Source organism: Ostrea edulis, chromosome 2 (genome assembly GCF_947568905.1).
Source record: "Ostrea edulis chromosome 2, xbOstEdul1.1, whole genome shotgun sequence".
NCBI classification, from domain to species: Eukaryota; Metazoa; Mollusca; class Bivalvia; order Ostreida; family Ostreidae; genus Ostrea; species Ostrea edulis.
This window is the reverse complement of record NC_079165.1, coordinates 19,025,547-19,097,635: the sequence shown is the minus strand read 5'-3', so window position 1 is coordinate 19,097,635 and position 72,089 is coordinate 19,025,547. Positions and strand designations below refer to the sequence as shown.

General features: G+C 35.8%; 4 protein-coding genes across 5 annotated transcripts; 2 read left to right on the top strand and 2 right to left on the bottom strand.

Moving 5' to 3' along the window:
- Nucleotides 1-2,958: 2,958 nt before the first annotated feature.
- LOC125680267 (uncharacterized) lies at nt 2,959-8,667 on the top strand. Its single transcript, XM_048919719.2, has 2 exons — nt 2,959-3,015; nt 7,103-8,667. The coding sequence occupies exons 1-2, from the start codon at nt 3,008-3,010 to the stop codon at nt 7,440-7,442; spliced, it is 348 nt and encodes a 115-aa protein (XP_048775676.1). The 5' UTR covers nt 2,959-3,007; the 3' UTR covers nt 7,443-8,667.
- Nucleotides 8,668-13,588: 4,921 nt separating this feature from the next.
- LOC125680265 (uncharacterized) lies at nt 13,589-20,085 on the top strand. Its single transcript, XM_048919717.2, has 3 exons — nt 13,589-13,701; nt 19,026-19,438; nt 19,528-20,085. The coding sequence occupies exons 1-3, from the start codon at nt 13,694-13,696 to the stop codon at nt 19,629-19,631; spliced, it is 525 nt and encodes a 174-aa protein (XP_048775674.2). The 5' UTR covers nt 13,589-13,693; the 3' UTR covers nt 19,632-20,085.
- Nucleotides 20,086-27,187: 7,102 nt separating this feature from the next.
- Nucleotides 27,188-34,856, bottom strand: LOC125680266 (bromodomain-containing protein 2-like). Its single transcript, XM_048919718.2, has 4 exons — nt 34,728-34,856; nt 29,242-29,319; nt 28,772-28,873; nt 27,188-28,396 (listed from the first exon to the last, which is right to left on the bottom strand). Exons 1-4 carry the CDS (start codon nt 34,728-34,730, stop codon nt 28,163-28,165), a joined length of 417 nt encoding a protein of 138 aa, XP_048775675.1. The 5' UTR covers nt 34,731-34,856; the 3' UTR covers nt 27,188-28,162.
- Nucleotides 34,857-39,712: 4,856 nt separating this feature from the next.
- Nucleotides 39,713-46,098, bottom strand: LOC125680264 (uncharacterized). Of its 2 annotated transcripts, XM_056156291.1 has the most exons (7): nt 45,877-46,098; nt 45,574-45,712; nt 45,361-45,468; nt 45,102-45,227; nt 42,725-42,841; nt 40,703-40,762; nt 39,713-39,936 (listed from the first exon to the last, which is right to left on the bottom strand). In XM_056156291.1, coding segments are annotated over exons 2-7 (528 nt in total). In that variant the 5' UTR covers nt 45,689-45,712; nt 45,877-46,098; the 3' UTR covers nt 39,713-39,934. The 2 variants fall into 2 exon arrangements, with proteins under 2 accessions (XP_056012266.1, XP_048775673.1); XM_048919716.2 differs by lacking the exon at nt 39,713-39,936 and having other exon boundaries at nt 40,041-40,762; nt 45,877-46,081.
- Nucleotides 46,099-72,089: the final 25,991 nt, after the last annotated feature.

Below are 72,089 nucleotides of genomic sequence, written 5' to 3'. Positions count from 1 at the left end.
AACTTATCTGAAGCAAACAGCAGTGTCATCTAAGTACACATTAATTAATTGCTAGAACCGGCTGAAGCTAAAAGTAAATTTCATATTTCAGACATGAAATATGAAAGACTGCTCCGAGATTCGATGAAGGATTCAGCCGTGCCGAATATCAACCGAGATTGCACTCCTCCCTCCTTGAATTGTCTTCGCACTCGGAGGCACAACCCAGATTCTTTTTGTCCCTGATAGGACTTTCACCTATAAATCCAGGGCTAGTCTACGGCACCATATGTAACAGGAAGCAAGGAAATACAACGGGCCATATCAGGATTCGAACCCGGGCCCCCTAAAATCTCTAGTGATGTGCTCTACCAACTGAGCAACCTGGCCACCGGAGATTGAACCCGGCTGACCGCTACATTATTCCCTCCTTGAATGTCTTCACTCTTAAAGACATCAACTCAGGTTGTCAGTTCCAGGGACTGGTCTACGGCACCAACTGTAGTAGAGGATGGAAGAAAATCTATGACTGGACCGGAAACGAATCTCATTCTGGTCCGTTACATTTCTTCTTTCCGGTTACATTTGGTGCCGATAACCACTCCAAGACTTGCAGGTGAAAGTCCTGCCAGGGGCCAAAAAAAAAAAAAAAAAAAAAATCTGGGTTGTGTGTCTTCGAGGGCGAAGACAAATTCAAAGCCATAGATTCTGTCCTCTCCTATATACTGCAGAAGACTGGTCAAATATTACTGGGTGTATTTCGTTTAATTTAGCAGCGTAAGTCGGAGATATACATGAAACTGACCATATCAAGAGAAACTGACCATATCAAGAGAAACTGACCATATCAAGAGAAACTGACCATATCAAGAGCAAACTGACCATATCAAGAGAAACTGACCATATCAAGAGAAACTGACCATATCAAGAGCAAATTGGTTGAATTAGACCGTTGGATTAGAAGGGAAACTACTAGAGGACAACTCAACTTTTGGTAACCATCACAAATATGTAAAGGAAACCATTTAGAAACCTTTATGTTTTACATCGAAGGTTATCTTTTCCTACATTCAATCCTTCACTAAAAGGAAATAACGATAACTCGTATGTAGAATTATTTGATTTAAAACAGATATTTATGGAGCGCCAAATTAACATAAACTCAAATAATTGAAGATATCTTCAATTATTTGAAGATATCATCAATTCAATTATTGCTCTCTTTAATTGAATTAATGCGCGCATTAAATCAATTATTGCTCTCATCAAATGAATTAATGCGCGCTTCAATTCAATTACTGCTCTCATCTGAATTAATGCGCGCATCAATTAATTAATGAGAGCAATACTTGATTTAATGCGCTCATTAATTCAATTATTGCTCTCTTCAATTCAATTGATGCGCGCATTAATTCAATTAATGAGAGCAATAATAGATTTGATGCGCGCATTAATTCAATTATTGCTCTCTTCAATTCATTTGATGAGAGCATCAATTTAGTAAAAATATTGCTCGCAATGATTAATTTAGAGCTCGGTATAAATAATTTGATGATCTCTTTAATTCAATTGAAGATATCTTTAAATCATTTACAATGCTTTTGTATAAGGAATTAATGCGCGCATTAATTCTTTTAAAAAGAGCAACAATTCAATTAAAGATATCATTAATTCAATTGTGGATATGTTGAATTGAAGATATCTTTAATTATATAGTTGCTCTCTCTAAAACAATTATTGCTCGCTTCAAATGAATTAAAGATATCATTAATTCAATTGAAGAGAGCAATAATTGAATTAATGCGCGCATTAAATCAATTATTGCTCTCATCAAATGAATTAATGCGCGCATCAATTCAATTATTGCTCTCATCAATTGATTTAATGCGCGCATTATATCAATTATTGCTCTCTTCAATTGAATTGTAGCGCGCATCAATTCAATTGTTGATATCATTAATTCGTTTGAAGAGATCATTAATTCAATTAAAGCAAGCATCAATTCAGCTGAAGAATTAATGCTATCATCAATTCAATTAATGCGTGCAATAATTCAGAATTGAAGATATCATTAATTATTTGAAGATATCTTTAATTCAATTGTTGCGTGCATCAAATGAATTGATGATATCTTCAAATAATTGAAGATATCTTCAATTATTTGAGTTTATGTTAATTTGGCGCTCCATAGATATTCTATTTGCATTTTTAACCCCCTCCCCAAAAATACAGTTTATTAATATTTTTGCAGAAAAATGTGCTTTGATTTGTAAGTAATTAATGACCATGAAATTCCTTTCACTCAAGCCGAAATATTGGAAATCCGAAATAACAATAAACTTGTAAGAACTGAAAAGAAAAACAGAGTGCCGAAGATTTGTCTAAGGATCAGAGCTATGCATGAGGGAGATAATCCTTAATTGTGAAATGAATGTCTAAATTCATGCTTGTAACAAAGACAAAATAAGAACCACAAACTCTGATTACTTGAAGGAAAACCATAAATTTAAGTTGTCTCTTTCAATACGAAAATAAATATTGCGCGTGAACAGATTCCGTGTACCAGAAAATTAGATTAGCAAAAAAAAGTCGTACTATTTGTCAAAATATTGATTATGTAATAAAGTTTGTGTAATTTCATAATACTGTAAGCCCACAGATACGATCGTCAGTCCGATAACGAAGCACAAACCAATAATTTATCTAACCTTCTAGTCATCTAAATAACGAAGATCATACGCTAATTACATGTCCATAACTAATTACCAAAACACTGATGGAAGAAAGAAAAGGACATACTTCTTGCACAATTCCAATTTTCAATTTCATTTTCGTCACAAAAGTATATAGGACTGATTCTCAGATGGATTTTTTTCTTTAAACCTTTCCTAACAAACGCAATGTAGAGTTCTTCTCGCAATTTTACGATTTTCAAATTATGGCGCCTTAATGTTAGCATATACATGTATCGATCAAAAATCATGCTAAATTTAGAAAATCGGAATTTTCACAACACGTTTATAGAATCATGACAAGGTGAGTAAACTCATTCAGTGTTTTTATCTTGATATACATGTAGTAAACATGAGGAATTTAATCATTCCTTTTATTTAGTAGAATTGTTGAATATCCTTGATGTTAGGTGCATGGTACTTTCACATGCAGTGCATTTAGATTGTTCTATAGAAAACAAACACATTGATCTTTCGTTAATTTTTTGTTGCAGTGATTCATCATTGCACTGTAAATACAATGTATATAAATTAATACATTGACTGTTTGATATACAATATAACAACATACATCTACTTCAAATTGATGAGAGTGTAACTTTCGTTTTGAATTTAAGAAATTTCTATATAAAGACAGGAACTATGACGTAATTCTATCATACACTGTACATAATGAGGTGGAGTCTCTGACCAGGCTCTGTTATAGAATATACCACATAATGGGCATTGGATAGCTTTTTATCGGAATAGATATACTCCAATTACGTCAATCAAATATGCAATACACCATTGCAGCTTATAATCCACATGTATTTTTTACCCTCCCCAATTTTTCTGATTTATTTTTTTACAGTTCGGGACACAGGTGTTTGTGAATACCTGGTACCGTATTGAATATGCTTACAGCACAACACAGTGGTATTAGTTATATATATATCTCTGAAGCTGTAGTCAATGTGAACACTTATAGGCTAGGTAAATAGCCGAATTAGTTATCAAACATCAAAATTCTTGTATCAGATTTTTTTTTGCAGAAAATTATCTTTATTATGTCAGATTATTTTTTAATCTATTTATTTTTTTGGTATCATCGTGTTTTTCTAAAAAAAAAAAAAAAAAAAAAAAAAAAAACTGCTATGGAACCCATAATCCACTTGTGCTTTTTTTTATCTTCATGAAGTAGCGTCGCAGTTGATAACCTCATGTATTTTCAAAAATAAAAATCTTTTATATTTATATTTAAAGGGGTACTGACTGAAACCTGGTCTCGGGTCCGGTCTTCGGTCTTGGTCCCGTGACTAAAACCCGGTCTTCGGTCCCAGATTTTCAGAATATATCAAAATATTAACTTAGGTATGAAATCTCATGCCTGCATTCGGATAGTTGATTGATCATATTATTTTCTTCTTTCATAAAATAATATATGAAAACTCCGGGACTGGTGGGACAGACAAACAAGAGGCCCACAGGCCTTATCGGTCACCTGAGTACTAGTGAAAAAGTATCACTACTCACAAGGGTTATGGAATCTAGAAAAAAAAATTCCTGTTCTGAATATCTAAGCAAAATTCTTTTGTTCAGCAACAGTATCAAAAGTGCATACACTTATGAAAGGTTTTATATAATATAATAGGTGTATTAACATTAAAACATATGGCTGATTTGGACCCATCCTGGAGTCAAAACCCTGGGTTGTGAAATTCACCAATTTTTGTACATCCTTTTCTGCTATTCCTAAGTATGCATTTAGATTTTATACAGTATCAGCAACTTACACATAAATACTATATACTAAGTTTAGCCCCACCCTGGGGTCATCAAATTTACAATTTTGGTAAAGGACTACCTGCACTTTCTAAATTTTCATTTAATTCCAATTTAGTATCAATAGCACTAAAGAAAATGTTAATTAAATGTTTTACACATAAACGCTATATACTAAGGTTGGCCCCGCCCTGGGGTCAAAACTCCTAACCAGGGGATCATGAAATTTACAATTTTGGTAGAGGCCTTCCTGCTTTACATCACTACAGTTAGATTTAGTCTATCTAATCACGTGCAGTTCTAGAGAAGAATATTTTTGACATTTCGTCAATTTTGGACAGTTTTTGACCCACCCCTAAGGCCCTGGGGGTGCAGGAATTTTGAAATTTACAATTTTGGTAAAGGCCTTCCTGCTATACATCACTATGCATTTAGTATTTCTTACACGTGCGTTTCTAGAGAAGATTTTTGAAAATTGGTCAATTTTGGGCAGTTTTTGGCCCGCCCCTAGGGCCCCAGAGGTGTAGGAGTCCTGAAATTTACAATTTATGTCCCCCTTGTCCCAAGGATGCTTCATACCAAATTTGAAAAACATTGGAATGGTAGTTATCAAGAAGAAGTTAAAAATGTTCAATTGTTAACGCACGACGGACGACAACCAATTGAAATAGCAATAGTTTACTCAGGTGATTTATAAAAACAATGCTAAAAGCCGATCCCGTTCTCGACATTTCCCTTCAATATCCGCGTTTCATAAAAAAAAGATAAGGACGTGATATTCAGTGGCATCCCTTTGTACACATAATTATGTTTCTGATAAATATTGTGTTTGGTTTTTTTATTCCAATTTTCTTTATATGAAAATATAATGTAACGCGTTCATTTGGGGAAAATGTCAAGTAGTTGAGTTCAATTCTGATATAAAAAGGAAAATTGGAATAAAATAAACTCACAATAAATCAGAAACATGTGTATACAAAGGGATGTCAATGAGTGTCACATCCTTATCTTTTTTAGGAAAAGGCAATCTAATTAAAATAAAGAAGAAAATGATATGATCAATCAACTATCAGAGAATGCAGGCATGAGATGTCATATCTAAATTAACGAGAAATGGGGGCTCAAATATTCTGATATATTTTGTTTTTATCGAATAAAAAAATCTGGGACCGGGACCGAAGACCGGGTTTTAGTCACGGGACCGAGACCGAAGATCGGGACCGAGACCGGGTTTTAGTCAGTACCATTAAAGGGTCATGGTCACGATTTGAGCAGAAAATTTTCAAATTTTATTTTTCCATTTTCAATGATTACAATACTTGACTAAGGTAATTATAATGGTCAGCAAAACATTTGAATGTCAGTTGTTGGGTTAGAAGGGAGATACAGATCCAACTCACAATTCTTTGTTATGTAAACAAGGTTAATGTTATCTTCTAGTCAGAGGGCAACCACAATACTAAGTTTGATCTCTCAATGAGCAAACATTTCCAAAATGATTAGTCATTAAAGTCATGACCTCTGACCTTGTGACTTGAAAACCAGTGTTACTCTGCACCTAAGGGTTCACACCATATCAGAAGACAGTATTTTCATATGTTCAGAAGTGTTTGACTTCTGACCTCAAAATTGACGTGCGTCATATACATTGTACTTCTTATGATGTACTAGTGTAAGTTGGATGTCTGTCAGGCGAATGATTAACAAGCGGACAATATCTCCTTATGTCCAGAGTTATTTAAACTTTGACGTTTGACCTGGTAACCCAAATTTTATTAGGGGTCAAGAAGCAGCGTATCAGTTTGATGTCTGTCAAGCAAAGGGTTTTAATCTTTGACCTTAAAATCAGTAGGAATCATTCACTCCTTAGGTAGAACTAATGTAGTAAGTTTGATGTCTGTCACGCAAAAAGTTGTCAAGAAATTGAGCAGACAATATTTAACTATGTCCAGTTTGACCTTTGACCTATAAGCATGTGACCTGTAGATCAATAGCGTAAATTCACTTCGTACTGGAAATCAGTGTCCCAAAATCAATGTCTGTCAAGCAAAGAGTTCTCATGATATTGAGAGGACAATATCTTCCTATGTTGGAATAGTTTGACACTTGATTTTTGACCTTGTGACCTAAAATTCAATAGTCGTTAGAACCAGTACACTAAGTTATATAAACTCTGATGTCTGTCAAATACAGGGTTTTGAGATATTAAGCGGACAGCATTCAGTCTACCAACCATTTGACTGATATTTTTATAGGTCTGATAACCTATTTTCAGCAAGAATTCATGTAAAAAAAAAAAAAAAATACCACGTATTGAAGCTTAGTCGGACAGAGTAAAAGTAACGAAAAATTACAGAGCTCAATGCAGATTCAAAAGTATTTATGTTGCAGACACTTTGATGTTCGATGTACATTACAAGTTTCTAGACGGACGAGAGAAAGGTGTAACCTCAGGCATGTGGCTCTCCAGTACATTTTTATCTCATAGGACTGAAAGTTTAAGGACTTTCTCCTTTAGTAGCAAAATTTAAGGAAGAATGAATAATTGGTACCGAGTATACTATTTAAAATTTAACGCTATACTAGTGTTATTCGGAATAGATAATGAGTATATTTTACTTTTATAGAAATGAGCTTCACTTAAAACTGATATCTACCATTGCACTGGAATATTTGCACTCTAGCGTGCGAGATGGGCTTGACAGAAGAAAGTTCTTGTTAAACTGCAGAAAATATCTGACAACGCCAAGGGAGCGTTCGATTGAAGATGTGGTGGAAGTGTTCGATCTTCTAGAATCCAAAGGACTAATGTCTCCAGGGAACTACTCCATACTGAGAGAATTGGTTTGGGATATCAGTGTAGATCTAGTGAGAATAATTGAGGAGACAGAGGCTGAGATGGGTCGGATTGAGGTTAACAGGGCCGCGCAGGCAGCCATGCATGACGAGTCGGATGACTGTGGCTAGTACCCCTCATGGACTTCTGCTGCATTGTACACTATATAGTAAACAGTAATATGAATATTCAAAGTTTTATATAGCAAAATTCAAATTATGGCAAAAAACCCATCAATGATGTGTATTTTTTTCTATCAATGCATGCTTTCTTTATTTGATGTGACAACAATCAACAATAACGTCAAGACGAGAAACGATGACGTCATGGAACACGAGAAACGATGACGTCCCAACATTTACGACCGGGGAACTACACAACCATTCCTAGTTTATGAAAACATTACAAATGAGAATGAAGACTCTTTGAGAGCAGACGTTGTTATAAGAAAGCGCATATGATGGTCACAGTATTGATACGAAATCTCAGTGTAGACCATGTGATTTTGACTATTATCTATAGATGAAAATGATATACTAAGAATATGGAGGATGGGACTTGTCCTAACTTATCTTTATTATGATACAATGTACATGATTTGATAGAAAGGACAATCACAGCGATATCAAGTGACTCCGAGATTGTTAATGGTCTTCCTCGTAGAGTTGACATTCGTGACGTGATGATACATCCAACCCCTGCTATAACGATTAGGTAGTTTTAAAAAAAGTACTTATTTCACCAGTGCGATTTCAAGAATTGTTTGCCTCTCACATTATTCTGATTTTAAGGTTAAATAGCAAGGTAGGATAAAGCCCCTCTGCCCTCATTTTTTACACAAACAAAATAGACTTGAAATCGTGAAACGTAATAAAAACTTGATCAATATAGGAATATCCGGTACATACACATGTAATGCATGAAAATTACTGAAGCCATAGGATTGTCATGACTTTGAGCAAATTTAAGGTCTTAGAAGAAAATGGCTTTTAAAAAAATGACGCAAATATTCATTGCTTTGGAAAACATGAAGCACAGGTTTGTTTCTGTACCGTGTTTATACCAAAGTTGTTACTCGATTCTGCAAACTATGTAAGTTCGAGATGAAGGCGAGTTTTCTGAAGCAACATATAGCTTCAAACTTGTAAATTTTTGGCAAAAATGTTTGGAAATTCGCAATTTTCACTATTTCTATGACACCCCCTGTGAAATATGTCAAATGTTGAAACTGATTCTCATTTTGAGTTGGACATATGTTGTACAGTTTTGTCCATGCAAAGTTCTAAAAATAGAGTCATACAATGCTCTTGTCCGACCTATTTCCTTTCTAGTCGCAATAAATCTGTACAGCTTAAACAATTTTACGCTTGTTCGTATGACCCGGATCAGTGATCAAAGTTCTATGACTTGGGGGTGCAGCATGGAATTTCATCCCGTGTCACATAGCCCCGAAAGGATGAGACAGGTTACTCTCTTCCAACCCGTCACTCCCACTTCTCGAGAAACAGACCAAGCTGGACCCTCCCCACTAATTCCAATTCTCCCCTGGAAAAAAAAATAGCCCCAGTATATAACTTCCCTTATAAATGACAGTACACTTTTCCCGAGTTGGCAATTATCAGGTTTTTTGGTTTTCTGGTTCCGGCTAAGTAAAACTGACATAGTCTAGATTTTCTTTCCTTCAAATAATCAGTATTAAAGTTTAATTATCATACATGTATATCAATTATTTGTCTTCTCTTAAAGAATACAAATAGAAGGAACTGGTTTAAGTCTGGTGTTCTTCCTCTTAGTGAAGGTTGGTTGGTTAGTTGGATATCGTATAATGGGACGTTATAATTATCATAATGACAAGAATATTTCACTCATATGGAGACGTCGCCACTGCCGGTGAAGGGCTGCAAAATTTATAGCCTATGCTCGGCGCTTACGGCCTTTCAGCAGGGAGGGATCTTTATCGTGCTTCAGTTTTTGCGGTCTCATCCGAAGGACCGCCCCATCTAGTCGCCTCTTACGACAAGCAAGGGGTACTGAGGACCTATTCTAACCCGGATCCTCACAGGCACTCTTAGTGAAGGAGAAAAATAAAGGCCAATGATCCAAAAGCAAAACAAATTGAGCAGTTTTAATGGATGCTTTGTCAGGTTTGAAGTCAGAAATGTTTGAATGGTTTTTTCTTCTTTCAACACGTATGATAGATATGATTTGTTAAAGGAAACAACAACTATAAAATGTAAAATCTGAATGGTCTTAGAAGCGATAATGGTATTTGATCGAGAAACAGTAATATATACTTTTATCTATCAATCGAAGCCATACGTACGAAAGCCCAGTAGAGTTAAATAAATTTTTATAGAAGTACTGGTATACTATTTTTGATACTGGTGACGTTGATATAGTTGAAAATGAGGACCTGGAATCCCTTATTTTAAAAGGTCCTCAATTCAGAGAACCTCGGTCTGTCAATTGGCGATAGAACTTCATCGTCTGTCGAAGATTATGCCAGACGATGGGCTAAATATGATAAGGAAGAACTCGACACCTTGTCAGAATGGATTAAAAGTATAACAGGAATATTAAAATCCCGTATTAGACCCATCAAAACAAAAGAACGTACCATTTATCCTTCTGTGTTTTGTAAACCAGGAGTAATGAAAGAATGAGATAGGTAACATGAGGAATATGTTTTGGTTCCAGCTGACAAAGCTTGTAACAACATTGTCTTTGTTTGTAGGGCTCTTTATTATAACTGTATTTATAAGTTTATATACTCCGACTGCCCTTTCAGAAGATTGAATTCTTCAAAATCATGCTTCAGTTTTAGAACATTTAATATCTCAGTCGGTGGGATGGATGGGTGTGGGTTGACTCTACTGGATTCCTAAACTTCACAAAAACCCATACAAAGAAAGATATATTGCTGGATCGAATAAATGTTCTACCCAGCCCCTATCTTTGCTCTTCACGAAAATATTAACAGCTGTGAAGGAGAAACTTCAAACGTACTGTGCCACAACTTATACCAGACGTGGTGTAAATCAAATGTGGATTCTAAAAAATTCTAAATAACTTTTAGTAAATTTGAAATCTCAAAACTTTCTCAAATCAACGACATCAAAACGTATGAATTTTCAACACTTTACACGAAAATTCCTCACGATGAATTAAAGGCTTGACTTTTTGACATCATAGACAGTTGTTTCTTCAACAAAAATGGGAAAAGGAAATATTCATATCTAGTGATACAAAAAATCACTTTGTTAAACACCACTCTGATTCCACGCACAAGTACTCTGAGGTTGAAATAAAAAATATGCTGGAGTTCCTCATTGACGACATCTTCGTAGCCTTTGGTGATCAGGTCTTCAAACAGTCTGTTGGAATTCCCATGGACGCGAATTGTGCTGAGTAGTATAGCAGGGACAAACCTTTCCCCTTGAACCGGGTCCAAGATAGCGGCCCTCCCACTTCCGCCAAGATGGTGGCCAACCAAGATGGCCATCCTTCCGCCAAGATGGCGGTCCTTTCGTCAAAGTAGCCATCACCCTTTACCAGGACTTTAGACCTGCTGCCCGAATGCAGATGGGTTTACTACTTTTGTTTGAACGAGAAGAATGAGTCAGACCTAGGCACACAGCAGCACAAAGCTAGGCTCGTACTGACCGGATCATCGATACGAGGGGGAACGTCTTCAAGTTGGTTTACGGATCTTGGCGACCGCGCCAGGGATAATTTTTGGAAGACATTCCTCGAGGGGTTTTCGAGTCTTTACGACCGCCAGAGACCTCTCGAAAGGCTACCTGACCCATCCTTCTCGAATTTTTTTCAAAACACACTATATACACGGATAAATGACACATTTTATTTTTTCCCTGGAACAATGATAATAACTTGTTTATTGTATGTTTTGGCAACATCTTTTATAAGTTTAAAATAAATACTCTAATCCCCTCCCGCCAACCCACACCCAGTCTTAAACGGAAAGGCAATAGTTCTGAAATTTCATTTATACAGTTTTGAAACCACAGAATTCAATTTTCCACGTATCCTCATACGGAGGAATGTTTCTTTTTCTTTTACTTCTCCCGAACTCCCATTGTGCAAGCATGCATACAACAGCAGGGCAGTCGTTTTTACGAAAGATTTGAATAGTTCCCGGTTTTTCTCTGGTTTCTAAAGTCGCTAAATTTCTATTTCCCACTTTTTTTCTAGATCTGTTAATGTCTGCCCAGGGAAATCCTTTGGCTATTTGACTGGAAAGACTACGTGACTTTACCGTTAAACAACTGACTTGATGACAAATAGCATCCACTTCCAATAAACCTAACAGATATATCTATTTATTCTTGTCAAGAATTTTATATTACAAAGATATCTTCTCCAGTTACCCCCCCCCCCTCCTCCTTTGAAAAGCGATGGCTGTTTCCCCCTCTTCCGTAAACCAGTATTACATCCCTCTACTACACACACCAATAACACTGGTCCCAAGGGCGAATCCAGAAATTGCAGTTACGGGTGGCGCCACTTTATGAGGCAGGGGGCCTGGGGTGGAAGCTCCTGGATTTTACAAATTTTATAGGGCTTAAATTATGTTTCCCTATTTAGTCATTTGTTCTATTTTCTAGTATTTCTAATAAGGTGAAATTGATAAAACGACGCAAATTTTAAGGTTTTTGGGAAAAAATTAAGTTCTCCCAATGAAGTATTCAAGAAATTAAAAGATGTTGTCATTTATTGCTCCGGGAGTGGAAGAAATCATTGCTTCTTTTATCGTTTAGTACATTTTTCTAAACGAGATACCACGGTTTACCTTAAATTTGAAAATTTTAGGGGGGGGGGGGGTCGCCGGCTTCGCCCCCCCCCCTTAAATCCGCCTCTGGGTTCTTAAATTTAGTATCAAGAAGAGTAAGTAAAATAAATGAACGAAATCGTCTCATTGTTAGCGAAACCTAAAGAAATCTTGCCTTTAAAAATCGCCAAATCACGTGACGTAGGTAAAATATGCACGAAACGGAAGAACACAAAATCACCTATTCGACACTGGTTTACATGGTGATTTGGTACCAATGTATCGGGTCACAGTTCAAGGTATTATCATTTTCTGATGAAAGGTTTAGGAGATGGGAACTTTTATATCAAAAACTGTTGAAATAAGTAACTTTTATACGTTCTGGGTGACCTTGACCTTTCCAAAATGACCTTGAAAGATTTTGGTCCAAATTTCTTGTCTCAAGGAACATTTGTGATCAATTATTATATCAATTTCTGATGAAAGGTTTAGGAGATGGGAACTTTTATATCAAAAACTGTTGAAATAAGTAACTTGTATACGTTCTGGGTGACCTTGATCTTTCCAAAATGACCTTAAAAGATCTTGGTCCAAAGTTCTTGTCTCAAGGAACATTTGTGATTAATTATTATATCAATTTCTGATGAAAGGTTTAGGAGATATGAGCTCGGACGGACGAACAGACATGACGGCGACTATATGCTTCCCCTCAATTTTTCGGGGAGTATAATATTAAATTCTCTGTCAGCCTTTTATAGCTATTTCATATATTATGAAATAAATACGTTAATTTCTTTTACTAGGGTCATAATACAATCTTTTTCCGCTGTATCTTCTCGGGTTCTACGCTAATATACACAGGCTATCACTTTCACTTCATATAAAGACGATGTTAAAGTTATGCCAAATTAGGCAAACCTTTTATATACACATCGGACTCGTTCGCTTTAAACTTTGATGTAATACATACATTATGTAGGGTGTAGGGCTTTTTTCAAATCAAATTCAAGTTCAATATATTTTTAAAATATCTGGTGCGAATAAAATCATGTTCAATTTAAAAAAGCTATATTTGGGGGGAAATATTTATTTTTTCTTTCTTTTCTTTTTCATAGTTGCTTTCGGGAGGGAGGGTGAAAACCTCTTATTCATTGGATAGGCTTAAATTACAATTCAAGTCATTTTCGGTATATTTTTTTTTAAATTTATGACATAATCGGGGAGGTGGTGTCAGAAAATAACAAAGCCAAGGGGAAAAAAAAGGGGGGGGGGGGGTACCCACAGGCGCTTGCTTAATATTTTCCATAATAAGTTAAATGGCTTAAAATTAATTTAAAATACATTTGTATGAAGTATACGAAACGGGGGTTTCTGAGGATGATTCCCCGTTCTCTATATAATTTCTGCTTCCATTGTTCATAACAAACCTTTTATTTTACAAAATGTCCTCCTCGTAACATTATTGCATACAATATCTTCCGTTTCCGCGTTTTAGCAGCACCCCTTCGGAAAGGTAGAATTCTATTTATAGACACCAATAACTGGATTTTTTAAAATCTATTTTGGAATATTTTCGACACCTGTATTGAGGGCATGTCAAAGTGAGTTAGCTTGCAATATTTTTGATTTTCAAGATTTCTTGAATTTGCTTGATGATGATATTTCAGTGATTCACGTTGAAATGAAGTTAATATTTAGATATATGTTTAAATTCAACTCGATCGTGACTATACACTGTACCTAGTTCAAAATGAATTCTCTCGATGAAACGTGAGTGTAATAATTGTAAAGTATCATTTCCCATTTAGAAAGTACTGCCAATATTTCACGAATTATGTTCAGTGGTCCTGGATGGGAGAACCTTGAATCGAATAACTTTTGTATCAAATATTGATATTCTACTTTCGATTTGACCAACAAAAGTCTACATAGTGATAAGATAGTTAGGAACTTTTGTTCTTTGCATTAGTCATCGCATCCTAGTCCACTGCAGCCCCTCACATTGTAAATAGGGCAGGGATTAAATGAATGTGACGCTGCACATTCTTTGTCATTCAGAATACATCTAGAGTTGTCTTTGGGCTACAGAGTTCTTTTATATCGGAACAAACAAAGGCGTATAGCGCACTTGGTATGCAATTTCGCCTGTATAAATACCTTTTTTTTAAATATCATTTTTTACAAATATTCTGCTATACATAACCCCGGGTAGGGGGGCGGAAGTGGGTATCCAAATAAAGTGAAATTCTCTGTGCTTTATATTAAATATTTCTTCACTTAGGGCAGTTATGTTCATTTAAAGTTAATATATATATATATATATATATATATATATATATATATATATATATATATATATCGTTCACTTTCCCCCCACACCAAACTTCTCTGGTGTGATATTCCTCCTTAAACTTGGTCAATAAAACTGTTAGATTTTATGAAAATAAGGTATTTATTATATCGTTCAAGACGACAAATCGTTATCGTGATTAATGTAACATTACATAAAGATTATATGTACACAAATCATATACATGAGTGGCGGATTTAAGCCCCCCTCCCCCTAAAATTAAAAAAATTAAGGTAATTCTTGGTCTCTTGTTTAGAAAAATGTAAACGATAAAAAAAGCAATAATTTCTTCCCCTCTAAGAGCAATAATTGACAAAATCTTTTGATTTATTGAATTACTTTTATTTGGAGTACTTTCATTTTCTCCACACCCCCCCCCCCTTAAAATTTGCGCCATTTTATTGATTTTCCTCTATCAAAAATGGCAGAAAATAGTAAAAATGACTAGGTAGGAGACATATTCCTAGAAAAATATCCTGTTCCACCTCTTGGACAGGAACAAGATCGGTGGTGATGTGTGATGTACAGATACATGTAAGGATGCTTCATTTGTCAAGTAAACGCATCATTTTCTATTGCTTACCATGACATGCAGGATTGCGGTTGGGGGGAGGGGGGCGAAACTTTAAGAGGCAATGGGTCTGGGGGCCACCTTGAGGCCCCCAGTGGGTCCAGGGCAAAGCCTTGGTGGGGGCCCAGGGAGCGAAGCCCCCGGAAGCTCCTGGATTTTACAGATTTTAAAAGGCTTGAAATATGCTGTTAGACGTTGTTCTTATCGTTTGGATGATATTTTAAAATGTTGTTCTTGTTTGAGAACATGCATGAAAGAGCACATGTACTATGTAGGCATCGATTTCGCCCAAAAACGGGCTCAGCTCTCTGAATAATTTGCTCACTAGAAATCGTCCAAAATACGACACAATAGTCGGTCATGTCGTTTAATTTGGTCAATGAATGTGATTCGCGAAGAGGAGATGACCCCACATTTTGTTAATCATTGGAAGTTACCTATATGGTAATGTGAAGAGGAAAAAAAAACCCTCCTCATTATCATAATCATCTGCAGCGCATATATTTGAAATTTTGAATGCTAGCGAATAAGATTATTTTTCATGCATTTCTGATTAACTCAGGTTACATGTATTTGACCTTGAAAGCAAAGGTCAAAGTCATGCAATATTTTTTTCTGAATCCACTTGATGTAAGCTAAGTGCGCCCTATATATACATGACGCTTTATATTCTGCTCTTGAAAGTTTTCCTGAAATCTATTTTGATACTTTCAAGAAATATTACCACTGACATAAATTACCGCATTAATATCAATACAAAAAAAAAACACCAATGCGCATTTATGACACATTAGAGGGAAATGTACTTTTGGTAGTGAATAATTTGAAGCTAAAACACAAAATAGTTCTCCATAGCAGCGGTTACGGAAAATGACGAGCGTGATCCGATTGAGCGCGTGATCCGATTGCTAGGCAGTGGCGTAGCTAGGTTTGAAATATTTGTAAGCGGGGGGGGGGGGGGGGGGGGGTAGGGGGGGGGGCAGCTCCCCAGAAGCTGAGGACATTTTTCGTAATATGTAATAAAAATTTAACGAAAATATTTGTAAGCACGTGCATACAGTGCTACTGTGTAGCTACGCCACTGCTAGGGATAGTGTTATCCCATACAATTTCCCCACAACTTTACATTCATTGTTCTTATGTTGGTTGGTTACATTTAGCGTCTCACCCGAGAATTTTTCACTCGTATGGAGACGTCACCATTGCCGGTGATGGACTGCACAATATAGGTCTATGCTCGGCGCTTACGGCCTTTGAGCAAGGAGGGATCTTTATCGTTTTTAACTGAAGTACAATTGCAGTCTGATTAAAACCACCCCCTCCTCCTTACACTCGTCAGGAGGAGGGGGTGGTTTTAATCAGACTGGTACAATTGCAACTGCCCAATTCCATCTTTAAATTCAAATTGAATCTTACACTGACCAAGAACTGTCATGTGACCAATTATTAAGAAACTAACCAACGAACCATGAAAAACAATCCGTGACCAACCTAAACTATAGCTGGCCATAAGATAAATTTCAAATGTTGAAAGTTATGTTTAAGGTGGCTCACTACACCCAGAAATAGTTTCTCAAATCAGCACGAATTGATTGAATTATAAAAGATATGATGATATACTATAAGTATATATATGCCAAAAAGGCAAAACATATACAAATTTGGATAAAAACAAGATTTTATAGAGAAAAAAAATATTTCAACACATATGAATAAAAGACTCTGGGGCTATTCGAACTCGAGATCTGCGGTTCACCAGCCCAATGCTTTAACCACTGAGCTTCGATGATAGACAAACAAATCGATCGGTACAAATAATTTCACAAAACATTTAAATCGCCATCTTGTGACGTGGTGTCATACAGAGTATAAGCTTTAGTGTAGTGAGCTACCTTAATACTAACTATGGAAACCTGTTTGTGTATTTAGTTCACATATTATGCTGATATTATTTATCGTAAAATTAAAGACACTGAACACACGTAACAATATAAATTAAATATTTTATTATTCCAAACGAGTAAGGATGCTCTACCACCTTTAGTCGCCTCTTACGACAAGCAAGGGGTACTGAGGATCGGATCACCACGGGTTCTTTACATTGAAGTCATTTTAACCCCAACTTTTAAGGGGTGGCTAAATTTTTGTTAAAAGGGTCGCAGAAATTCTTTTAGGTGCTAACCCTTTAAAGGGCATCAAAATGAAGCTGTCCATCAAAATTCATCGAAATCCACCAGTTATTAAGCATTTCCTGAGGGTAGACCAAATGAAGTTTCAGGTGAGGACAACAATATCTTGCGAAAATGTATCCCCATTAGAGAACTTTATTTCCCGACAATACCGAGCTTTTTAAATTGCTGGGGGTTAGGCGGCGGTTAGATATAGGTTACCGGACGGTTAGGTTGTCCACTCCACCCCATAGGATTCGTCCCTATCCCCTTGTACATAAAAAAAAGTCCCCAATAACAAGGCGTTTGGTCTACTCCCCAAAAAGTATCTATTAAGTCACATTTCTTAGTTGTAACACTTGATCTCACCTAATTTGACGTCAATAACCACAACGCTGTCGTCATATCCGTCGTAAACCCAGGTTATGGTGCAATAACACTTATCGACTCTTTCAGGTGAGCACACTCTTTGAAGGTCAGAGATAAAACACTCGCCGTTTTCACTGAACCCCTATGGAATTGGAGTAATAGCGGATTCAGTTCCGGAAGGAGACGTAATTTCCGGAAAATTACATATTTTCCGATAGAAAATTTTAGGGTCGGGGCGAAAATATAGGGTCGGTCGGGTGACCGTATATACATGTTTGGCCTAAATGGTAAAGGTGCCTGTGAATATGATATGGTGTGATTTATTCCATAGTAGGGCCCAAACGGCAACATTGAACATTTAGTTTATTTATTTAGGAATAGGCACATATACAATATAAATACAAGACAATATCACAGAGGAATACATAGTTAAAACAAAAGTTGTTGTTAAATACAATAGATAAAAATGTAAATTTTAACAGCTATTTGACTTTAAGAGCACAGTGAGTAAATTAATGTATATGCCTATGCCAAGGATAACCCATGAAAGCCATATGGCTTATTTCCAATGGGGTCCTTCTGATCTTATAATATGACATACACAATATAGTATTATTATTAGCATAATAAAACAATGCAAACAAGAAAGATATTGAAAGACATTGATTTGAAACACATATGAATACTTTTAAATATCTTACATTTCAATGTGCTTAGTATTGAAAATTGTTGGAATAAATAACAACTGTAATAACTATGTATTCACAAGACAATGTGGATCAATAATACAAGAAATCACTATCTGCCATTTTCTTCAGTTCATTGAGGAAATGTTTTTTAACTGCAGATTTGAATGAAAATCTATTGTTTATACATTTTATTTGATCAGGGAGAGAATTTCAGTCTTTGATGCCGTTGAAATAAAAAGTTTCTGATTCCATTTTCTCAACCCTTGGTAAAAAGAAATTAAGCTTACTTGATCTAGTTGATCTGGATGAACAGTTTCTTCTAAAATTATTTTTTAAATAATCTGGACATTTTTCATGAAAAATATTAAAGATGTGATTCAGTCGAAGCTGTGTTACTCTATTGCTAATGTTCAAATACTCCAGCTTTTCAAATATTTCAGCGTTGATACTACTTCTAGGGGATAAATCTAACATTTTAAACATGAATGATTAAAATCATAGAATACAATACAGGATTGAGTTTTAGTACCCAAAGATAATGTTCATATACACAGTGGACGTATTCATCATTAATACATCACAATACAGTGTGTACATAATCTGCGCTACATTTCCTGCGGTAAATGAATGTCAAAAGTGTTACAAGATGCTTTTGCTCCTCTCAACGGTCACACCGAAATACATATTGTATAACATAAAGCCTTATCATATATACATGTATGTCTTTAAATTTGTATCGTTTTCTTCGTTTGTAACAATTATTTTCCCCATCAACTAGTATGTCCAATGACAAGGAGAAGATTAGAAATCTCCATAACAAACTCCTATCAGCAGTGGCCCTGGATTACTTGGATAAGTCTTTCAATGGCGGACATGATCACCGGCGATTTCTACTGAACTGCAGAAAACACCTTACAACACCGAGAGAGCAATCAATCACCAACGTTACCGACGTACTGGATTTGTTTGAGCGGAAAGGTATCATGTCGCCAGGAGACTATCAGATATTAAAAGACATGGTGAAAGATGTCAATCAACAAATTGTACACCTGATAGAAGAAACAGAACAAAGTATTAACAGGATTAAAGAAGGACCTGAAAGTGACAAGGAGAAAGCGAATGACGAAAGCAGCGAGACAAAGGCGTCATATCCGGCCAGGACACATCCCGACGAAACAAAGGGCGCCACTCGTAAGACAGTCCATTTTGACTTAAAATTCCAAAATAGTTTATTTTTAGATTTATGATTCTACTTGATATGCATTTAATTACAATTGTAGATATTCACAACACATTTCACATTGGTAGCATAAGTGCCAATGGAGGCATGGTCGCCTTTGCAAACGCAGGAAATGGAAAGATCGAGCAGAAGAAACAGAAGTGACTACGATGATTAAAATGACTTCTCTCTTCATGAGACATGAGAACCGGGTGATTTTAGGAAGTGACTACGATGATTAAAATGACTTCTCTCTTCATGAGACATGAGAACCGGGTGATTTAGGAAGTGACTACGATGATTAACATGACTTCTCTCTTCATGAGAACCGGGTAATTTAAGGAAGTTTTGAATGTCTCCATACCAGTTTTTATCAAGCAACGTACATCATTTTGTCACAGATCGTGAAAATTACACTTATCATGTAAAATAGATAAATGCTTGTTTTTTTTATTCGAATAACTTTTAGATGTGTGAATGACATCAGATTTTTTATTCGTATGTCATATTTATATTCTAGTGTTCTACGTTATTAATGTGAAAGCACGGAACAACTATAACCTTGGAAGATTTGTTGATGCATTGCTCGTAATAAGCTGAGTAAAGACTAGTTTCACTGTATTCTCTTCAGTGTAGTGGACAGGCATATCCTGAAATTAATGTTAAAGTTGTGGAAATAGCGTGTTTGTTAAGTAAATCCAGCCATATTTGAGTCGAAGCGTGAACCGTCACCGGTTCCGGCATTCACACGTTTTCCAGAATCAAAACATGAAGGTTTGCGAAGAGAAGTGGATGTAGGCTATGCCTGTATACTTCTCTAAAGAGAATAGTTTCACTGAAGCACAGAATGTGGATCAGATGCCAATTGGAATAAGCAATGCAAGCTGTGCAATATGAGCAAGTTTAGTTTTTCCCCACTTGTCCTACTGGTTTTTTAGAATATTGTTTTACATCCCATTCGATATTTTATTTAACTCATGTATGAACGCTTCATTTATTATATAAAATGGCTGAAATATTGCCAGTTCATTTCCATACTTGCACAATAGTGTCTAGATATCAACTAATAATGCCACAAATGTTTTAAATAATAATCATCCCAGTTCGATTAAATAGTAATTATTTTGATAGGTAAACTCAAGGCTAAGTTGCTTTCATTAGTCTGGTTCGGTCTCCACCCCTGTCATACGAGTGTAAAATCCAAACGAGGCTTCTGTAGCATTTTCAATAATCAAAAACTTATTTTACCTTTAGGTGAACTATCACCATCGGAAACCCTCGGTTGATTACGCTTCGTTCGGAGAGAGGAAGAAGCATAATCAACCGTGGGTTTCCGACGATGGAGAACTATATTTTATTAAATTTCTATTAATTATTCGTATTTAATTATTAGTGTTTATAATAAATGAAGACCGAGTACATAACTTGTCACGGGTATTATGAATAGATACGAATAGCAACCGTGTTTGAATTGACTGGCTACCTAACATGGCTACGTCAACGAACGAAATCATTTGCAGCTGTGAACTCTCGGATCGTATGGAGCTCTAATAAATATTCAAAAGTATGTTTGGACACAAGTATAGTAGGAAAATATGTTAGGAATTGTTTTATTATACAAGAGTACAACGATACAATATGCCTCAACCGTGCGCATTTTAGTGCGCCGTAAATCAAAGGTATTTATAAGGTGTGAATCTGTAACTCTCTGATATCTCCCAATATCTTGTTCTTCAGCTATAGTTACGGATGTTGCCAATCACAGGATCTTGAAACAACCACGGGTCACGGATGATATTCCTTCCGAATCATAACGCCAGTTTTACAAACAAAGGAATAGATGTCGTCAACATAAGTAACATTCTTGGTCATAAAAGAGTCTAGTCGTGTATTCCAACTTATTTCAAGTTTACTCCCTGTATATCCTACAAATATACTTCAACTATTGCATCCAAACTTTTTAATTATAAACAAACTTTTGCAGTGCCTAGATATAGACCATCTTATACTTAATCCACCTCCGTGTTCTTGTTCTTCATCTTCTTTCAACTATAGTCCAGCTGGACATGTCATTACTGGTGATGTTGATATGACCTCAAATCACTTATTCTAAAAGGTTCTGAATACAGAGAACCTCGGTCTTTCAATCGGCGACAGAACTTCATCTCTATTATGAATTCTGTCGAAGATTATGCCAGACGATGGACTAAATTTGAAAAAGAAGAACTTGCTACATTGTCAGAATGGATTAAAAGTGTAAGAGGAATATTAAAATCCCGCAATAGACATATTAAAACAAAAGTACGTACCATCTATCCTCCTGTCTTTAGTAAACCAGAAGTGATAAAAGAATTAGATACATGTATGTTACATGAGGAATATGTTTTGGTTCCAGCTGACAAAGCTTGTACAGTTAACAACATTACCTTTGTAAGCCTCGTTACTACAACTGTATTTTAAACAAACTTGGCATTAATTCCACTTTTGGTAATCGTATTTATACTCCAACTGTCCTTCCAAAAGATGAAATTCTTCAAAACAATGCTTCAGTTTTAGACACATTTAATATCCCAGTCAATGGGTCGGATGAATTTGAGTTACTGTACCTATACTGGATTCCTAAACTTCATAAAAACCCTTACAAACAAAGATACATTGTTGGATCAAGTAAGTGTTTTACCAAGCCCCTATCTTTGCTCCTCACGAAAATATTAACAGCTGTGAAGGAGAAACTTCAAACGTACTGTGCCACTACATATGCCAGAAGTGATGTAGATCAAATGTGGATTCTAAAAAATTCTAAAAAACTTTTTGTAAACTTGAAATCGCAAAGCTTTTCTCAAATCAACACTTTACACGACCATTCCTCACACGATGAATTAAAGACTAGACTTTTTGACATTATAGACAGTTGCTTCTTCAACAAAAATGGAAAACGAAAATATTCATACCTGGTGATCAGTCATTCTATAACTTACTTTGTTAAACACCACTCTGATTCCACGCACAAGTACTTTGAAGTTAAAATTAAAAATATGCTGAAGTTCCTCATTGACAATATTTTCGTGGTCTTTGGTGATCAGGTCTTCCAACAGTTTGCTGGAATTCCCATGGGCACGAATTGTGCTCCTTTGTTAGCTGACCTGTTTTCATGTTCATATGAAGCAGAATTTATTTTCTTTTTAAACTTCTACATGAGAAGTTGTGACCTTCAGTGTGACATTTAGTTATATCGACGACGTCTTATCTATAAATAATAATAACTTTCGTTTATATGTCGATTCGATATTTCTCTGTGAACTCGAAATAAAAGCACCACAGATCTAGAGTCATCCACTTCTGCTTGATACTTAGATATTTTATTGAAAATAGTTATTATTTGATATTAGAATAGAGTAGATGTAAATCAGTTTGCATAGATTTTATGCTTATCAAAAGTATTCAATGACTTTGTTCAAAATGAGCAATTTGATATTTAGTTTAATTTATGAAATAGTGATTTTACATACATGGTACTTTATTGAATTATTGAGTCAATCCTGGTATATTGTCCTAGCTGTAATTGTCTGAGGGAAGCTTCTTCCTATAGAAGGGTTTGGCAATATTGTTGTTTTATTTGATTAATTACTTTTATGAATATTGATGGGAGAAATACGATTTTGCAAGATGATGCATCTTTAGAGTTATCTCCCTTAACTGATAAATGTATCTTGGTGGAAATCAGCAAGATTTAACATTGTTTAGCATATACTTTGATTGTTAAATTAATAGCATATCGTTGTTTTATCATAGTTCAGGGTTATCTTTAGAGATAGATATTTACCTATATATTGTCTATTCCATCACTGTGTCTGAATAAATATATTGAGACCTAACCCAACAGACGTTTCGTCAGTCATTCTATGTTATATGTTTAGTAAACCAGAAGTGATCAAAGAATTAGATAGGTTACATGAGGAATATGTTTTGGTTCCAGCTGACAAAACTTGCAACAACAATGTCTTTGGCTCACTATTACAACTGTATTGTAAACGAACTTGGCATTAACTCCACTTTTGGTAATCGTACTTATACTCCAACTGACCTTTCAAAAGATGTAATTTTTCCCAAAACCATGCTTCAGTTTTAGCCACATTTAATATCCTAGTCAATGGGTCGGATGAATATGAGCTACCGTACCTATACTGGATTCCTAAACTTCACGTACTGTACCACAACATATGCCAGAAGTGGTTTAAATCATGTGTGGATTCTAAAACATTCTAAAGAAATTTTAGTAAATTTGAAATTGCAAAACATGAAAACGTATGACTTTTCAACAATTTACACGCCCATTCCTCATGATAAATTAAAGACTAGACTTTTTGAAATCATAGACATTTTCTTTTTCAACAAAAAATGGAAAAAGGAAATATTTGTATCTAGTTACCAGTCATCTAAGATACCGTATTACTTTGTTAAAATCACTCTATTTCTACGCACAAGTACTCTGAAGTTGAAATGAAAATATGCTGGAGTTCCTCATTGACAATATCTTCGTAGTCTCTGGTGATCAGGTCTTTCAACAGTCTGTTGGAATTCCCATGTTCACGAATTGTGCTTCTTTGTTAGCTGACCTGTTTCTATATTCATATGAAGCAGAATTTATTCAAAAGCTTCTACATGAGAAGAAAAAATCTCTTGCTCGACATACAGATGATATATCGACGACATTTTATCTATAAACAATAATCATTTTCATTCATATGTCGATTCGATATATCCCTCTGAACTCGAGGTAAAAGACACCACGAGTCCTCCACATCTGAGTGACTCTTACTTAAAGCAATGCAAGCTGTAAGTGACGGTATTTTTTCAACTATCCAATTGTGCATCAATTAACACCTATCGGTATAACTAATATAATCCCCAAGATTTGAAGAAAAATTCAGCAAAATAAACAAGAGAATATTGTTTGAGAGCATATTATGTGCTTACAATGAGCGTTTCGTATAAACCGCCATTGCGTCGTATACACAGACATGGGAACGATGAACATAATCGGGATGCTGATACAAAGATGGAAACGGGCGTGAGTAACTACACGTTTCGTTTGTTTTAAAATATTACCTAGTGCGACCGACCGTGCGTTTCTGACGATGATGAATGACAAGAAGTACTATAAGTGTAAGAAAGTAATAATTACCCAAATGTGCCACTCAAATGAAATTTTGAAAGTGAATTTTCTATAAAAAATGTATGTTAAATTGTTTACAAATCTGACACGTGTTCGGTGCCGCTTGCATTTTTCCGAACTTGTGACTTCCGAGGTCAATGCACATCGGAGATTACGAACAGGAATTACTGACAGGATGACAATGATTCGTGAATCGACATTTTCTGCTGATTTAACGTGCTTCAGATTCATTCTGATTCTATGAAGTTGTATATATTCAATCACAAGTATGTTCAATATTTTCAATTTATTTACCGTCAGTTACAGCTTCATACTTAGATATTTTATTGAAAATGAACATTAACGGCAAACTAACTCAACTGTATGACAAACGGGATGATTTCAGCTTCTCCATCGTCAACTTCCCACATTTATGTAGCAATATTCCATTATCACCTGCATATGGTGTTTATATATCTCAACTGATTCGATATGCAAGAGCTTGTTCTGCGTATGTTCAGTTTTTAAATCGAGGTAAGCTACTGACAAACAAGTTGATGGTACAGGGATTTCAACAGTCTCGATTGAAGTCAGCATTTCGCAAATTCTATGGTCGTTATAACGATCTAGTTCGTCAATACAACCTCACATTGGGTCAAATGCTGTCTGACGTGTTTCATACCGATTGTTAAGCCGTTCTTGGCACACTGATTTGACTGCGGATAACTCCGTTTACCTGATCAGGATATGGGGCTCACGGCGGGTGTGACCGGTCAACAGGGGATGCTTACTCCTCCTAGGCACCTGATCCCACCTCTGGTGTGTCCAGGGGTCCGTGTTTGCCCAACTATCTATTTTGTATTGCTTGTAGGGGTTATGAGATTGATCACTGTTCGTTATCTTCACCTTGAAACTTTAGTTCATTGTTAAAACCATATCTATACAATTATTTTTCTTATCAAAACTCGGTTTATTGTTTTACATCCACGTTATTAAACGAAGTTTCCAAGTACAATTTGTTTTATCATCAGGATAGGTTAAAAGATTCATTACAATGTATAACATGCATCTTGATCATTTAGACGCTAAATGAAACTGTCAACAAACCACGGCAACGTTCGTATTTTTCATATTTCTTTATTAAATGAACATTTTTGAGTTTGAGGGATGGTTAAATTAAGGATTTTTCACCTGTAAATTGAGAAAAAAGGCACTTTTTTGGATTGGGAATGGGGCCGATGGCCCTTATTCTTTTTAGTAGTCCTTTTCCTTCTAGTTTCTGAGGGAGAATTTTTATTTGTTTTTCGGAGTTTTCGCCAGTTTTGAAATGTCCACAGGCTGCAGCACTACTGAAGAAACACTAGTAACAGACATTGTTTATGGAGTCTCTGTCTCCCCTAATACAGGTTTCACAAATGACATGTCCTTTTTCTTCACTTTTTTACTTTCTTTAAAGTTCTTTTTTTCACTTTTAACTTTTGCATATGTTCCGTAAGTCAACTTTGCTAGCTGCTCTTATGAATTCTTAGTCTGCAAGAGACAATGGGACTTCAATGATACATGCTTACAAGTATAGTTTTCCAATGATTTATTTTCATAATTGCCATTAAGTAATCATATAAAGTTACATCATTTCCCATGTTTCAAAAACCATATAAAGTTGTAAAATCAAAGACCTGAAGGGCCTGAGAGTCGACTCGTACTTCATTGTCAACAGGAATAGGTAATCTTGAAGGAGCACATCTTCACAAGTCAAGGGTTACTGCGAAGTATCGAATCAATAACCCTTGAATTGTGAAGATGGAAGGAGCAAGATAGTAGTAATCAAGGATGACGAACATTGATAATAGTACCAAACCAATTCAAGTCAAGATGTTGAGTGGACAATATCTTCCTATGTCCAGAATGGACTGACCCTTGGCCTTAATATAGGAGACAATATATTACTATGTCCAGTTTGACCCTTGATCTTTAACCATGTGACCTCAAAATCAATAGGGGTCATCTACTTCTTAAATGTACCAGTGTTCCAAGTTTGATGTCCGTCAAGCAAAGGGTTCACGAGATATTGAGTGGGTAGTATATTCCTATGTCAATTTTGACCCTTGAACTTTAACCATGTGACTTTAGAATCATTAGGAGTCATCTACTCCTTAGGATGTACCAATGTACCAAGTTTGATGTCTGTCAGGCAAAGGGTCCTCAAGATATTGAACGGACAGTATATTCCTATGTCCAGAGTGGACTGACTCTTCACCTTTTGACCTAAAAAATCAATAGGGGTCCTCTTCTACTCATAATCAACCAATATTTGAAATTTCATAACGATCAAGTGAATGATTCCCAAGATATTGAGCGAACATGTGGTCTGCCGACCGACAAGTGCAAAGCACCCCCCCCTTTTTTTTTCTTCTTTGAAAGGAGGCATCGGTAATTGTTTACAGAATCTCATATACAGTCACATGAATTTAGAAATGGGTTTCTGTACTTTGGAAAAAACGTAAATACTGACTATTACAATGACTCGACGTGGAGTATGATCGGTCGTAATAGACCAAAAGTAAAGCAAAGTAAAGTAAATTTTATTTAAAGTCGGCACTATATACATTTAATATATCAAACACAAGCTCTGTACAGCTTTTTTTTAACCGACTATCACATACATGTACATCAAGGACAAAGACACATAGCATGCATGTACACATATACACAGATATATTACAGATTAACAAAAGAATAAGAAATAAAAGAAAACATTTCATGCAAGAATATACAAGACAAAAGCATAAGATTAAGAGGAAGAAATAAAATACTACAAGCAAGAGTATATGTATATAAAAATCATCATTAAAATAAAAAAAACCAATACCATTTTTAAATATTTACTATGCTTTTCCAACCTAAGAAAGCGAGATATTATTTTCTTTACTATAAAATATTTACTTACAAGTTATTTGCTTCATGTTTATGAATCTATTTTTGTAGTTGATATATTTATACATACGTACGTCGCATGTTTAATGTACAATCGCCTGTGACACTTAATTGACTTAATTTGCTTACATCATGTACATGTATTCATGCGCACTTATAATGTTTAGTTTCTTTAAACGTATTGAGGAGACTCATTTAAATTGCATTGCTATAAGAATGTCAACACACATGTATGATATGTCTTCAAAACCTAATGAAGCTGTTCAAAAAAGCAAATGAAAATTTTTTGAAGATCTTTGTGCGCGGGATTTATTTGCTGTCGGTGTAAGAATAAACAGAAAGTTTGTGAGGCGCTATAAATCTGCATGCCATTGACAGCAAGGAGCATCTCGCTTCGCGAGCCGACTCAAAAAATCATCACATCCTTAGTAGTGAATGAACGTTACACTTGGATCAAATGACACGCATGTTCTCATCATCTTACGCTTCTACATGTACAACACTTGTATTTTACTATATAACACAATATGGCTTAACTTGCCATTTCAGTAATTTTCTTGATTTGTTGTTCCCTCTCTTCTTCACAACCTTCATCACCAGAATCTGACTACACTGAGTCTGACTCGACACCCTGAAACCAATTATCCACCATCATACAATTACATGTACATTTCTCTTCTGGCATAAAGGCAAATTTCACTTCAAACACATCCTGAAGTTTATGTGCCATTGCAACCATATCACTATCAGCAGGATAGTATCTATAGCAGTTTTTGAATATTAATCTCATATCCTCTGCAAACGCCATAAATGTCTCGTATTCATGGTTTTCCATCTTTCTCTGTGAAACAGATTTGGTCAATGTTAATCAAACATACAATGAATGACAATGACAACGTTCTCCGTCTAAAAATCAATATTTTGTAAATTTTTAATTACCATATCACTGTCCTTGATATGATTTCATACTGTGAATCACAGCATTTCATGACCTGTCATTTTTTATCTAGGTAATCAACCCCCTCCCAAAAATCCTAATAGAATACATTTTTATAAAGATCTTCAAAAAAAAATTGTCCCTGCACAAATCTAAATGATACAACAATATTTATATCAAGTATCATCATCATCAACCAGTTTTGATTATACAGGACATGTGTATTAATCCTCATCTCGAGGGTGTGGCCTAAAATATCATAATCTTTATTCAACCTACTTTAATTGTTCCCATATCCATAGGCCTTTTGATGATATCATGATAATCATGAAGACCTAGAACATCAGCATCCACAGGTTTATAAAATGGCCAAGCGTAAGTCTGAAACAGGCAAGAACATCAAAATTATAATAGTGTCAGTTCTGGCACCGTTCACCTAAACTTGCATGAAAAACAGGTACATGTACATTTAAAAAGGGACTATCTATCAGTTTTGAAATGTGCTCATTTCATGTACATAGAAAGGACGTACTGCACACAGCAACATTAGCCAAAGATGCAACAATGTGTTTCAGCATAGCTCATCAAATGGAAACATAGTGCCATGTATCAAGAGAGGCACTGATTTGCTGACAAAAAAATGTCTGCATATGCAAAATTCAATTATCTGTTAAAGTTTTACACAGTTCAGCTCATTCCAGTTCGTGGACAGAGCAGTGTGTCATAAACATATATCTTAAACAACTAACCTGATGTTTCTTGGAAAATAATTCGTTGATTAAATTTTTGCAGTATTTCAGCTGCTCTGACATTTTACCATGCTGGCTCTGAAAAGAGAAATTTAATTTTGATGCCAGAAATGAACTCGGGATCCTCAATTCAACCTACAAACTTTGGTTAAAATCTGACAAACTTGATTTTTTTGGCAGCCATTTTAAAATGGTAGTCATTTTGAGAAACATTTGAAAATTCAATGTAAAGAAATACTCAGAACCCAAAACTTGAATTGAATTGGCGACCACTTTGAAAATTTGGAAAATTAATTGCATGCCTCCTCATGACCCCCTCTCAGCGGCGAGCTCACAAAGTTTGAATTGAATCTGTTGAAGCACCTTCATAAAACCGCGCGGACTAATTTCTCAGCCCGTTTTGACCCGAAACTCATTGTAACCATAAATATAGCTCCTGTGACTAGACACAATCTCGATGCGAGCATCGAGTAGGTCATCTGTCCTATTTTCAAATGATCAAAGTTCCTACAAATTCCCTGTAAATCACCAATTAAATAGTCAATGATGTTTTACTGACATCTGCAGAAAAAAAAAATCGCGTTCATAATGCATAAGAAATTATTTCAGTTTTTATAGGCCCGTCGTCAAACAGGACGTATTATGTTATGGCGCTGTTCGTCCGTCCGTCTGGCTCTCCGAGGTCGTGTTATTCGATTTTTTTCCCCATAGCGGATGCATGTACAGCTTTTTAATTTGGTCACAACTTCTCCCTCAATAAGTGTAAAAGTGAATTTGCTTTTCAGCTGGATCGGTGCACCATGACCTACTTTGTGGCTACTAGTAAGTCAAAACGTTTTCCAGACTTTTTTTCTCGTTATAAATAAAAATATTGCCCTGCAATTTTGTCACAAGCTTCCTCTTGGAGGAAGACAAGATCAGTGTGCATTTCAGCTGGATTGGTCCGTCCGTCGGTCGGTGACCTACTTTAGGGCTAAAAGTAGGTCAAACAGTTTTCCGAACGTTTTTTTTTCCATTATGAATACAGGTATTGCCCTGAAATTTAGTCACAAATTTCCTCTAAGAGAAATAAAAGTTCAGCTTGCATTTCAACTGGATTGGTCCGTTACCAACTTTAGGGCTAAAAGTCGGTCAAACAGTTTGCCGGACTTTTTTCATCACGGATACGGATATTGCCCTGAAATTTGGTCACAAGCTTCCTATTGGAGGAATACAAGTTCAGTTTGCCTTTCAGCTAGATTTTTTTCAGCTGTCCGTGTGTCATTCCAAGGTAATATTTACTGGACTTTTTCTGTACTGAATGCCTCTGCATCATTGAAATTTTGTCACAATTTCTTCCTCAAGAAGCATACGAGTGAGTTTGCATTTCAGCTGGATTGGTGCACCATGACCTACTTTTGGGCTAAAAGTAAATCAATTTTCCAGGCTTTTTTCCATTACAAATACAGATATTGCCCTAAAATTTTGTCACAAGCTTCCTCTTGGAGGAATACAAGATCAGTGCATTTCAACTGGTTTGGTGTACCATGACCTACTTTCGGGGTAAAAGTAGGCCAAACAGTTTACTAGATTTTTTCATTATGGATATATGTATTCCCTGTTTTGTCACAACCTCCCTCTCAGACAAATACATAATAAGCATGATAAGTTCACATTTCAACTTGATTGGTGCACCGTGACCTACTTTAGAACTAAAAGTAGGTCAAAAAGTTTCTTGGACTTTTTCTCATCATAGATACAAATATTGCAACTCTCAGAAAAATACATTAGGGACTGATTCCTAAACCTTCATTTTGTTGAATATGTTTCCTTATCTACATCTTTTTGTTCTATAACTTTGAATATCAGTATATCAGTTTTCGATAGATACATTTGTAATTCAGAATTAGAGGTTGCTCCCTGAAACCCTACAAAGAGGACGTACGACAAAATTTGATGATGTCATACTGTTTAAGAAATGTTTGTAAAACATATATGCCCCCAGTGGTGCAAAATTGATTGATTGATTGAATATTGTTTTACGTCCCTCTCGAGAATATTTCACTCATATGGAGACGTCACCACTGCCGGTGAAGGGCTGCAAAATTTAGGCCTATGCTCGGCGCTTATGTCCATTGAGTAGAAGTAGTATAGCCCGCCTCGATGGGTGGTTCAACTGAGTGCAGTTTTGAGTGCGGGCCGATAGGTGGTTCAACTGAGTGCAGTTTTGAGTGTAGTTTAGAGTGCGGGGTTTTATAGACGGGTCAAGCAGTTGGCCAGGTGGCCAGCGGGGTTGGGGCGGTCAAGCTGGGCAGGTGGGGAGCGGTGGGGATGTGTAGCAGGCGAGGTGTGGGGGGATAGCGTGTGAGCGTTTTGTATTCCTGGTGTATTCCTTTATGTTAAATTTTCAAATAAAAAGAATTAAAGAACAATGGTTGAAAGTTTACACATTTATTCAATGAACAAATTTACACATAATTTACTGGTCCGTAGTATTGCATCATGTCTAGAAAAATAGATAGGCGAGAGGTTTCGTTTTCATTTCTCGAAAACGCGGCTATTTCTGAAAATCGCTATGACTTTGTTTTGTAAACAATGAGCTCAGCTATTCGGTAGTTCTATAAAACTGAATTCGGTTAACATGCAAAGAGTTTCATCATATGTTCACTATATTGTGTGGTTTGAGTCAGATCATTCTGCAGGAGAGGTCATTACTGCCCGTGAAGGACTGCAAAATTTAGGCCTATGCTCGGCGCTTACGGCCTTTGGGCAGGGAGGGATCTTTATCGTGCCACACCTGCCGTGACACGGGACCTCGGTTTTTGCGATCTCATCCGAAAGACCGCCCCATTTAGTCGCATATGACGACAAGCAAGGGGAAGTGAGGACTTATTCTAACCCGGAACCCATATAGTTTTACACTATATATTTAAAAATAATTCATTTTACTCTAAAAGTACTTTGGACCTAAACTCTAGTATGGATATAGCAGAACAGTTTTATAGTATATAAAAACAACTATCTGTACACTTCGCACCCTATGAGATCACAACGAAAAAGTACGTCACGACGTACTATGTGGTGTCGTTCTATTGATAGGCGTTATCAAGTGATAAGCCGTATACGTGAAAAAATTTCTTGTCAAATAATATATTATTTCAATTTCGTATAAAATCACTCAACATTTTTATATTTGCGCGAAGGTCATAATTCACATTGTGACCTTGAAATCGCCCCTCTATTTTCTCCCGATCATCACTACGTTATGTAAGAAAATCTAATTTGAATAATAATGATTGCGAGCAGAGTGTAAAGGAGTGACGATATACGGTGTATGGTGGTGTATAAAGTATATATATATATATATATATATATATATATATATATATATATATATATATATATATACTTTATACACCACCATACACCGTATATCGTCACTCCTTTACACTCTGCTCGCAATCATTATATATATATATATATATATATATATATATATATATATATATATTCCTGTTACCAAAGGAAAAGTTAGGACACACTTCTGACACATAAAGAAATCCCCCTTTCCGCATTTGATTATGTCTGGCATATTCTTGAAAATGAAAAAAGAGTATCCTGCATTAGATGCATTTTAAACTTCCCTTTATCGGAGCACTTGGTCTCTCTATAGATCTGGGTTTTTACTATATCAACTAGGAAGTCTCATAATTGTTCATGAAAAAGTGAAGATAATGAACAATCTTATAATGATTACACAATTGAGAGTAGGGTAAACACGGATCCTTGTTAAAGTAAATATGAGTGGTGGCAACTGCGGTGCCAGTAGTCGTGTTCATGAGAATGTGAGGGTTGGTATGTGGTACAAAATTGGTGGTATATGGTGTTAGTGAAAATTTGGTTGGTAGTGTGTGGTGTTGACGAAAATGTGAGCGGTGTTATGGTGGTGAAACATGCAAACTAATAAAACTAAATCAATCTCAAAATTAAGTACCTATATAGATAATAGTGTGAGTAGTGTTAAAGAAACCCAAAGTCAAGGGAACTGGTGTGCCGATAGTGGGGAGTAGGTGTTATTTAGCGTATAAGCGGTAGTGTGTGGTGGTATGTGGTGTTAATAAAATGTGGGTGGTAGTATGTGACCTCAAAATCAGTAGGGGTCGTCTATTCTTTACCAGTGTACCAAGTTTGGTGTCAATCAAGCAAATGATTCTTAAAATACAGTAGCCAATATATTACTATGTGCAGTGTGACTCTTACCCATGTGAACCCAAAATTTTATGGTAATTTACTCCTTAGGATGTACCAGTGGATTGACCCTTGACCATGCCACTTAAAAATTAATAGGGGTCATCCACTCCTGAGGATGCACCAGTGTACCAAGTTTGATGTCTGTCAAGCAAAGGGTTATCAAGATATTGAGTGGACAGTATCTTCCTATGTCCAGTTTGACCCTTGACCATGTAACCTCAAAATCAATAGGGGTCATCTACTCTTTATGATGTACCAGTGTTTGAAACTCGCTGTAAAATTAGCTTGACATGCAGGTCTGACTGCTTGTAAAAGTTGTATGCCCTGCCAGAGACCTACATGTACTAGCCCTGAGAAAATTACTGCAATTTTTGAAATAACTTTTATTACTTCTATCTTTTAATATTACAGCAATTATATGACTAGGACTCAGTCCCCATACCTTTGATCCCGACCAAATATCATTTCATAAAGCTCCTTGGCTTGTTACAACGATAAGTAGATACATGCATAATATGACTCCATTTTATTTAGCAAATTTTTTTAACGCATCCTGTCGGGCATCTATACAGAGAAATCTGTTTGCCTACAGCAAAATTTATGTGTCTCAGGTGGTCTGGTGCACTGTTATTTCAAACACTGGATGTACCAGAGTACCAAGTTTGATGTTTGTCAAGCAAAGGGTTCTCAAGATATTGAGCAGACAGTATCTTCCTATGTCCAAAGTGGATTAACCCATGACCTTTTGACCTCAAAATCAATAGGGGTCCTCTTTTACTCATAACCAACCCACATGAAATATCATAATGATCAAGTGAATGGTTCTCAACTCTCAAGATATTGAGCAGACATGTGGTCTACCGACTAGGGATTAAGATTCTGTATTAATTGTGCCTTTAAGAAGGGTGAATGTGGCGGACAGTCAGCCAGGTTCGATTGCCATTGGTCAGATGGCTCACTTAGTAGAGCACTGGCTAGCTGATCCTTTGCATTTACAACAGTCCTGTTAAAAATGTAAACCTCAATGTCATGAGAATTACATAACAAATAACTCTGCAGATGATATCAGATAAATAATGTTAGTAACTGTACATAAATTTCCCAATTGCTATATTTTGAATATCATATTCAATATGGAAACAAAAAAAAGCTGAAACCTGATTCTTTCTGAAATTTACCATATTCTCAATGCTTCAATAAGATATGTTCTCCAGTTATGTATTTAGTAAAATATTGAAAATTATGATTTTTTTTACCATTTTCCTGATTTGGCTTCCCCGTGTTACTACTGTGTTACGTATCGCTCAATTTTTATGCATACTCTGCATAGGCATCAAGTTTCCGGGCTTTCCGGGTTTCAATTACACCCCCTGCAAGTAGTAGTACAAAGGACGAAAGTCGTCTTCATGGAAAAAATACCCTGCTCAGTTCAACATCCGTCTCTGTACTCTAAATGTAGAATCTATTGGATTCTCGTGGTACAATTCACTACAGCGATTTAATGGCATATTTTGTTTTGTGTGTGAGGAAAAGACAGTCACTCCTCATCTCTGATTGAATGAAGAACAATCCACCGGGACCAATAGCAACAAACTGTAATTAATAAGGCATGAACAGTTTACTATGTTACATACCGGTACTAAACTTATTACCCACGATATCGTGCATACTGGTTTTAAACTTATAATCCGTGGATATCTTACATACCAATATCATACTTATAATCCATGGATATCTTACATACCAATAGCATACTTATAATCCATGGATATCTTACATACCAATATCATACTTATAATCCGTGGATATCTTACATACCGGTATCATACTTATAATCCATGGATATCATACATACCAATATCATACTTATAATCCGTGGATATCTTACATACCAATATCATACTTATAATTCATGGATATCTTACATACCGGTGTCAAATACATGAAAAATCCATGGATATTTTACATACCAATATCAAAGAACATGTTGTCATTCATTACATGACAAATATGATTCAGTTGCGAGGGAGGGGTAAGCCGATAGATCTACCATATTGCTCAAGCTGACAACATTGTGTTATATATAACAATCTTTTTTTTTTTGATTGTGTGAATCAATTTGGACATAAAGATTGTTCCCTAGAAGTATGAAGTTATTCTGTTCGCCGGTTTTAATATCATCTATAAAACATCGCAATCTGGGACCATCAGGAGTAGGGAGTACTAGATTTACCGCCGGCCGGCTCATTCTCGTCTTCCGGAATACTATTTCCGGTAAAAGGTAAACAATGTTCAAAAGTGTGATATGAACGATTGTTGCGAGTAACTTGCTCCAACAAGATAGAAAAAGATTAGATATATATGCATGTATTGACTACTTATATTACTACTCATTTCCTATATAACAAGATAGAAAAAGATTAGATATATATGCATGTATTGACTACTCATATTACTACTCATTTCCTATACAACTTGAACTTCTCAAGAAAATTTCAGTTGCGTGAGTATACATGTATATATACTTATGATATTATATACATTTAACAAGTCATGTAGAGTATCTCAACTGATTCGGGGTGTAATTGAAACGATGTAATAACGTGTCGGCATCTTTATGAAAACGACTTCAAAGGTGATTTTAAAGAGTATTCGTATTTTTTTCCCACAATCCGGAAGACAAGCCCCTGTGGTTTGGACTCCTTAAAATGTCCATTTAGAAAATTGCATTGTGATTCCTCCTATGCCGGGCATCATGCAACTTGGGTATAGGAGAGCCTTTGGTATCTTGTAATTATTCACAATCTTATATCTTTTTTCCCCTTCAAAATATACTCCATGATAGCCATGCAGATACAGAGGTTATATGGTGTGACCAATGACCAGGCTGTCTTCAACTTTCCATTCTGAGAGTTCCAACATGCAGACCAGGAATAATGTATATAGTTTTCTACGGAGCTCCAAATTAACATAAACTCAAATAATTGAAGATATCTTTAATATTTGAAGATATCATTAATTCATTTGATACGCTCAACAATTCAATCACAGATATCTTCAAATAATTAATATCATTACGTGCATTAATTGAATTGATGATAGCATTAAACATTACATTGTAAAATTATTCTGCTGAATTGATTATCACTATAATTGAATTGTTGCTGCCTTAAAATGAATTGATGTGCGCTACAATTCAATTGAAAAGATCATCAATTCAATTAATGAGCACAATAATTGAATTGTTGCTCTCTTCAATTGAATTAATGATAACATTAATTCAATTGATGATAATCGCAAAAATTATTTTAGAGAGAGAGCAACTATATAATTAGATATATCTTCATTTCAACATATCCACAATTGAATTCATGATCTCTTTCAGTGGCGTAGCTTCCATTGAGGCAACCGAGGCAGCTGCCTCGGTAAAAAAAAAAAAAAAAAAACACCTTTTACGCTGTTAAAATGTCGATAGCTTCTGGGGGGCTGCGCCCCCCAGACTCGGTAATATTCGAACCCAAGCTACGCCTATGTCTTTAATTGAATTGTTGATCTCTTTAAAAGAATTCATGCGCACATTAATTCCTACAAAAGCATGGTAAATAATTAAAGATATCTTCAATTGAATTGAAGAGATCATCAAATCATTTATACCGAGCTCCAAAATAAATTTTGCGAGCAATAATTCCACCATATTGATGCGCGCATCAATTGAGTTGATGAGAGTAATAATTGATTGTATCTTGCTTAACGTCTCGCTCGAGAATTTTTCACTCATATGGAGACCGGTGAAGGGCTTCAAATGGACTTTTGCGAGATGGGCTGACTTTTACAGTCAACGGCTGACTTTGACACGAGCATATAATATGGAAACCTTTTCGTGACATATCTGTATGAACCGATGCAATGTACAGAAATGGTCAAGTTGTCCCAACATTATAGAGTTGTTCCAGTTCATGTCCATACTCATACACTTTCTAAAACAGTAAAGTCTATGTGACCTAATATCCTCATAAATATTTTTAGGTCACCTGACCCAATGCAATTGATCAGCATCCGTCGTCGTGCGCCGTGCGTGAACTGTTGTCCATTTTTAATTTCTTCCTGATAACTGCCATTTATTTTATTTATTTTCAAATTTGGTATGAAGCATCTACGGGACAAGGGGGTATAAAGTATAAATTTCAGGACTTCTGCACCCACGGGACCTTAAGCCTAAGGATGGAGCAAACATTGACCAATGTTAAAAAAAACCTCCCTTACATCTGTAAGAAAAACTGAAAACATAGATATGGTCATGTAGAGCTGGAAGGCCTCTACCGAAATTGTAAATTTCATGATATCCGGGGTGGAGGTTCTGACTCCAGGACGGGGCCAAACTAGGTACTAGTATTTAGTGTTTATGTGTAAACCATTTAAATTAGCATACATCTTCTTCAATGCTTTGCTGTGGGCCTCTTGTTTGTTAAACATTTTAGATTAAATAATTCCAGTTCTATCCCCGCCAAGATCTGTTTTTATATGTCAGTAATGAAAAGATTAATCGGAGACTGGGACAAGATTTATGACTTTCATAACGAAACTAGGATTACTTTTCAATATTTACGTACTTCATATTGGATAGAATGAATAGATATAAAAATCAACGGGGTTCGAATTCACTACTACCTAACATGGCTATTTCTACAAACGAAATATGAGTTTTCGGTTCACATGCGGCTGTAATAAATGTTTGGACAGAAATATATTGGGAAAATATGGTAGGAATTTTTTTTATATTATGATGCAAGAACAGAGCGACCTGCGCCGTAAATCGAAGGTTCTTATAAGGGGTGGATTTGTAGCTCTCTGGTATGTCCAAATGTTTCCCCCAGAGAGCTACATTAGTGCAGATGCACACGCAATTCCCAATTGTAGGTACGTTCATCATGTTCGGTGTTGTACATGTGTGTTTGATTGAATAAAGCTGTATAACAACTTCATACATTTTTATGATAAAATAAAATGCAAAACTCCTGCATAATAAATGTACATTCGATTTATCATGATGCAATGATTTTTTTGTCAAGTTTAAACAATGAATCAAGGTATCTGTGCAAGTTAAAATTTTATACCCAGGTATGCAAGCATAAATGAAATGAATCAATAGCCTTGTGTTTTTATATTTTGACAACTTCTTTAACAGGCCTACTGTAATAGTATTGTAACGTGCAGCGATCTGAATACGCACGCCGCTGCTTACAGAGAGACTCTACCATGTCACTAGAAAAGCTAGCTCACTAGTGATGCAGTAAAAATTCCCTACATACTGTCTGCTACACATCCCCCGCTCAGGGAAGCGTCATCCCGAAGCTTAGCTTGGGTCTTCTCTGATTTTTGGCACCTCTTCAGCAAAATCATCTGCCGTTCACGACGACAACCGCCATCGTCCCAGGACGAAACCACGTGCGTGCACGGGCACAATGTTCCAGAGTTCCAAACATACTCTACCTGAAGCAAGTCTCTGGACAGCCAAACACCAGAGTCACTACACTGTAACCATTTTGTAACGTGCAGCGGTTTGAACACGCTCATCTTTGCTTAACTTGTGTGATCAAGAGAAATCACTAACAAAGCTAGTTCAAGAGCGAGGCAGAATTTCAATTCGACATTTAATATATTTAACGATATCGTGCTTCCATACAATACCCAGGTTTAAATATCCAAGTCAGCCATTGACTGTGAAAGTCAGTCGTTCTTGCAAAAGTCCACTAGGTCTATACTCGACGCTTACGGCCATTGAGCAGTGAGGGTTCTTTAACGTGCCACACCTACTGCGACATCCGTTTTGGAGGTCATCTCCGAGGACCCGTGACATTCACACCTGATGCCGAGCGTTTGGTGATGGAACTGTCACTACCTATTTTGACGACTTAGGTCTGTCGCGGCCGGGATTTGAACCCCGGCCTTCCACATGCGGGGCAAACGCTCTAACTTCTCGGCCACTGCGGTGGTTTGCAATAATTGAATTCATGCGTGCATCAGATCAATTATTGCTCTCATCGAACGAATTAATGCGCGCATCAAATGAATTATTGCTCTCATCAGTTGAATTGATGCGCGCAATAATTAAATTGATATCTTCAAATTATTAAAGTTATCTTCAATTATTTGAGATTATGTTAATTTGGCAAGCCATAGTTTTCAAATGAGTTACTTGGTGTTATTTAGTTGGGTTTTTAAAAAAAAAAAAGAAAAAAAAAAGAATGACGATTCCATTTATGCACACTTCCCAAGTGATGAGACTGCTACATGTACATGTAAAGGCACTCTGTCTGATATAAATGTTGCAATCAAGAATAATCTTCATCGATGCATATAACTCAGAGTATTCGACAGCATTTCGCGACAACTTTTTGGGTCATTCCCTTGTTTGTCCTGGTGGCCATGAACGTCACTTCCGGTATCCCGTTTAGGCAGATAATTCTAAATTTTAAAGTCAAATGTTATATGTTTGTATATTGAAAAACAACTGATCTCTTTAAGTATTGTGATGCAGTTATATCAAACATAAATATGTTAACACAAAAAAGATTTATATAATTTTATTCGATTATGTAAAAGAAAGTACATGTATATATTAACCGGAAGTTACTACATTCACAGATACAAGAACTAACTACACTCACAGATACACATATCTTCTCTAAGCCCAAGTAAATATAAAGCGTCGACATGATGAATTTGTTTTATCTCTTGAAAATAACATGTTAAATGCTACAACAACAGCTACCAAACAAGAACCAGTACTATGTACAGGATTTTACATCTACCAGAGACAAGAACCACTATTTACAGGATTTTTCAGCTGTCACAAACAAGAACTACTATTCACAGGATTTTTCAGCTGTCACAAAAAACTGGTGCTATTTACAGGACTTTTCAGCTGTCACAAACATGAACCACTATTTACAGGATTTTGCAGCTACCACAAACAAGAACTACTATTTACAGGATTTTTCAGCTGTCACAAACAAAAACTGGTACTATTTACAGGATTTTGCAGCTACCACAAACAAGAACCACTATTTACAGGATTTTGCAGCTGTCACAAACAAGAACTACTATTTACAGGATTTTGCAGCTACCACAAACAAGAACTACTATTTACAGGATTTTCAGCTGTAAAAAACAAAGAGTGGTACTATTTACAGGATTTTTGATAAAAGGATAATCTTTTTTCAGTCCATACATTTGTATGCATCGATCCACCTTGTGGTGCGACATACATCGTCTCTGGAACACAAGGACTCTACAAAGAATCACAATGATTGATAAGTTATGCACATCTATCAAAACTGTGCTATATCGAATTTATCAACTCCCTCAAGTAATAAATTTTACGTAACAATAAGTCTTTGTCCTCAAATCTAAATTGAATTCTAAAAATATGACATGAATTTGTAACTAAAAGTGCAGTTCTCTCTCTCTCTCTCTCTCTCTCTCTCTCTCTCTCTCTCTCTCTCTCTCCATTTTACACAATCACATAGATCGGACAATGACACTTGAGGGTTTTTTCCTCCTTGATCAGTTGGACGGACTATTAACCTGTCCTTGAATATACACATGCATATTTCACTACATGTCAGAGCTGCCAAAGCAATCTACATAGAAAGTGAAAACCATTCCTATCAGGTATGTCCAATTTGTAATAAATTAAAGGTGTTGTGCAAGAATATCATTAATAATGCATATCACACCACTCATGGTAATTAATTCCATGTTAATTAATTGTAGAACACAACAACTGACATAATTAAAGGTTTATTAATTAAATTCTTTCATTTTGATATTTTTAACATTGTCTAGACTAAGATTTTAAACTCGAGACATAAAATACAAAGAAACAACATAGTTTTAATGCTGACAAAACAACGGTGAACGTAGTAAATATACTTGTTATAGAACACGTGACTCGTGTTTTCTCGGGAGATAAAATATTTTTGGATGAATAACGCTTTGCCATGTTGTGTGAATGAAGATCACCATAGTAAATGCACATGAATGTCTTACCTGCATTCTGCATGTATCTAATATTGTTGTCTTTGACAATCTGTTCTGTGGATTTTTTTTTAAATGACTGTTAAACACGAACTTATTAGCTGGTAAACTTACAGTTGGCGGTGGTCCGAAAGTTGTTTAAAAGGTTTACACATGTACACAATATATTCCAAGTTTGGCCCCCCCTCTACCTCTAGGATTTTGAAATTTACGAATTTGGCAGAAGTTTTCCTGCTCTAAATGACTATGCATTTAGTTTTTCTTAAAGATATGCGGTTGTAGGGAAGATTGATTGGTTGAATATTGTTTAACGTCCCTCTCGAGAATATTTCACTCATATGGAGACACCACCACTGCCGGTGAAGGGCTGTAAAATTTAGGCCTATGCTCGGCGCTTTGGCCAGTGAGCAGTGAGGGATCTTTATCGTGCTACACCTGCTGTGACACGGGACCTCGGTTTTTGCGGTCTCATCCGAAGGACCGCCCCATTTAGTCGCGTCTTACGACAAGCAAGGGGTAATGAGGACCTATTCTAACCCGGATCCCCACGGGACTATAGGGAAGAATATTTTAGAAAAATTGTCAAGTTTTGGCCGTTTTTGTCCCACACCTATGGCCCCAGGGGTGCAAGAGTCGTATAAAATTCCATGTCACCCTTGTTTCAAAGATTTTTCATATCAAATCTGATTTGCATTGGAATGATAGTTAAAGAAGTTAAAAATGTTTATTTCTTAACATATTTAATCACTGACCATTTTGGCTCCACCCTAATACCAAACCCCTAGCCCTGGGATCATGTAATTTGCATTTTGGTCAAGGACTACCTGTTCATTCTAAATATCCATTTAGTTTAAATTTAGTATCAATAACAGTAACGAAGACGTTTTAAATGGTTTACACATAGATACTATATACCAAGTTTGGTCCTGCCTAGAGTCAATTTTTGTCCCACCCCTAAAGCCCCGGGGGTGTAGGAGTACTGAAATTTACAATTTATCACCACCACCACCACTCCCTTGTCCCAAAGATGATCCATACCAAATAAAAATTGGAATGGTAGTTATCAAGAAGTTCAAAATGTTCAGTTGTTAACGCACGACGACGGACGTAGACCAATTGCAATAGGTCACCTGAGTTACCTAAAAAGAGAAAACGAGTACCCACATTTTGCTAATGGATTGTCAAAGTTCTTTTTTTACGGTTGTCTACTTACTTTTCTGTGATCGGACGAAACCTTTTCTCGTACATCTCATGTGATGGCACAAAAATCGGAGACCAAACGCATCCTTAAAGTCTGATGGAAAAACGCAGTTCCCGTTGATTTTGCATCCTATCAAAATTAAGAATTTTCAAAAGTGAATAAAAATGAATTATAAAACGACAATGAACTATCAGTCCAAACTTTGGTTTTGCAAAACATTCTTCAGCGGACGTGTAATTGAAATTTCTTGTTAAATGTCCAAATCTTGCAATTTATAAATTTCACCATGCCTCCTTTGTTTTCTTATCTCTCATACTCAATACAAACCATCAAGACGTTTATTCCTTCTATCGTTTTAAAATATTTTGTGGTAAAACGTTTATCTACACTTACATGTGAAAATAGAGATAGATAGATAGATAGATAGAGGGGTGTTAAATGTCAAGTTCAAAGGTTTCTTGCTCTTCACAGTGTTTTCGTCAAGAAACGTAAATAATCCAACAGCCAAGCTATATTACAGGCAAGGCATTGAACGAAAATATTTTCGTCTTTATATCATAATTTTACAACAGTGTCCAATGGCTTATTCTAGTATGGTTTAATTTTGTTTCTTTGGCAAGAAAAGAAGTGATATGCTTATAGCCTTTCCTTGGTTGTTCAACTATACCTGATATGATTTCATGAGCATATTCATATAAAAAATTTAGCCAAAATTTGATCTTCACTAAAATAATAGATTTTACAGTATCTATCAAATGTATGATGTATATTTGTATTTGCGAAAATCGATTACTAATAATATCAAGGAAATATTTCACGTAATAACCTCGTTATGACGAGAAGGATCTCGAAATTACGTGAGAAAAATCTCAAAATCACCACGATATTGCGAGAAAAAAATCTCAAAATTACAAGAAAATATATTGATATTTGAAGGGGGAAAATCTCGTAATTGCTAGTAATTGCATGCATATATCAAATTCTGCTATCACCTCTTCTTTCCGGTCCCTAGCCTTCATTACATTTGAAATGTATATTAAAATCTATTCCTTAAGAAATATTGTGAAGATCCCCCTCCCCCCTCCATCTAATACTTGAATTCCTTGACTTTTCCTATAGGCTTAAAATGACGTGGTTATCTTTATAATATGCTGAAGATAAATCAGTTCTTTAAATTTTACTTCTTAACTTAACATTTCTTATTTTCCGATCACTATAAGTCACTATTTATTGATATTATTCAACGTTTTGATGGTATAATATGCATTTCTAAGCAATTACAGAGAATTTGTTAACAGGGTTAGATCAGTGTCTTGTAATTTTAGATGATATTATACATACAACATTTTTCCACAAAACCTCACCCCGCTGATGCGTGAAAGTAAGACAATAAAGTAACACTAAACTACATATTGATTCTTTTATGTAATAATTGCATATGTCAACATACTAATATCTCCAAATTTCCAGATTTTTTCTTTAAAAAATTCGACATAAATTTCGAGATCTGTTCTTGTACCGGAAATTGGGGGTGTGTTTGCCGCTGCGTCGTGTAAATGACACCATCGAACAGTGTATTGTAAGGCTTATAATATCAATTCTTCATTAGACTGAGCTTTAACATGTCGCATACATTATTTCTATGTAAATACAAGCATTAGGTTCTTCAGTTTTACATTTTTTACTAGTTCTTAAAAAAAGGTGAATAAATTTTCATTTCAATCATAAATAAAAAAAAAAATATCTAATCTATGCAAATGAATATCTATTATTATCTGTTCATTATGAGATAATGAAACCAGATAAATGCAAAATTTTAATCCTGTCAATTCGGTTGAGAACTTGATGACTGAACGCGCGTTCTTTTCACGAAATGTGGAGTATATTAAAGATGTTTAAAACATGGTCGTCGTAATTGAAAATACATGTGGCTTATCAAGTTCAATATCATAACGCCCAATAAAATATACAAGCAAAGGTGATGTAATATAAAACCAGGAGGGTGAATTTAGAGACAATGTTGTCCACATAAATAGGACACTTCCTTTACTGTCTAATCTAATCTTCAACAACACTCAGGAATGATAAATCAAAATCAGACTGTCTTCATTTTGATCTTTTATATTGAAATTTAGGTAAAACGAATGTAACTACGAATCCTCATTGTAGATCGTGACACTACACGTTGCAGACCTTGCTACTTTCACAGCAAGCACCTGCAAACGACTTCAACTCACTCAGAGAGAGGTCATTAATTTTGCACGCTTCAACCTGAAACTTTCGGAAACAACAAAGACCAAGCCTGTCTACCTTCTTCCACTCAACAAAACATGTGAAACAGTCTTTTAAAAAAAAGAAAAAGAAGAAAAGTGAAAATGTGACAACTTACCTCTTGTATGTTTCATGCTGTATCCCTGGTGATCGACAAAACATGTGGACTTGACACACGTGCTTTGATCTGTATGTGATGTTCCGGGCAGACATTTGAATGTAGCTGATGTAATGGTTGCACAGTCTATAATAATTCAATGACATACGTAGAAATAATGATACAAAGATGCTTTGATAGTGCAAGAATGCAACTCCTATTTCGAATTTACAATTGCTGTAGACATGTCATGGTTTTTATTTAATTGGTACTTGCAGACCTTTATTAGATTTTTGGAACTTATTTCCGTAACATTTCAGCGTTTGACACGACCCCGGAATGGCTATTGTCTCACCGTCCAGAACGACACGTCCATCATACACACAACCTTTGTAAATAGCAAACCAAACAATTCTAGTCAAAATTATGTATTTACATTGTAGTGAAATTTTGTAGCGAAACAAATGTGTATTTGTTATTTGAACATACATACCAGATTTGGTCATTGTCCGAGACTTGCTGCGGAATATTCCATAGGAATTTATTGTTCCAAAATACCCAGATATGGCAAAAATTAACACAAGGCAAGTATCAAAGACGCTCCTCATTCTCGCTGGTATTCTGAAGTGTCTCTATTGAAAAAGTGTTGTCATGTATTACTAAAACGTTTATGAATTTCGAATTTAAAAAAGTACACAACTTACTCTAAATTACATTGTGTACTCATTCGTTGTACACAAAGCGTACCACAAATACCATTTTACAATAATTTTATCTTCAGCAATTTCTGTCTTACCTGAATAGATTGAACTAGGCACGTTCAGGTGTTAAGCGTACGCTGTCTGCCCTAATTTGAAGGAAATATCCAATTTAAATATAGTTCCAATATGACATCACACCAATGCAGGTAACGCACTTGACAACTTCAAAACAAAGCAAGGAACTCTTAAATCAGTCAGAGAAGGTTCTAAATCGAGGTTCTACGAAAATCTCCGGAAACATTTAATTTTAACGCTTAACTTTACGTATTTCTTATTTTATGCACTTGAGCTTAAGATTCCCAGGAGAAGGACAGACTATTGGCTGCCGCCTATCCCTTAGGGTTCATTTGTAGTCACCATACTATCAGACAAAGTAGAAAATAATTCTGGAGTGTTATGTGTAGATTGTACGAGCGTGAATCTTAAAAACTTTTAAAAGAACTCGATATACTTGTGGTAAAAAGGAATGTTTAATTCTGGTTTAGTCTGGCAATAAGCAGCCTTTGTGTCAAATATGAACCCCGTTAACGTCATTCAATTACTCTACTGTTTCCAAGACAAATCTTTATCTTTTTTTTTAACAGTGACCTTAACCTTTGTTCAGGATCCAATCATCAGCTACCTTTGTGTAAAATATGTGCTGGAGGGGAACTGTATTTTCAATATAAGATAGTTTTAATGCTTCGCCGTGGGGCCTTTAACTCCTGACCCATCTGCCATTTTCATGTAAATTGTAAAAATGCTTTCGATCTCTGGTTTGTTAAGCGGGAAATGGGTCTCGATAGCAGGTTCAAATTTTTTCTGCAATGTTGACCTTCATCTCTCGTTTAATTAATAAAGACATTCTATTATTCATATTTTCCTGTATCTTCTTTATGTAAAATATAAGTATCATTGATCGGTAAGTTATTTAAACGTAACAGCTGCAATCATCTGAACTTGACTTGTTTCCATATTTGTACAATATGTCCAAGAGGATAAATTCTAAATGTATAAAACAAACCATCATTACAAGAATGAATATTTATCTAAATAATTAAACTTTTGAATTACAAGTTAATCTACATGTCACTGCACACTGCTTTAACACAATTTTTAAAATAGTTCAACAAGTAGTTCGTGGAATCTTTATATTCATACGCGGATAGACGGCACTAAAAATCGGATCTAACTAGAGTGAAAGAAAATGTGTCTTCACTACATATATGTTTCTTAGACATCCAAATATTGTCCCAGACTCTAAAAGGACAGGAACAAAAAAAATCCAAGGGCGTTGCCCCTCCCCCACTATGCCAAGAGATTCTGGTGACAATTGGCGTTGCAGTTAAAAACAGACGATGGTGGACGGGTACTGGTAGTGATAGGTAACCTAAATGATAAATCACCTTAAAGATTGCACGGAGAAAGTTTTCTTCTGTAATACGTTTCCTACATGTAACATTATGCCCCGCCAATCAGAAAAGGTAAAATGACCTTTCAGCAAGCCTTACTTGTAAGTTATTTTCAAAAGAAACAAACAATCTGCTTTTCTCGTAGGATAATCGCCAAGCATCAGCTTCAAATGTCTGGTATAAATGTCATTTTCTTCTGACATCTAATACTCATTGTCGTCACTTTTTTAAAGAATTTAGAAACAAGCATGTTGAATGTTGAACAGATTTAAACCGAGTTTTATTACGCAATCGTGACAATTATACTCAACAATTAAATGATAGGATGATGCGTGGATTTCATATACATCGACGGTGTCATTAATTAGAAACTGTAAAAAAAAAAAAAAAAAAAAAATTAAAAAAAATAAAAATAAAATTTGGCATATTATATCACTCCGTTTAGTGTTAAAACACCAGTCAACAGTGTCGTAATTAATGAATACATTTGACAACCAAAGTGTAGTGGTTTGTGGTGAGCACTGATAATAAGCTAAACTAACAAATACTGTTCGAAATGTCTTTAGAAATAATGTTCACCTGTTAAATACATGAGGACTACTATCGCGCTTCATGAAAAGTATGACGGCGTGAAACGTTGCAGTTCATACACTCATGTATTTTAAAAAATGAAATATGATTTTTATATTTACATTCTATTTTCGTCTCTGTCGGAAAAAATAGATCTCATTCATGCAAGCATCCCCTGTTGACCGGTCACACCCGCCGTGAGCTCCATATCCTGATCAGGTAAACGGAGTTATCCGCAGTCAAAATCAGTGTGCCAAGAACGGCTAAACAATCGGTATGAAACACGTCAGACAGCATTTGACCCAATGCGAGGTTGTATTGACGAACTAGATCGTTATAACGACCATAGAATTTGCGAAATGCTGACTTTAATCGAGACTGTTGAAATCCCTGTACCATCAACTTGTTTGTCAGTAGCTTACCTCGATTTAAAAACTGACTATACCCAGAACAAGCTCTTGCATATCGAATCAGTTGAGATATATAAACACCATATGCAGGTGATAATGGAATATTGCTACATAAATGTGGGAAGTTGACGATGGAGAAGCTGAAATCATCCCGTTTGTCATACAGTTGAGTTGTCAGTTTGCCGTTAATGTCTACTTTCAATGAAATATCTAAGTATGAAGCAGAAGTGGACGACTCTGTGGTGTCATGAGGAAATGACAATTATTACAAGTTATAAACATTGATAAAGAGATCAAGGGCAAACCATTGGAAATGTATAACTATTCCAATATATCAGTACACAGAGAACTCTCTCTCTCTCTCTCTCTCTCTCTCTCGCTCTCTCTCTCTCGCTCTCTCTCTCGCGCTCTCGCTCTCTCTCTCTCCCTAGCTGTGTGCACGCATGCACAGACCCACCCATCCACCCACACCCACAAATGTATGCATTCTTTTTATAGATTGTGTGTATTACGGGAGATAGGACCATTGTGAAAGCATAATAGCTTCATACTCTCATTGTTTTCATACCCCCTACAGTACAAACAATAGTGTAGGTATTTATTTCTTAGATATCATATAATGATTTTATCTTTATAAAAAGAATTTAATATCCTGAAAAAAAGCAGTTGACAAAATGCATCATTATAACCAATAATTATGTAAATTGTCTTGTTTAAAAACCATTACCAGTCATACCTGATTAAAAGAAATTTGATTATGATAAAGTACATTACATACTAAAAACCACAAAATAAATTCATAAATTGTCATCTTAAATCAATCGTACTGTAGAGAGCTTTTCATCATTAGTATGTATAATTGAAGGTTTTCGTCATTACCACGAGGCTAGTGTAAAGAAGTGAATGGGGTTAACTTAACAACCCGTACGCTGTTTAATTAACATCCAGGAAAGTGAATACATTGTTGTTTTGTTAATATGAACGGAATCGAAGGATTTTCACATTAATTATTATTTCAATATTTGAATAATAAATTTGTTTCATTTTTTACTTCCTTGAAAGTTGTTTACAGCAAATGAAATCCATTTCGTAGAAGATAAACTTTCAAGGAAATTACAAATTTACAGAGAGGAGAATAAAGTCGCTCTGACTTTGTGTAAGTAAGGGTATCAACTAAATCAGCAGACCAACGAAAGCCAGAACCCCAGTCCTCATCATTTGATATCATCACCATTACTGTGTCCTAAATTCCACCGTAGACCATGCATGAACATCCCCAAGACCATCAGTATTATCGATTTTATTAGCAGGGGTATTACTTAAAGGGGCATGGACACGACCTTTGATAGTTTGAAATGGACATTTTTTGGTTTTAGAAATAAAGATTTTCATCAATAAGTGCTAAAAATATTTTTGCACAGGACTTGCCTCTTATTCGCACAAACTAAAAGCTCAGCTCCCCAAATCATGCTTTTAAAGACTGTCGATATCTAGAATGAGACGAATGCGCGCGCATTTCATAGGACTGTAAACATATAAGCCAAGAACTCATTTTTCATGCCCATTTGAATCCAGGTCCTGAAGCATGCACTTTGCATCTAAACCCTGAGCGCCCCCTGTATCCATGCGGATACCGTAAACAACCAGTGTCATAAAAACACCAACGTGTAGTAAGCTGTAGTAATCGTAGATAACGAACAGTGATCACTCTCTCAACTCCCACAAGGAGTACAAAATAACTTTACTTACTTGACTTAGTTCCTTCTCTCCTCCTGGAGAATAGGGCCTCTAACACGCATTTTCCAGTTTTTCCCGTCTTGTGCAGCTCTTGCTGTTTCAGTCCAGTTTGTAAACCCTAGCTGCTCTCTCTCTCTCTCTCTCTCTCTCTCTCTCTCTCCACCGTTCTTCTCCACGTTTCCTTTGACCGACCTCTTTTCCTTCTACCTACAAAATAACGAGTTTGGCAAACACAGACCCCTGGATATACCAGAGGTGGGATAATGTGTATAGAAGGAGTAAGCATCCCCTGTCGACCAGTCACACCCGTCGTGAGCCCTATATCTAGACCAGATAAACGGAGTAATTCGTAGTAAAAATCAGTGTGCCAAGAACGGCCTAACAATCGGTATGAAACACGTCAAACAGCATGATAGGTTATATGAGCAAACTAGAGCATTATAACGACCATAGAATTGCGAAATGCTGACTTTAAATGAGACTGTTGAAATCCCCATAACATCAACTTGTATGTTAGTAGCCTGCTTCGATTTAAAAACTGATCATACGCTAAACAAGTTCTTGCGTATCGAATCAGTTGAGAGATATAAACACTATATGCAGGTGATAATGGAATGCTGCTACATAAATATGGGAAGTTGACGATGGATGAGCTGAAATCATCCCGTTTCTCATAAAGTTTGAGTTGTTAGTTTTCCGTTAATATCCATTTTCAATAAAGTATCCAAGTACGAAGAAGATGTGGAGGACGTCATGGCGTCTTTTATCTGGAGTTCACGGATACATTGAATCGACATATGAATGAAATTTATTATTGTTAATAAATAAAACGTTGCAAAGGTATCTGATACCACTCGTAATGTACAGAAATCAGTGCCACGAATTTGACTTTCTCCATCGCTCAAACGTATCATGGGTTTGCGTCAAATGCGAAACTCAAAACGCAAAATTTCACATATCATTCCCATTTCACTCACATACCTCTCACATTTCACTCACACACCACTCACATTTCACTCACATACCACTCACATTTCACTCAAATACCACTTACATTTCACTCACATACCACTCGCATTTCATTCACATACATTTCACTCATATACCACTCACATTTCACTTGCATACCACTCACATTTCACTCACATACCACTCGCATTTCACTCACATACCACTCACATTTCACTCATATACCACTCACATTTCGCTCACATACCACTTACATTTCACTCACATACCATTCACATACCACTCGCATTTCACTCACATTTCACTCACATACCACGCACATTTCACTCACATACCACTCACATTTCGCTCATATACCACTCACATTTCACTCACATTTTGCTCACATTTCACTCACATACTACTCGCATTTCGCTCACATACCACTCAAATTTCACTCACATTTCACTCACATACCTCTCACATTTCACTCACATTTCACTCGCATACCACTCACATTTCACTCACATACCACTCACATTTCGCTCATATACCACTCACATTTCACTCACATTTCGCTCACATTTCACTCACATACCACTTACATTTCACTCACATACCTCTCACATACCACTCACATTTCACTCACATACCACTCACATTTCACTCACATACCTCTCACATATCACTCACATTTCACTCATATTCCACTCACAAACCACTCACATTTCACTCATATACCACTCACATTTCACTCACATACCACTCACATTTCACTCACATACCACTCACATTTCGCTCACATACCACTCACATTTCACTCACATTCCACTGACATACCACTCACATTTCACTCACATACCACTCACATTTTAACACGGTAATCACCTCGTTAGACACTACTGTATCAATACTGTTTTATCATTAATATTCCGTCTATTGACCCTTCCTTTCGTTCTTCGGCTTTTAACAGGATTCCATCACACGAGTACATTTTAACAAGTCAATACAGACGAACTTTTTCGTATTAGTAGCGAATTGTTTAAGTATTCGGAATAAGCGTTCAATTCTGAGGGCTGCCTAATAAAATAAATGTACATGTATTTCGTAAGCATCGGAGCAAACACAGTGGAGGGGTATTCACTGCGATCCATGATAGTCTGGATACAAATGAAGTTGAAGTCGGAGATTGTGAATTGAGGTGGGCAAAGATTAGGACCAAAGACAAAGCAACTGGACCTATAAAAGACCAGGCAGTGCATCAATAGATATTCTACAACGTCTAGTGACTTGATAGGATTTCAACTTTCCCCATACATGCAAATGCTGGGAAACAAATAGTGTCAAACCGGGTTCAAAACAGTTCACTCATCATAACACTCTCCTAGACCTCGATAAACATGGTTTGGAACAAATTCATCAGCAATCAAACGTAATAACAACATTTTGGACTTATACATAACAAAAACGGTCAAAAGATTTGTGAAAACCAATTAAACCATCCCCGAACTTTAAGGTCACCACCTGATGGATTGTTGCATTATGGTTTTTATCGCTCTCATCTTATTCGATACGCAAGGACATATTCTGTGCAAGATCGGTTTTTAAATCGAGGTAGATCACTGACAAGTAGGTTGATGTTACAGGGGTTTTAACATTCTCGTTTAAAGTCAGCATTTCGCACATTCTACGGTAGTTATAACGATCTAAATTACAAATACAACCTGTCAAAAGCTGTCTAATGTGTTTCATATCAATTGTTAGGTCGTTCTTAAGATATAAATTTTGACTACGGATTACTCCGTTTACCTAATCATTATATAAGGCTCACGGTGGATGTGAGCGGTTAACAGGGGATGCGTATTCCCCCTAGGCACCTTATCTCACCTCTTGTCTGTTCCGTGATCCTTGTTTGGCCTACAGTACTCTTAAAGACCCAACTTTAAGTTAACACCCCCAAATTGTTAGTCGTCTGTCAATCAAACATTTAACAATACATCTCAGGTGGAGTGACATCTGTGGAGACTGTGGTCTGGAGGGACCCCAGAGAGGTGTTTTGAGGAAGCCCTGTATTCTAGAGTTTTGATAGCATTGACCTGTCCACAACTGCTATTTTCTCGTAATTCAATTGTTTTTAAAAAGACCCCTGAACAACGCAATTTTAATATAATTGTAATTTCCCCCCTCTCTATATATGTATTATAAATTAAACAATCAGAAATCAAACAATAATTTGCCCATTAATTTCTAAAACTTGTAACTTACTGAAATAATTTATATAATCAATTTATGATAGTTCTATATTTATAAAAGAAATTATTCATTGAGCCAATGACTGAGAGTAAAAGAGAGAAAGAGGGGGTGATGTAGACTCTGTGTCATCTAGCCATAGGGATACAACCATTATACAAACGCTATGACCACAGAACCACTGCAGACAGCCCTGAGACCCTTCCTGTGTACATCAAAAGTATACACAGCACCCTGATCTCTTGGTCAGGTAAATTCCAGGTAAATAACAATGCCCATAGATGAGCTCCGCCCACATCCAGTGATCCATGAAGAAACCATACGGTATTTTATTTGGGTCTTCAAGTCTGTATTGTTTATGGGAATCACATGTATGTGATTGATCACTGTTCGTTTTCTTCAATTTTCATGATTGTCATAGAATTTGACATCAAACCAACATGCAGATGGCTACAGAGGAGAAAGATCTAAATGTACTAAAAGGCTAACACGGAAAATGTTAAACTAAATCTAGAATCACTAAGTGAGTTGTTTAACATGGAATCATCATGTGTGGAACAAAAGTGGAATATTGATTGATTGTACATGTATATTGTTTAACGTCCCTCTCGAGAATATTTCACTCATATGGAGACGTTCCCATTGACGATGAAGGGATGCAAAATTAAAGCCTATGCTCGGCGCTTACGGCCATTGAGCAGGGAGGGATCATTATCGTGCCACACCTGCTGTGACACGGGGTCTCAGTTTTTAAGGTCTCATCCGAAGGACCGCCCCATTTAGTCGCCTCTTACGACAAGCAAGAGGTACTGAGGACCTATTCTAACCCGGATCTCCACGGCACCAAAAGTGGAATAGACTTAGAAGTGGAAATGGTGAAATCATGAATGAAAACATACCATGGAAACTCACTGCAAGGAATCACAATCTACTGTGGATTGTGGTTCAGTCTGAGGGAACAAATCAAACACATTCATGCACTGTTTATGAAAGCAAAATCAACAAACTCGGACAGAAAAATGACAAGACAAACACAGAAGGAAGTACGTCACGCTAAGACAAAGGATGACATCGGTGAAGCAGGGCTAAGACACAATAGGACGTTACATCGGGACAGTAAGACCAAAGCAGAACTGTTGAATAACCAATTTGGTTCCGTGGAAAAGATTGCAGCTTCGTAGACAACGTGCCAAGCTGACCATGATGCACTGTATCTTCTACTTCCTGGTAACCATTGACCAGTCAATCCATCTCGAGGCCGTTACCAGGACAACGGCTCAGGGTTCGTTTTTGCAGAACATTCGCATACAAGGAATCTTATTCCCACCCACCATCCGGTTGTGGAACGCCCTTCCACACAACATCAAGGAAACAGGCTCCCTCGAGACCTTCAAGGAGAGGATCCAGACTTTTCACTAGACACCATTGTCTTTTTAACCAGTAAAATTGTCATTTTAAAAAATCGTTTCAACCTTGTAAAAAATGAGACTGCCTCACGGGAAGTATCTTAACCAAAGTGCGAAGATGCTGCTAGGGTTGGCTCTGAATAAGAAATTTAAAGAAACTTAAAACATGCATGCTCCAAACATCATAAATAGTATCTGCTGTGACCAGGGTTTAACTCCGCATTCCCACAACAGCAAGCTAAATTCAGTCTCTGACAGTCTCAATACATTTCGTTGCCCTTATATTTTTACACATGCCGTCAGAACAGGATGCTCCGTTTAAATCGACTTGCGAGTGTGTCATTTAATTCATTTTATCTCCTGGACATTTTCCCCATTTCTACACGAAATCCTATGGCAGACCTGATAAACAATAAATTCAATAAGATATATAGATGAATAATGATTTTCGATTTTTGTACATTGGTGTTATTTCTGTCATACTTTTACTACTTAGATTTTTTTTTTTGAAGTTTTCACATTATATAACTGGTAGGATAAGGTATATGATGACATAAAAGGAATACTTTAATTAGGGGCATTGAATCGTGTAAATAGAAAAAAAAAATTCTCAATTATATCTTGAAGGATCAGGAATAGGGTTCTGAAAATGGCCCCAAAAGGACAGCATCTTCAAGACATCACGCAAATTTACTTTATCCCAATGTTTTTGTCAATTACAACGCATGTCCATAGTTTTGAAAACCTTTCCTTACTGTAATTTTATTCTACAAAAGAAAAAAGTTAATCATTATTAAATGAGGAAATAAAGTAATAATTTACTACACAGTTAATTCACCAACACAGTCCCCTATAATGCAGGTTCCCCACACTGCATCTGAGTATTAAAGGTTACAAATGTAAGAAAGACTAATGAGGCTCTATCACCCACATGTTTCATAATTTAAGAAAATACATGCACATATGACGTATATCATTAATTTCCCCCCTGAATGCTGACAAGAATCCAATTACGATTGAAAAGGCATCCATGTCGATTTCAAGCAAGCTCGTGAAGAATATAAAAAATCCAACGCGTATACAATGTAATCCAACCGCATGTTACTTTATGTTTACATTTCCAATTTTTAAATGCCTTCGATATCTTTACCGATTGAAATGTTAGTCATTTCTTCATGAATGAGAACGATGTGCGTATGAATCTTAATGAATATAGTACATGTACGACTATATTATCGGCTGGAAATATTCCGACAGAAATGAAAGTGAAATGTAAATATAAAATAAATTTTATTTTTGAAAGTACATGAGGGCATGAACAGCAACGCTTCACGCCAGCATATTTTTCATGACGTATGCTTTTGTATAGCGTCGCAGTTTAAGTCTCATGTACTGTCAAAAATGAAAGTAATTTCTTAAATAAACAAAAGATTCAAACTGCTCGCATGTTATATCGAGTTCGAAACAATGGTTCTACATATTATTCCCGAAACAATATTCATTGAAAAACTACGTACAATGTACAAGTTTTAAATCACATTTTCATTGTCAGTTAACAATAATCAGGCATATCATAATTGTCTGGGATTTAAAGATCTTTTAATCCATTTGTGTTTGCTATATCAAGTTTACAATCACACAACGGACACCATTTTCCCTGGTAAATGTTTCTAACATTGTATGCTGCAGTTGCTATCGGTCATACAAAGAGGGGTCATGGGGGCAGAGGTAGTGCAAATCGAACAGCAAAAGAAGGCCCATCCCCTCTTGTTTTCTATGCAGTTGTTTTTCTTCATTCTTTTAAGGAGGTATAACACCCGATCAAATTGGCTTAAATGAAAACTATATAGGATTTGGGTAATACAATGTGATGTTGTGGTGTTGGAAACTATTTATAAAAGAATTGTCTCATGAAACAAATGCACATAATTGCAATTTTAGTGTAAAACAATAAAGAAACTAGTTCTAATTGTAACGGGGACCGTTACATATGTTCCCCAAACATCCCCCAATTAAAAAGTGATGTCCTTGTGAATCTATAGCAAAAATCATTTTATTTTAGCCTTTAATTACATGTAGTACGTTCAATATGGTCATTTCAGTACCAAAAAAATGAAAGAAAGCGTTGCACGCGCAAACACGCGCACGCGCGTATCATTCCGAATTTTTGTTGATGTCGTTCAACAGGCATGTGTATCATATACCCACAGTGTGAATTTCATAACGTTTCCACCAAATACAAGGAAGTTATAGCGATTTTAAAATCGTCCAATCAGAATTCAGCACACGTGCATGCACGTGCTGAGCAGTAATTCTAACCACAGCAATTTGTAAGGAGTACCAAGACACATCTAAACCATTAATATCAATAGAATTTGATGAAAAACAAAAACGTTATCGTCCTTTAAAAATAGAACATTTTAAAAACGTTGCACGCGCATGCGCGTGTGTGTTGGCATTTTTTGCTACACCAATATATAGATACACATATTGTCTACGTATGCTGTGAATATCATCTCATTCGCTTCATAAATAAGATAGTTACAAACGTTTTAGTATTATCCAATCAAAATGAAGCGCACGTGCATGCGCGTGCAAATTGGTAATTTTGACCATGTAAATCAGTTAAGGGTCTCAATATCTACCTATGATATGAATTTCAAGCCATTTCAATGAAGAACAAAAAAGTTAGACTGATTCCAAAGTTAGCGTACAAATTTTGTAATGCGCATGCACGCGCATGCGTGCGCGTGCTGGCAAAATAACTATTATTTTTCATATGTACAAATGATATACTATCATCCTATTTAGGTTTTATATCGCTTCCTTCAATATTCTGATTTTCCATTTTTTGTACCAAAATTGCAATGCACGTGCGCGCGCATGCATGCACGTGCAGACAAAATGACTATCACTATGCACATCTACAAACGCTATACTATCATCCTGGAAAGTTTCATATCGATCCCTTTTGTAGTTTGTGAGAACACTACCGGACAAAAAAGTACCGGAGAAAAAGAATAATAACTAGATTCGATCTCGTTGCGAGCAACGAGTGGGTCTTCCGTCCAAATTTAGATGTGATTAGATAAGAATTTGACTGACATTTTCGTTCAGAAATAATGATACAAATATATTGTCTAGACGTACAATTTAGCTTTGGTAATGTTTTACAAATATTGATCATTTAAATGTTATAAATTAAAGACTCTCTCTACCTCTCGGCAACTAATCAAAGGGGTCAGCTTTTTTTCGAGAAAAAAGTTAATAATGTTATTTACTGTGATACAGATTCGACTGATCAGGCGAGTCATGCCGCCCGGAGGCCTATTTTTTTTTTTTATATCATTCTAGATATATCTCGCAAAACTGAACAAATTTTGTTCTACATGTCCTATGGAAATTTTCTTAAGAAAAAAGTTATTGATTGCGACATTTATCAGACTGTTAAGGCGAGTCATAAGGCCCGTGGGCCTTTTTCTTGATATCGTTTGAAAGATCTTGCAAACCTGAACAACTTTTGGTCTACATGTTTTATCAAAGGTTTCTCCAGAAAAAAGCTATTGATTTTGACACTAATCAAACTGTTCAGGCGAGCCATGAGGCCCGTTCGCCTTTTTCATGATGTTGTTCGAAACATCTTGCAAAACTGAACAACTTTTGCTCTAGATGTCTCATTAAAAGTTTCTTGACTAAAATGTTATATATTACAACAATAACCCAACTGTTCAGGTGAGCCATGAGACCCGCAGGCCTTATTCTTAACATTGTTAGTAACGCTTGCGAATCTGAACAATTTTTGTTCTACATATCTTATCAAAAGTTTCTCGAGAAAAAAGTTATTAATGTTATTAATTGTGATACAAATTCGACTGTTCAGGCGAGCCATGACACCCGTAGGCCTATTTTTTGATATCATTAGATAGATCTTGCAAAACTGAACAACTTTTATTCTACATATTTTATCAAAGTTTCGTGAGGAAAAAGTTAATCATTGTAACAGAAATTCAATGGTTCAGGCGAGCCATGAGGCCCATGGGCCCATTTTTTGATACGGCACGAAAGATCTCAATAAACTGTACAACTTTTGTTACATATGTCTAAAAAAAATATTTACGAGTATAACGTTATGTGACATTTATCACTGTTAAGGCGAGTCATAAGGCCCGTGGGCCTTTTTCTTGATATCGTATGAAAGATCTTGCAAAACTGAACAACTTTTGTTCTACATGTCTTATCAAAAGATTCTCGAGAAAAAAGTTAGTAATTGTGACACTGATCAAATTGTTCAGGCGAGCCATGAGGCCCGTTCGCCTTTTTCATGATGTTGTTCGAAAGATCTTGCAAAACTGAACAACTTTTGTTCAAGATGTCTTATTAAAAGTTTCTTGACAAAAATGTTATAGATTGCAACAATAACCCAACTGTTCAGGTGAGCCATGAGACCCACAGGCCTATTTATTAACATCGTTAGTTAACCCTTGCGAAACTGAACAACTTTTGTTCTACATGTCTTGTCAAAAGTTTCTCGAGAAAAAAGTTATTAATGTTATTAATTGTGATACAAATTCGACTGTTCAGGCGAGCCATGACGCCCTGAGGCCTAGTTTTTGATATCATTAGATAGATCTTGCAAACCTGAACAACTTTTATTCAACATGTCTTATCAAAAGTTTCGTGAGAAAAAAGTTAATCATTGTAACAGAAATTCAATGGTTCAGGCGAGCCATGAGGCCTATGGGCCCATTTCTTGATATGACACCAAAGATTTCAATAAACTGTACAACTTTTGTTATATATGTCTAAGCAAAATATTTACGAGTAAATAGTTATGATTTAAAACGTGGAGAAAAATTGGACACTTTTTTAAACTCCATTTTCGACCCCTACCGAGCTTCCATACTAGGCGCTTCCGGAAATTTTGAAAACCCAGGTGCACAACTACAACATGTCGTCTAACATCACTGAAAATTTCAGCACTCTAGCTTTTATCGTTTTTGAGTTTTTGTCTGGACAAAATGGTTATCTGAAAATCGATAAAAGGGGGATAACTTCCAACCGGAAGTGATTTTTCGAAAATTGAAATGACGGTACAAACTTCAAATGGCAACGCATCAATCCTGAAAATTTGTAGCAAATTGATCCAGCCATCTCCGAGAAATCTTCTGCACAAAAATCGGTAAGGAGAAAAAAAAAAGAATAATAATAATAACTAGATTCGATCTCGTTGCGAGCAACGAGTGGGTCTTCCGTCCAAATTTAGATTAGAATTTGACTGACATTTTCGTTCATAAATAATGATACAAATATATTGTCTAGCCGTACAATTTAGCTTCGGTAATGTTTTACAAATATTGATAATTTAAATGTTATAAATTAAAGACTCTCTCTCCCTCTCGGCAAATAATTAAAAGGATCAGCATTTTTTGGAGAAAAAAGTTAATAATGTTATTTACTGCGATACAGATTCGACTGATCAGGCGAGTCATGCGGCCCGGAGGCCTATTTTTTGATATCATTCTAGATATATCTCGCAAAACTGAACAAATTTTGTTCTACATGTCCTATGGAAATTTTCTTGAGAAAAAAGTTATTGATTGCGACATTTATCAGACTGTTAAGGCGAGTCATAAGGCCCGTGGGCCTTTTTCTTGATATCGTTTGAAAGATCTTGCAAACCTAAACAACTTTTGGTCTACATGTTTTATCAAAAGTTTCTCCAGAAAAAAGATATTAATTGTGACACTAATCAAATTGTTCAGGCGAGCCATGAGGCCCGTTCGCCTTTTTCATGATGTTGTTTGAAACATCTTGCAAAACAACTTTTGCTCTAGATGTCTCATTAAAAGTTTCTTGACTAAAATGTTATAGATTGCAACAATAACCCAACTGTTCAGGTGAGCCATGAGACCCGCAGGCCTTATTCTTAACATCGTTAGTTAACGCTTGCGAATCTGAACAACTTTTGTTCTACATGTCTTATCAAAAGTTTCTCGAGAAAAAAGTTATTATTATTATTAATTGTGATACAAATTCGACTGTTCAGGCGAGCCATGACGCCCACAGGCCTATTTTTTGTTATCATTAAATATATCTTGCAAAACTGAACAACTTTTATTCTACATGTTTTATCAAAGTTTCGTGAGGAAAAAGTTAATCATTGTAACAGAAATTCAATGGTTCAGGCAAGCCATGAGGCCAATTGGCCCATTTCTTGATACGACACGAAAGATCTCAATAAACTGTACAACTTTTGTTATATATGTCTAAACAAAATGTTCACGAGTATAAAGTTATTCGACATTTATCATTGTTAAGGCGAGTCATAAGGCCCGTGGGCCTTTTTCTTGATATCGTTTGAAAGATCTTGCAAAACTGAACAACTTTTGTTCTACATGTCTTATCAAAAGATTCTCGTGAAAAAAGTTAGTAATTGTGACACTGATCAAACTGTTCAGGCGAGCCATGAGGCCCGTTCGCCTTTTTCATGATGTTGTTCGAAAGATCTTGCAAAACTGAACAACTTTTGTTCAAGATGTCTTATTAAAAGTTTCTTGACAAAAATGTTATAGATTGCAACAATAACCCAACTGTTCTGGTGAGCCATGAGACCCACAGGCCTATTTCTTAACATCGTTAGTTAATGCTTGCGAAACTGAACAACTTTTGTTCTACATGTCTTGTCAAAAGTTTCTCGAGAAAAAAGTTATCAATGTTATTAATTGCGATACAAATTCGACTGTTCAGGCGAGCCATGACGCCCAGGAGCCTTTTTTAAGATATCTTTGAATAGATCTTGCGAAACTGAACAACTTTTATTCTACATGTCTTATCAAAAGTTTCGTGAGAAAAAAGTTAATCATTGTAACAGAAATTCAATGGTTCAGGCGAGCCATGAGGCCCATTGGCCTATTTCTTGATATGACACGAAAGATCTCAATAAACTGTACAACTTTTGTTATATATATCTAAACAAAATATTTACGAGTAAAAAGTTATGATTTAAAACGTGGAAAAAAATTGGACACTTTTTTAAACTCCATTTTCGACCCCTACCGAGCTTCCATACTAGGCACTTCCGGAAATTTTGAAAACCCAGGTGCACAACTACAACATGTCGTCTAACATCACTGAAAATTTCAGCACTCTAGCTTTTATCGTTTTTGAGTTTTTGTCTGGACAAAATGGTCATCTGAAAATCGATAAAAGGGGGATAACTTCCAACCGGAAGTGATTTTTCAAAAATTGAAACGGCGGTACAAACTTCAAATGACAACGCATCAATCCTGAAAATTTCAAGCAAATCGATCCAGCCATCTCCGAGAAATCTTCTGCACAAAAATCGGTAAGGAGAAAAAAAAAGAATAATAATAATAACTAGATGCAATCTCGTTGCGAGCAACGAGTGGGTCTTCCGTCCAATTTTAGATGTGAGGAGATAAGAATTTGACTGAGATTTTCGTTCATAAATAATGATACAAATATTTTGTCTAGACGAACAATTTAGCTTCGGTAATGTTTTACAAATATTGATCATTTAAGTGCTATGAATTAAAGAATCTCTGCCGCACTCTGCCACTAATGAAAGGGGTCAGCCTTTTTTTCGAAAAAAAAGTTAATAATGTTATTTACTGCGATACAAAGTCGACTGATCAGGCGAGTCATGTCGCCCGGAGGCCTTTTTTTTTTTTTTTTTTATCATTTTAGATATACCTCGCAAAACTGAACAAATTTTGTTCTACATGTCCTATTAAAATTTTCTTGAGAAAAAAGTTATTGATTGCGACATTTATGAGACTGTTAAGGCGAGTCATAAGGCCCGTGGGCCTTTTTCTTGATATCGTTTGAAAGATCTTGCAAACCTGAACAACTTTTGTTCTACATGTCTTATCAAAAGTTTTTCGAGAAAAAAGTTATTGATTGTGACACCAATCAAACTGTTCAGGCGAGCCATGAGGCCCGTTCGCCTTTTTCATGATGTTGTTCGAAAGATCTTGCAAAACTGAAAAACTCTTGTTCTAGATGTCTTATTAAAAGTTTCTTGACAAAAATGTTATAGCTTCCAACAATAACCCAACTGTTCAGGTGAGCCATGAGATCTGCAGGCCTATTTCTTAACATCGTTAGTTAACGCTTGCGAAACTGAACAACTTTTGTTCTACATGTCTTGTCAAAAGTTTCTCGAGAAAAAAGTTATTAATGTTATTAATTGTGATACAAATTCGACTGTTCAGGCGAGCCATGACGCCCTGAGGCCTAGTTTTTGATATCATTAGATAGATCTTGCAAAACTGAACAACTTTTATTCTACATGTCTTATCAAAAGTTTCGTGAGAAAAAAGTTAATCATAGTAACAGAAATACAATGGTTCAGGCGAGCCATGAGGCCTATGGGCCCATTTCTTGATATGACACGAAAGATCTCAATAAACTGTACAACTTTTGTTATATATGTCCAAGCAAAATATTTACGAGTAAAAAGTTATGATTTAAAACGTGGAAAAAAAATGGACACTTTTCAAAACTCCATTTTGGACCCCTACCGAGCTTCCATACTAGGCACTTCCGGAAATTTTTAAAACCGATGTGCACAACTACAACATGTCATCTAACATCACTGAAAATTTCAGCACTCTAGCTTTTATCGTTTTTGAGATTTTGGCTGGACAAAATGGTCATCTGAAAATCGATAAAAGGGAGATAACTTCCAACCGGAAGTGAATTTTCAAAAATTCAAAAAAAGATATAAACTTCAAATAGCAATGCATCAACCCTGAAAATTTGAAGTAAATCGGTCAAGCCATCTCTGAGAAATCCTCTGCACAAAATCGGTAAGGAAAAAAAAAAAAGAATAAAAAAAATAATAATAATAATAAGAAAAGTGAAAAATCAACAATAGAATAATAGAAGGTTCTTCCGCTGAAGACGGAAGACCCTAATAAGAAAACTGAAAAATCAACAATAGAATAATAGAAGGGTCTTCCGCTGAAGACGGGAAGACCCTAATAATAATAAGAAAAGTGAAAAATCAACAATAGAATAATAGAAGGGTCTTCCGCTGAAGACGGAAGACCCTAACTAGTTCTAATTGTAACGGGGACCGTTACAGATGTTCCCCAAACCTCCCCCAATTAAAAAGTGATGTCCTTGTGAATCTATAGGAAAAAATCATTTTATTTTAGCCTTTAATTACATGTAGTACGTTCCATATGGTCATTTCAGTACCAAGAAATGAAAGAAAGCGTTGCACGTGCATACACGCGCACGCGTGTATGATTCCGAATTTTTGTTGATGTCGTTCAACAGGCATTTGTATCATATACCCACAGTATGAATTTCATAACGTTTCCACCAAATATAAGGAAGTTATAGCGATTTTAAAATCGTCCAATCAGAAATCAGCACACGTGCATGCACGTGCTGAGCAGTAATTCTAACCACAGCAAATTTGTAAGGAGTACCAAGATACATCTAAACCCCTAATATGAATAGAATTTGATGAAAAACAAAAACGTTATCGTCCTTTAAAAATTGAACATTTAAAAAACGTTGCACTCGCATGCGAGTGTGCGTCGGCATTTTTTGTTACACCAACATATAGATACACATATTGTCTACGTATGCTGTGAATATCATCTCATTCGCTTCATAAATAAGATAGTTACAAACGTTTTAGCATTATCCAATCAAAATGAAGCGCACGTGCATGCGCGTGCAAATTGTTAATTTTGACCATGTAAATCAGTTAAGGGTCTCAATATCTACCTATGATATGAATTTCAAGTCATTTCAATGAAGAACAAAAAAGTTAGACTGATTCCAAAGTTAGCGTACAAATTTTGTAATGCGCGTGCTGGCAAAATAACTATTATTTTTCATATGTACAAATGATATACTATCATCCTATTTAGGTTTTATATCGCTTCCTTCAATATTCTGATTTTCCATTTTTTGTACCAAAATTGCAATGCACGTGCGCGCGCGTGCATGCACGTGCAAACAAAATTACTATCACTATGCACATCTACAAACGCTATACTATCATCCTGGAAAGTTTCATATCGATCCCTTTTGTAGTTTCTGAGAACACTACCGGACAAAAAAGTACCGGAGAAAAAGAATAATAACTAGTTCTAATTGTAACGGGGACCGTTACATATGTTCCCCAAACCTCCCCCAAATAAAATGTGATGTCCTTGTGAATCTATAGCAAAAAATCATTTTATTTTAGCCTTTAATTACATGTAGTACGTTCAATATGGTCATTTCAGTACCAAGAAATGAAAGAAAGCATTGCACGTGCATACACGCGCATGCGTGTATGATTCCGAATTTTTGTTGATGTCGTTCAACAGGCATTTGTATCATATACCCACAGTATGAATTTCATAACGTTTCCACCAAATATAAGGAAGTTATAGCGATTTTAAAATCGTCCAATCAGAAATCAGCACACGTGCATGCACGTGCTGAGCAGTAATTCTAACCACAGCAATTTGTAAGGAGTACCAAGATACATCTAAACCCCTAATATGAATAGAATTTGATGAAAAACAAAAACGTTATCGTCCTTTAAAAATTGAACATTTAAAAAACGTTGCACGCGCATGCGCGTGTGCGTTGGCATTTTTTGTTACACCAACATATAGATACACATATTGTCTACGTATGCTGTGAATATCATCTCATTCGCTTCATAAATAAGATAGTTACAAACGTTTTAGCATTATCCAATCAAAATGAAGCACACGTGCATGCGCGTGCAAATTGGTAATTTTGACCATGTAAATCAGTTAAGGGTCTCAATATCTACCTATGATATGAATTTCAAGCCATTTCAATGAACAACAAAAAAGTTAGACTGATTCCAAAGTTAGCGTACAAATTTTGTAATGCGCGTGCACGCGCATGCGTGCGCGTACTGGCAAAATAACTATTATTTTTCATATGTACAAATGATATACTATCATCCTATTTAGGTTTTATATCGCTTCCTTCAATATTCTGATTTTCCATTTTTTGTACCAAAATTGCAATGCACGTGCGCGCGCGTGCATGCACGTGCAAACAAAATGACTATCACTATGCACATCTACAAACGCTATACTATCATCCTGGAAAGTTTCATATCGATCCCTTTTGTAGTTTCTGAGAACACTACCGGACAAAAAAGTACCGGAGAAAAAGAATAATAATAATAATAATAATAATAATAATAATAATAAGAAACAGAGTAAAAACAATATGTTCCCAAACTTTGTTTGGGGAACATAATAATAACTAGACACGATCTCGTTGCGAGCAACGAGTAGGTCTTCCGTCCGATTTGTTGATGCACTCGGAGTTAAAAAAAAGAAAAAAGAAGACAAATGAGTCCCAATTTAGTTTCCGACTTTAAGACACTTTAGATATAATCAATTTTTCATATCATAAGCTTCTGAAGCAAAGTTGCGGTGAAATTCGTTTGAAATTCGACTCTCCAGGCGAGCCATAAGGCCCGCGGGCCTATTTCTTGATATCATTTGTTAGCCCTCTATAGACTCAACAACTTTAGTTCTATATGTCTTTACAAAATATTTACCTGTAAAAAGTTATTGAGATCGACCGATATCGACAAAAAATCGACTCTACAGGCGAGCCATTAGGACCATAGGCCTATTTCTTGATATCAATCGATAGATCTCGATAAACTGAACAACTTTTGTTCAATATGTCCTTACAAAATATTTACCACGTACAAGTTTTTGAAATCGACTGATATCGACAAAAATCGACTCGACAGGCGAGCCATGAGGCCCACAGACCCAATTTTTGATATTGATCGATAGGTTATGACACATTGAACAACTTTTGTTCAATAATGCTTTTCAAAAAATATGTCGTTTTAAAGATATGAGGCGTCAAATATTTACGATTTTGGCCCTTAAAATCTCTAATTACGTAACATATGACCTACTTTTTGATTTGATAAGATCAAGCTCGTTGAGATGAACATTTCCGCTTCTACAACTTATTATAAAATATTAATAGTTTCTGAGATATTCTCAAAATCATTTGGACCCTTCTGAACCCCTAATTTAAAGGGCCAGCCCGTTTTGCTTGATATCGTAAGAAAGGCCTTGTCATTTGAAACATTTTTTGCTCAACAAGTATTTAGAAATTCTTTACCGTTCTCGAGTTATCTCTACAAGAAATATTTAGGGGCCAAACTGTAGCTCCCTAACGGGGCCACATAGGGAAAAAACGAAATGTACATATTGTTTAGATTATCATTCTGAACAACTTTTGTTCAATAATGCTTTTCAAAATATTTGTCGTTTTCAAGATATGAGGCGTCAATTATTTATGATTTGGGCCCTTAAAATCCCTTATTACGTAACATATGACCTACTTTTTGATTTGATAAGAACAAGCTCATTTAGATGAACATTTCCGCTTCAATGACTTATTACAAAATATTAATAGTTTCTGAGATATTCTCATAAACCTTTGGACCCTTCTGGGTCCCTAATTTAAAGGGTCAGCCCCTTTTGCTTGATATCGTAAGAAAGGTCATGACATTTCAAACATTTTTTGTTCAACAAGTATTTAGAAATTCTTTACCGTTCTCGAGTTATTTCTAGAAGTAATTTTTAGGGGCCAAACTGTAGCTCCCTAACGGGGCCACATAGGGTAAAAACGAAATATGCATATTGTTGAGATCATCACTCTGAACAACTTTTGTTCTTTATTGCTTTTCAAAATATTTGTCGTTTTCGAGATACAAGGGGTAAAAAATTTATGGTTTTGGCCCTTAAAATCCCTTATTACGTAACATATGACCTAAATTTTTATCTGAATAGATTTGGATTGTTGAGATGAACATTTTTTGTTCTTTGACTTATACCAAAATATTAACGATTTTTGAGATATTTGATCTAGACTTTGAGCCCTTCTAGATCCCTAATTGAAGGGGCTAGCCCATAAATCTTGATATTTTCGAAAAGATCTCGTAATTGTGCACAACTTTTGTTCTACATGTCTTAACAAAATATTTGCAAGAAAAAAGATATTGGAGATCAAAGGTCAAAAATCGCCAAAATCGGCGAGAAATTTTGGCATCCATTTTTTCAGGTCCAGGCGAGCGTTTAGGCAAATCGTTTCCGGTAAAATCGAATCCCCCACAAATCTTCTAAAATGTTTACTCTATCTTGTGTAGAAATTTCAAGACTTTAGCTTCAAAACTAACGGAGGAGATGTGTGGACAACAAGGCCCTTCAAAAAGTCACTAAAAGAGAGATAACTCCTGACCGGAAGTGACGTCAAGCACGAAATTTTGCAAGCAAAGTCTCGTCACCAAAAGACATCTTTCCTGAAAATTTCGTGAAAATCGATCGAGAAATGGCTGAGAAAAACGCGTGTACTACCAAGGAAAATAATAATAATAATGAAGAAGAAGAACGCGAACAATAATAGTAAGGTCTTCCGCAGGAGACGGAAGACCTTAATAATAACTAGATGCGATCTCGTTGCGAGCAACGAGTGGGTCTTCCGTCCAATTTTAAATGTGATGAGATAAGAATTTGACCGAGATTTTCGTTCATAAATAATGATACAAATATATTGTCTAGACGTACAATTTAGCTTCGGTAATGTTTTACAAATATTGATCATTTAAGTGCTATAAATTAAAGAATCTCTGCCGCTCTCGGCCACTAATTAAAGGGGTCAGCCTTTTTTTCGACAAAAAAGTTAATAATGTTATTTACTGCGATACAAATTCGAGACTGATCAGGCGAGTCATGTCGCCCGGAGGGCTATTTTTTTAAATATCATTCTAGATATATCTCGTAAAACTGAACAAATTTTGTTCTACATGTCCCATTAAAATTTTCTTGAGAAAAAAGTTATTGATTGCGACATTTATCAGACTGTTAAGGCGAGTCATATGGCCCGTGGGCCTTTTTCTTGATATCGTTTGAAAAATCTTGCAAAACTGAGCAACTTTTGTTCTACATGTCTTATCAAAAGTTTTTCGAGAAAAAAGTTAATAATGTTATTAATTGTGGTACAAATTCGACTGCTCAGGCAAGCCATGACGCCCTGAGGCCTATTGTTTTATATCATTAGATAGATCTTGCAAACCTGAACAACTTTTATTCTACATGTATTATCAAAACTTTCGTGAGAAAAAAGTTAATCATTGTAACAGAAATTCAATGGTTCAGGCGAGCCATGAGGCCTATGGGCCCATTTCTTGACATGACACGAAAGATCTCAATAAACTGTATAACTTTTGTTATATATGTCTAAGCAAAATATTTACGAGTAAAAAGTTATGATTTAAAACGTGGAAAAAAATGGGACACTTTTTTAAACTCCATTTTCGACCCCTACCGAGCTTCCATACTAGGCACTTCCGGAAATTTCTAAAACCAATGTGCACAACTACAACATGTCGTCTAACATCACTGAAAATTTCAGCACTCTAGCTTTTATCGTTTTCGAGATTTTGGCCGGACAAAATGGTCATCTGAAAATCGATAAAAGGGGAATAACTTCCAACCGGAAGTAAATTTTCAAAAATCCAAAAAAGATATAAACTTCAGAAAGCAATGCATCAACCCTAAAAATTTGAAGTATATCGATCCAGCCATCTCTGAGAAATCCTCTGCACAAAATCGGTAAGGAAAGAAAAAAAGAATAAAAATAATAATAATAATAATAACTAGACACGATCTCGTTGCGAGCAACGAGTAGGTCTTCCGTCCGATTTGTTGATGCACTCGGAGTTTAAAAAAAAAAAAAAGACAAATGAGTCCCAATTTAGTTTCCGACTTTAAGACACTTTAGATATAATCAATTTTTCATATCATAAGCTTCTGAAGCAAAGTTGCGGTGAAATTCGTTTGAAATTCGACTCTCCAGGCGAGCCATAAGGCCCGCGGGCCTATTTCTTGATGTCATTTGTTAGCCCTCTATAGACTCAACAACTTTAGTTCAAAATGTCTTTACAAAATATTTACCTGTAAAAAGTTATTGAGATCGACCGATATCGACAAAAAATCGACTCTACAGGCGAGCCATTAGGACCATAGGCCTATTTCTTGATACCAATCGATAGATCTCGATAAACTGAACAACTTTTGTTCAATATGTCCTTACAAAATATTTACCAGTTACAAGTTTTTGAAATCGACTGATATCGACAAAAATCGACTCGACAGGCGAGCCATGAGGCCCACAGACCCATTTTTTGATATTGATCGATAGGTTATGACACATTGAACAACTTTTGTTCAATAATGCTTTTCAAAAAATATGTCGTTTTAAAGATATGAGGCGTCAAATATTTACGATTTTGGCCCTTAAAATCTCTAATTACGTAACATATGACCTACTTTTTGATTTGATAAGATCAAGCTCGTTGAGATGAACATTTCCGCTTCTACAACTTATTATAAAATATTAATAGTTTCTGAGATATTCTCAAAATCATTTGGACCCTTCTGAACCCCTAATTTAAAGGGCCAGCCCGTTTTGCTTGATATCGTAAGAAAGGCCTTGTCATTTGAAACATTTTTTGCTCAACAAGTATTTAGAAATTCTTTACCGTTCTCGAGTTATCTCTACAAGAAATATTTAGGGGCCAAACTGTAGCTCCCTAACGGGGCCACATAGGGAAAAAACGAAATGTACATATTGTTTAGATTATCATTCTGAACAACTTTTGTTCAATAATGCTTTTCAAAATATTTGTCGTTTTCAAGATATGAGGCGTCAATTATTTATGATTTGGGCCCTTAAAATCCCTTATTACGTAACATATGACCTACTTTTTGATTTGATAAGAACAAGCTCGTTTAGATGAACATTTCCGCTTCAATGACTTATTACAAAATATTAATAGTTTCTGAGATATTCTCATAAACCTTTGGACCCTTCTGGGCCCCTAATTTAAAGGGTCAGCCCCTTTTGCTTGATATCGTAAGAAAGGTCATGACATTTCAAACATTTTTTGTTCAACAAGTATTTAGAAATTCTTTACCGTTCTCGAGTTATTTCTAGAAGTAATTTTTAGGGGCCAAACTGTAGCTCCCTAACGGGGCCACATAGGGTAAAAACGAAATATGCATATTGTTCAGATCATCATTCTGAACAACTTTTGTTCTTTATTGCTTTTCAAAATATTTGTCGTTTTCGAGATACAAGGGGTAAAAAATTTATGGTTTTGGCCCTTAAAATCCCTTATTACGTAACATATGACCTAAATTTTTATCTGAATAGATTTGGATTGTTGAGATGAACATTGTTTGTTCTTTGACTTATACCAAAATATTAACGATTTTTGAGATATTTGATCTAGACTTTGAGCCCTTCTAGATCCCTAATTTAAGGGGCTAGCCCCTAAATCTTGATATTTTCGAAAAGATCTCGTAAATGTGCACAACTTTTGTTCTACATGTCTTAACAAAATATTTGCAAGAAAAAAGATATTGGAGATCAAAGGTCAAAAATCGCCGAAATCGGCGAAAAATTTTGGCATCCATTTTTTCAGGTCCAGGCGAGCCTTTAGGCAAATCGCCTCCGGTAAAATCGAATCCCCCACAAATCTTCTAAAATGTTTACTCTATCTTGTGTAGAAATTTCAAGACTCTAGCTTCAAAACTAACGGAGGAGATGTGTGGACAACAAGGCCCTTCAAAAAGTCACTAAAAGAGAGATAACTCCTGACCGGAAGTGACGTCAAGCACGAAAGTTCGTAAGCAAAGTCTCGGCACCAAAAGACATCTTTCCTGAAAATTTCGTGAAAATCGATCGAGAAATGGCTGAGAAAAACGCGTGTACTACCAAGGAAAATAATAATAATAATAATAATAATGAAGAAGAAGAACGCGAACAATAATAGTAAGGTCTTCCGCAGGAGACGGAAGACCTTAATAATGAAGAAGAAGAACGCGAACAATAATAGTAAGGTGTTCCGCAGGAGACGGAAGACCTTAATAAGAAACAGAGTAAAAACAATATGTTCCCAAACTTTGTTTGGGGAACATAATAATAATAACTAGACGCTCATTACTAGTAATGAGTAGGTCTTCCGTTAGACCACTTCCGGTAAAGAGCTTTCTGTTCCTACGAAAACCATTTAAATATATCAGAAAATGTGCCTTAACAATGAATGAGAAATATATTATCGAATTTTTTACTCCTTTCTCGTAACTTCCGGTGACGACCGGAAGTACTATTCAGATGCGTTTTCCTGTAAATGACACCGACTCTTTACTGTCTATATTCCCTGAAAATTTCACGTCTCTATCTGAAAGAGTTTTTAAAAAAAGAAGTAAACCTAAGAAAGAAAAAGTAGTAGGTTACTACCGACCGGAAGTCAATTTTGAAAAACAAAATTATCAAAACTTTAGAAGTTGATACTTTTATTAAGACATGTGAAAATTATATGAAAGACTTCAAATATAAGCGAGATTTATGGGGACAAAGAGACGAAAAGTAAAAAGGTATTTTATCAAGAAACCGGAAGTAGTCGTTTTGACTACCGACA

Coding starts and splice junctions, on each gene's coding strand:
- LOC125680265 (XM_048919717.2), top strand. Junction 19,439..19,527: donor CGAAACAAAGGGCGCCACTC/GTAAGACAGTCC, acceptor TTACAATTGTAG/ATATTCACAACACATTTCAC.
- LOC125680266 (XM_048919718.2), bottom strand. Junction 28,874..29,241: donor TATTTTCCAAGAAACATCAG/GTTAGTTGTTTA, acceptor TGCCTGTTTCAG/ACTTACGCTTGGCCATTTTA. Junction 28,397..28,771: donor TGGATATGGGAACAATTAAA/GTAGGTTGAATA, acceptor TCTGTTTCACAG/AGAAAGATGGAAAACCATGA.
- LOC125680264 (XM_048919716.2), bottom strand. CDS start 45,688: ATGAGGAGCGTCTTTGATACTTGCCTTGTGTTAATTTTTGCCATATCT. Junction 42,842..45,101: donor CAGCATGAAACATACAAGAG/GTAAGTTGTCAC, acceptor TAATTTTGATAG/GATGCAAAATCAACGGGAAC. Junction 40,763..42,724: donor TTTCGTCCGATCACAGAAAA/GTAAGTAGACAA, acceptor GATTCTTTGTAG/AGTCCTTGTGTTCCAGAGAC.